General features: G+C 46.2%; 1 protein-coding gene and 1 long non-coding RNA gene across 5 annotated transcripts; both read right to left on the reverse strand.

Moving 5' to 3' along the window:
• Window positions 1-11,691: 11,691 nt before the first annotated feature.
• PAX6 (paired box 6) lies at window positions 11,692-47,622 on the reverse strand. 4 transcript variants are annotated; one of them, XM_078683739.1, is made up of 11 exons: window positions 47,572-47,622; window positions 39,768-39,898; window positions 39,108-39,149; window positions 38,800-39,015; window positions 36,927-37,092; window positions 26,516-26,674; window positions 24,924-25,006; window positions 24,244-24,394; window positions 23,876-23,988; window positions 14,121-14,271; window positions 11,692-12,819 (listed from the first exon to the last, which is right to left on the reverse strand). In XM_078683739.1, the coding sequence occupies exons 1-11, from the start codon at window positions 47,579-47,581 to the stop codon at window positions 12,734-12,736; spliced, it is 1,308 nt and encodes a 435-aa protein (XP_078539865.1). In that variant the 5' UTR covers window positions 47,582-47,622; the 3' UTR covers window positions 11,692-12,733. The 4 variants fall into 4 exon arrangements, with proteins under 4 accessions (XP_078539865.1, XP_078539866.1, XP_078539867.1 ...); XM_078683740.1 differs by lacking the exon at window positions 39,108-39,149; XM_078683741.1 differs by lacking the exon at window positions 14,121-14,271.
• An 842-nt stretch (window positions 47,623-48,464) lies between these two features.
• On the reverse strand, window positions 48,465-55,413 carry LOC144824724 (uncharacterized). The gene is made up of 3 exons (XR_013609079.1): window positions 55,224-55,413; window positions 50,961-51,077; window positions 48,465-48,570 (listed from the first exon to the last, which is right to left on the reverse strand). It is a non-coding gene; the product is annotated as an uncharacterized LOC144824724 (long non-coding RNA).
• Between the last annotated feature and the right edge of the window lie 7,766 nt (window positions 55,414-63,179).

The following is a 63,179-nucleotide window of genomic DNA, read 5'->3' on the forward strand; positions in this document are numbered from 1 at the left end:
GGTTTAAGAGTAAGACAGTTGTCCATCTTAACTCCAAGATTCTTAGCTGCCAAGGTGTCGGCAGAAGGTGGAAACATACCCGCCGGCCACCAAGACTTCCAACCGGTGTCCGGAGGACAACCAAAGAAAAGAACCTCGGATTTGTTACATTTTAGCTGGTTACGTTGAAACCAGGCAAAAACCGCACCCAGACAGCTCTTAATGCGATCCCCATCAAAGTCCATATTCTTTCCGCAGGTGAAGAGAAGCTGGGTGTCATCAGCGTACGAGACAATCTGGGCGCCAAATGACTCGACCAGTGTCGCCAAAGGTGACATATTAATGTTGAAGAGAGTGGGGCTTAAAATCGACCCTTGGGGGACTCCCACTTCCAGAGGCGGCACTGCAGCCGAGTACGGAGGGGCCCAGACTGTCTGTTGTCGGTTGGAAAGAAAAGACTCAAACCATCTGAACACCGTTCCCCCGACACCAATCTCCAAGAGTCTTGCCAGGAGTCGGTCATGGGGAACGGTGTCAAACGCCGCCGAAAGATCTAATAACACCAGCAGTGCTGGAGTGTCCAGAACCTCCTTGATAGCCTCCGACACCTCCAGCAGTGCCGATTCAGTACTCATATTTGCCCGGAAGCCAGACTGAGTATGATGCAGGACACCATGTGACTCTACAAAGTCAGAGAGAATGGCCTGCACATGCTTTTCCGCAACCTTAGCCAGGACCGGGAGCAGAGAGATAGGCCGATAATTGGCGTGGATGCTAGGGTCCAGAGACGGCTTTTTTAAAAGAGGGAGAACCAACGCCTGTTTCCATACTGGCGGCACTACCCCTGTCTCCAAGGAGAGATTTAAAATCGGATTGATCATAGGGTTGATGACATATGCCATTTTAGCTAAAAACTTAGCGGGACAGGGGTCCAGCGGGGAGCCAGATCTCATTTTAGATAAAAATTCAAAAGAAGCTTGCTGTCCCGCGGCAGACACAGAGGAGAGAGGTCCTGAATTAGACACTCCCACTATCACTGCAGGTGGAAAAGTTGCCTGAATGCTTTTGATCTTATTAGCAAAACAACTTGCCAGTTGGGTAACCCAAGGTTCTGAAAATGAGCACTTAGGGGTAATGGAGGCCGGGGATGTAAATTCCTTTACAATCACGAAGATTTCTTTGCTGGTGTTAGTGGCCTCCTCAATACTCCTGGCAAAGTAGGCTTTCTTTTCCAAGTAGATTTCCTTGTGATAGGTCTTGATGTAATGCCTGTAGGCCTCCTTCAGTGGTTCCAGATAGTTTAATCGCCATGCTCTTTCGGCCTTCTTACAAAGCCTACGTCTGATATTGAGCGCTGGCGTAAACCACGGTGCCGAAGCGCGAGTAGAGATCTTAAGAGCCCGCTCAGGTGGTGCCAATTCCCTTAAGCAACGCGTGAGCCACGTTTGGAAGAGAGCAAGATCCTCCTCTATATCGCCTGACAACGAGCAAAGGTGTATCGACAGATACTGTTTGATCATATCCGGTGACACTCGATGGAGGGCGCGGGTATCTGGGGCTGACGCCCATTGTCTCTGATGGTAGAGCTGGTTTTATACTGGATATCAAAGGTCTCCAGCATATGGTCAGACCACAGCACTGGTTGAGGGGGGGCAACTGCAATAGCAGTAGTAGAAAAGATTTGGTCCAACGTATGCCCCTTGGTGTGGGTGGGGGACGTCAAATAAGGCGACAGGCCCAAAGGTTTAGTGGTGTCTAAAAGCTTGATGGTATCAGCAGCATCCGCTACATCAAAGTGGATGTTAAAATCGCCTAAGAGTACGCAGTGTTTATACTGCACACTCATTGCCGAAATCACTGAGTAGAGCCCCTCGTGAAAGGACCCTATAGGACCCGGGGGCCTGTAGACCAACAGTCCCGCACAGGATTGGGCAGGTGAAAGTGTCAGACAGAATCCCAAAGCTTCTGCTCCATGAATGTCTTCCGTTGGTACCATGGAACATTCAAAGCGTCTGTCTATCACCAGTGCCACTCCACCGCCTTTGCCCAAGCCCCGATCTTTCCTCAACATAAAATAGTTAGGAGGCAGGGCGTTGGCGATATCCGGACCAGACGCCTCGCCGAGCCAAGTTTCTGTCAGGAAGAGGCAAGCAGGTTTGGATTCTGATAATAAATTAAACAAATCCTGAGCATGTTTGCTCACCGACCGAGTGTTCAAAAGGGCACATCTGAAAGTACGTACCGAAGGTCCCAGCCCATGCATCGGATCACAAAAGTGCCCTGGCTCCTTGTGGGCCCTCTTCGACAAAACTTTGTTCAATGACCACCCACATCCGGCACAATGAAAATTGCCCTTGAAGCACCGGCCCTGAACTGTACATCCTCTATTGATGTTATGTCTTAAGCTCAGGAGATGCGCTGATGAGTACCTGCAAATTTCTCCCTGGGGCTGCGTCAGGAAGTCGCCAGCCTGCCCGCCCCCGTCCGTCTCCGAGACGTTGACGGGCGCAGACGGGCTTTCCTTAGGCGCTCCTTTGGCGCTCCTTTGGCGCGTCCGCTGCTCGCATCCGCTGAGCGGAGCCATCCCCGTCTAAATTTATAGTCCCGCCCGTGAGGCAGCAAGCCTAGTTCGCCGACTAGCAAGCCTGCCTCACCCAAGATGGCCGCCGGACTAGTGCGCTGCCTCCCCATCCCCCAATACCCCTCAGCTCCTAATCGGCCGAGAGGGAGACACCCAGATAGAACACGGCGAAAGGGTGACAGGGAGGAGCGGCGCGTCAGTCAAGGGAGACAGGTAGGTGCTCGACTGCCCCCCAAAAAGTTTAAAACAGAATCCCCAAAACAGTGATTAAAACAGTACAGAGAGAGATCTCCCGGCTTTTCGCCTCAGGAGAGAAAAGAAAGGCAGAGAGCAATACAATTTAATAGAATGGCACAGGCCAGACAAGCCGTGCAGTGCAATTTAAAATACAGAGCAAGGGAAATACAATCTCAGTTTTTTTTTAAAACTCAGTTCTGAAGCTCGCTCCACCAGTATAGTGGTTCTTTCAAGATGAAACATCATTAGTTTTGAAAAAGAAGCAAATTAAAATGTGTAGCGGTTTACCAACTGCTGGGCTGGACCTTGTGTTAATTCTTTGGCTTTCTAGTTAACTCGGAGCAGGTGTAACCTAAGAAGTATGTGTGGTTTGGAGCTGCCCTGCCACCTCCTACGTAATCCCTTTCTGCCAGGTACCCATTTGCCACTATATTTAATGTGCCTTGCGGTCCTAGACTCAGTGTTGTACCAGTCCAAATCATTGAGAGGCCACTGCTTAGAGTCTTGGAGGAGATGGACAATTGCACCAGAATCATGACAGTGTACTACGCACTGCGGGGTGTATAGTTAGGCAAGAAGGACCTCTTTACTAATTCATTTTTCGGTGTTGTCAGTAGCGGCTGCTACTGAATGAGGGTGATGCAGTGTGGGGTGCAGAGAGGGGAAATACAAATAAATAAAAGGACTTACCTGGGTGCCGCTGGCCGCTGCCTCTCTTCCGCTCTCTTCTCCTGCAGTGGGTCAGGAAGCACACATCCTCCCAGAATCCCCAAGCTAATCACGGGGCTGCCTTGCAGCAGCGCTGTGATTGGTCTGAGCACTATGGTTCAGCGCTCAGAGAGGGAATGTGAGGCTGTGCATGTTCTCCACCCATGCTGTGCAATACAGCCTGGTGGAGAACATGCTAAGTGCTCATGACTGTTTGGCTGGCCCAAGACGGCAGGCCAAACTGTCATGCGCACTTAGAAAGTGCCTGCCATTCCTCCCTCAGCTCTCAGCAGCCAGCCCCGCCCCCCAACCAACTGAGCTAGTATGGTCAAATAAAATGATAATAACTCTCCGTTATTAAAATTTTATTTTTTCCTTTTGAACGGCTCAGTGAGCATTGGGGCGACCCTCCTCCCCCTTAGCGGAGGAGCTGCCACTGGGTGCAGTCAGTCCAGCCATCAACAGAGCGCCAAAAAAAAGGGGGCAGCACATTTTAATGGGGCACTGACGCATTTGACGAGAGTGTGAATGCAATATAGGTACTTATTGGGATTCCCATGGGCTGCATGCAATCGGGCATTCACCACGCCCACAAATAATAGGGACACAGTGAATTGGGTTCAGCCTAGCTTTAATTGGTGGGATTGCTGCAGTCTCCACGTGGTGCTCCAATAAAACGTGAATTGAAATGTCTTATAAACATAGTTTTTGGCAAATGAAAGATGATAGGAATATAGCGTACATGAAAAACAAGCTTACCTGGAATTATGAAACCACAGAGCTGCCCGGGAATCTCTGACTCCGCAAGAAACCAGGACGCAGCAATACCATTATACTGGTTACTGTGATACTTGTGTGATGGGCGTGTGGATAGAATGACATAAAAATGTTATACTGCAAAAATCTCGAGTAAATACAAGTGGATCTGCAAAACATGGATCTGTGTCCTTCTGAACGAAACTGGAGCTCATGTAAAGCGCTCTGATACCCGATTAATCGGATCTAGTTCGCGCTATATAAAAATAAAAAATAAAAAAATAATTAAAACGCTATTGCAGACAAAAAACAGGGAGCAGTGCACAAGTAAGCCATAGTTTGTGGTAGTGAAAGCCTTATGGTTAAAGTTACCTTAAGGAAAGAATAAGGGGTTTGGATTCTCTAAGGCACAAAATAGGTTTAGGGTGTGTGTTAAGGTGAGGATTAGGCAAATGTACAGGGTTAGTTAAAGAGTAAGAGGCAGAGGAAGGATGATAGAGTAAGAGTTTCGGAAAGAAATTAAGTTAGTGTTAAAGTATGGATCATAGTTAGGATTGGAGTTAGTTGAGTGTTAATTTCCATGATAAGGGTACTTCGAGAGGTTTGAGAGGGACACCAAGTGTCTCACACACTTATTTATTTAAAAAAAGTTGAAATTCAAAGTTAAACTTGGATTTCCAGGTCTTAATGTTCAAAGATTATTTTAAAAACAAAGTTAGGGTTAGGAATCCGGTATTTTTCACCTAGATATTAATAAGGACCAATTTATCCCCCAGAAAAACTCACATGGAGTATTAAGATGATGAGAACGATGTGGTTTGGGCTATGTTGACTAGACTTGTCTGTAGTTACTTTACATAATCTATCAAAAATAGAGTATTTGGTATATCATTAGTTTGTGTGCTCCTTGGATTTCATTGAAGCCTTTCATTAATGCGACATTGATGTAAATACCAATTTTCCTAGAAAGATTTGAGTCAGGGGCAAGTGTAACAAGCAGGTCCTTACCTATGCACTGTGCTTGGGCACTGATGCTGGCAGGTGTCATGGCCAAGATTGATTAGACCACAAAGCATGCAGCGGTGATGAGATGTGTCACTGATGTCAACTATGCTGATGGAAGGACCAGAGACACAACCAAGCAGCAGTCGGCTTCCACCCGTGATATTGTGGTGGTGCTTTCGGTCAGTATTCGCCTTCCATTCATATCTTTTTGTTTGCACAGTGTCCCTCATCTGTACTACACATGTGCTTACCCTGCAACACTGCGTTCAGTGGATTCTTAGGGATACATGATTGCTCCTTATCCGCATCGATGCGGCGGCTTTTCCCGCTGTACGCGGCAATTTTGAAATTACCGCGTTACATGACGAGCTCAGCTCGTCATGAGCGCACGGCAGGTTACGCTCATGACGAGCTGAGCTCGTCATCAGCCTGGAAGGGGTTAAATGACGGCCTGTTTCACAATTGTGTTTTCTATAGATTAGAATCTTTCTTGCCTGTCTCTCCGGCCAATACCTAATTATGGATGATTCTTCTAATTTTCCAGTCCTGCTTTCCTTGCCTCCTGGCAGTTCCTCCGTCTTCAGTCAAACTCCAAACACAGCAGTGTTCCTTGCTGAATTTATGGTGCTTCTTCTAACACTATCTTTGGGTTACCACCACTCCACCTGGTCTTCAAGGGCACAAAAGGCACGTCATCCTTGGTGACGCCTACTTCAAGGTTCCCACTCTCCTCAAGTGTTGACGCATGTACAAGAGAGAGAAAGTCAGGATCAAGTTCCGCTCTCCACCCTCACAATGGGACCCACAAAAACCAAACAGCAGCATATTTTCATTTGTAGGTTAAGGTCTGAAACATGTTTTCTGCTGGTCTGCCGTTTGAAAATACCACCTCATTTGGCTGGTGAGAGGAACATTCTTGGTCAGTTTTTTACCTTAAACAGTTTTGTGATATTATTAGCATCCACCTTAAATGTGTTTGAAGAATTCTTCTTTGGAACTCTTGGCATCTATATAGTTTATTTCTTTTTCCCACCTGCATGATAACCAGTGGGGCATGCATGACGCTATTCTGCGCATTTTTGGAAAACACTGTGTTACCATTCAAAACATTTTTATAGAGAAAACGGAAGAAATGTGCATGTTTTTTCTTGGAGAAATTAAAGAAAGTTATGCATACTTTTATCAGCGATTGAAGGGTTCTGTCCATTTTCTGAGTATACTTAACATTTCTATTATGTTTTTAGGATTAGTAAGTACGTATATTTTTCTGCCCAGGATGTCATCTTTCCCACAGAAGCACATATTGTATGCTTAGAAAGCCAGCAAATCCAAAATGGCTGATCCCAAGAAAATGGTCGATGTGGATAATAGTAGTCGGATGCAAGGTGCTGGCACACAAACAAAAGTTCTATCTTTGTAGGCTTTAATTCGATATAAGGTTTATTTTTCTTAAATGTTAATAGTTTTTGTCAGAAATCTGGATGGAGGTAGACGGTTAACGTTTTATTTTTGTTTGTTATTATATGGTCAGATTCGGCACCAATTTAGCTGCTAATAATGTTGCTGGACTTCTCACTTCAGGGACAGGGCGGGTAGTGAGAGGGACAGGGTGGGTACTGAGAGGTGTCTGGTATATCTGTCAACACTGCCAATTTCTCCTGGTCTGGAGAGCAGAGGAAACAGGAGAACTGGTCCGAGCAGTAGCCCACCCTGGAGACTGGCTGCCCAGAAACACCCTGGCATTGGGGTCTCGATAGCCCATATCTAGAATTCAGATAGGCAATTTTCAATTGGGTATATATATATATATATATATATATATATATATATATATATATATATATATATATATATATATATATATATATATGAATAAGGTTGTTGTTATATAGTTTTACTTTGTTTTAATCATGCAATGTTCCTTTGTGTTTAAGGGATGATACATTACTGTTTCCTACAATTATCTGATATTGAGTGGGAGCTGCTGCAGGTGCAGCTTGTTTAGGAGTTGGACAATATATTGCTATTAGCATTCAAATATATATTGATGTTAGCACTTCAACTAACATGAAACACCAATGCATGTGCAATATTTGAATAATTAGGTAAAATGATCCAGTGGTTAATACACACGGGGAGATTTACTAAGACTTTGTGCTGTGTTTGCGTCACAAAAGTGACGTGAATCGATACAAAATCTTTTTTTCCCTATTACCTTTTCAGTACTAAACTTGTTTAGCGCTGGAAATAACAGACAAGTAATTGGACATTATTTTGTGCCATGGGGCGTACCAAGGGTGGTAGATGGGCGCTCCCATGCAACCACCCTAGGTTTCTCACGTTAAACCCAATTTAGTAAACAAAGTAGATTGGGTTTAGCGTGAGAAAACGGTGCCCTTTTCAAGTAGGTGCAAGGAACGAGAAAAGTTTTAATTTCTCTTTCCTTTTCTGACTTTTGCATGTGTGCTGGACTTTACAGCAAACATACAAAGTGGGGAAATTGTTAAAGTGAGGCTGTGCATAGTATTTTGTTCTGGAAGGGTTCCTTCCAGTACAAAACCTATGCTAAACTCACAGAGACACCCTGGCACCATGGCACAAAGGTGTCTCTGTGACGCACAGCAGCTGATTTCAGGGAGTGCCTTATATTAGTAAATATGGTGCTCTCCTTTTCACGTAGCGCAGCACAGCATTTGCAGCTGCTGCAGTGCGCTACGTGAAAAAATTGTAAATATGCCCCACAGTTCTTTGAAGGTGTTTCCATTAAAACACAAAAAAAAGTTGTATTTATCTAATAGATATATCTAAAAATCACCAACATTTAAGATTCTAGAATTTTTCTTTGGTTACTGACAACTGGTTAGTTGTCAGACGGAAAATGGCATAATTCGCTGGATGGTCCTCTTATGCATGCAGTGTTAAAGGCGTTTCAGTTGAATCATCAATGTAATACCCGCGTTCTATATTACATTTCTTAGACATATAACCCTTCACCTAATATAGTTTATTATATAATTAAACTGTGGGTGAATACTTTACTGCATGAAAATCACTTTTTGTGATCCACTTTTCTTTTTAGTAGAACACGATTTCTTAGCTAGTGGAAATGATGCTTCTTCCAATAAGATCTAAAAACATCAACAACAACAAAAAATCTTTTAGATGGTATCGGTTGAAGTGTGGATTTCTATATTGCAGACTGCACGGCCCCTGCACGTCATTGTGAGGGATGTCTTGTTTGTTGCCTCATTCAGGTTAGCTGGTTTTTCAAAATGTACAACAGAACAAAACGTTGTTAAAAACTTAACAAGAGCACCTCTACTTGTTGACGTTGTTAAGCATTTATAGTTTAATTGGGCCTGTTTTTAATTCCAGCTAAAGATTTGGGGATCTTCTCCAGTTCCCCTTTCACCTCTGGCCCTGTATAAGCTATTTTCGTTTCTAATGCCATTGGCTTCCATTTATGCTTATTGCCCATTGATAGAACTACTTCATAAAAAAAATGTGCGCATGCCTATCCCTGAAGAAAGTTCCACTTGGTCAGGAACCTGCTGGATCCAGTGACAGAGTTGAGTTTTTTGAACATTCGAATACTTTTGTTTTTATGCAAATAGAGAAAAAACGTTTGGCTCCATAGAAATGCCAAAGGACATCGATAGACACTATTAGATACCAAAGCCCGTTTCTAGAAGCAGCTGCCCTCAGCAGATATCATAGTGCAACCACTGCGCCCGCTCTAAATTGGGCAACTGGAATTTCAAGAAGGGTAATTTACAACTGCATGTATTTCTTTTAAGATAACAATCTTCAGTCGAATATGTAAGTATATGATTGTTCATATGTTTGTGATTGATTCAAGAGTTAACAAAGATGATTAGTATAACTGTCTACGAAATCACTTCTTTAAAGCTAAACCGTATATATTAGAACGCACTATAAGAAAGGATTCCTTGTGATAGCCTACACAGTCCTCACAGCCTTTTTTTGAGGGATTCCATCCCAAAATTAACGCATAAGTAGAAGCTGTAAGAAAGTCAATTCTAAATAGGAAACACCTACTTTGCTACTGTTCGCCTCCATTTAAGAGTGTTAGAAGGTAGTGCCCTTAAAGATTGTACGCATGTGCCAAGGTTAAAAAGAATAATTAGGAAGTTGGTTACAAGAAGCTCAAAAGCCCTCTGCTGCTGATTTATGTGGTGTCTCGAACAATTGTCTATGATTGTTCTGCAATAATTATTTTAAAAGTTATTTGTGAGTCCCTCTTTCACATACAATTTGCCTTATGATTCTATATTTTTGGCATACTAGTATAGTTCTACAGAGAAAAAGAGTCCTGCTATTTACATCCTCCAAACATAAAAGTAGTGTGTGAATCCATATACTGAAAATCATAGGCTGCAAAAGTACTAACATTATATACAGAGTTTCCAAAATCTCCCTACAAAAATGTTAGCATGAACTTAAACTAATATCAAGATCACACCACAAAACTGGCTAGAAAGGGTTAGAACAGCAAATTAACCACAGTAGGCCCCAAGTGACCCTGGACACATTTAGGAATTTGAAACAGATCAGAATTTTGTAGCAGTGTTTATGAAAGAGCCACATTTTGGGGGATTTATATTTTTTGAGTTGATAATTTGCATATTTTTTTAGTTTTTGTTTATAGTGACTCTTTTCACATGAATCGAATATATATATATATATAAGTATATATATACACATACACACACACACACACACACACACACACACACATATAAATATAGATATGTATATACTTAAAAAAAAATATTACAATAATTAAAGTACATATAGATTCTGGGAACTGTATAGACACTCTTTTTAGCTTTTGAATCTAAATCCTTCATGTCACTTAATAACTTAATAGATCATCTGGGATGTTGGCTATATGGTCTACCCACGGCATCATACATCACAACTTAGGTCATTCCCCCCACTTAGTGTGTATGTTTTTTGACCATTTTGTTTTGTTGAACAATGAGTTTCCATTTTTTATTGGCAGTTTTCTTGTTTGCGTTCAGCAGTGTGTCAATGCTTTGAGTCCAAACAGTTTGTCCATGCGTCATTGTTTCATGACTTGCTACAACGCCCTCCATATACCATCGCAACACAAATAATAACAAGCTGTAAGTTTATCACATGCTCACGTATATCTAGGTATGCCTACAAATATGAAAATATTTCTACCCTCATAACGAGTTGGCCATAACCGCATGTGATTATTATCACATCTGATAACAAAGGACACCTAGGCGTTCATGTTTATTGGGTGCAATTATTATCGCCTATCTGTGTTTTGGGGGAATAACATGCAGATTTTTGCTGCTTACTTCTTCAGAATATGCATGTACCAATAAATACTGGGTATTTTCCCAGCAATAAATATCAACACATTTGACCTGCTGATTGTTATCGCAAAATTCTTAAATCCGATCTGTGCCGTAACAGGAGTTACTGCACATATGTGCACATACCGCACATAATGGCCCAGTCATAGTGAGGGGCTTTGTGTACATGGTTAGCGAAGGGGTACTGTTATATTTCTCAGTTAATAAATAAGGGATAACTCATAATTCATAGACAGTTACATTTCAAACTATCAGTTACCTGAAAAAGTATGAGACGGTGCACCTGTGAAGACGTCTAGCAGTGTAAGGGCATATTGGAAGTTTGGACCACTCTGTAAATGTACTCTTAGTTATTTTTTCTGTGAATGTTGTGCTAATATTGCATGCTTACCACATATGGTGCATGCAATGAGTTAGGAAAATTGTCTAATTATGTGCATATTTAAGTTCATTTTCATGTCCCCATATATGCATAACACCATTTCCTATATACATGAAGCAAGCACAGGTCTGGCTGGTCATAAGGACTGAAAGAAATATGTGTACCACTAAGGACTGAAAAAATTGGACGTAAGTTAGATGCTCAGAAAATGGTGGGAAACACATTTCTACGTGGTGCTGGGTGCCCAAATGTTTCTACTTTAAATGGCTAATTTAATTTCCGGTGCATTCTTTTTGCTCTTTCCATGGATAGACTCACTTTGCCTAATCAAATTTGCACACGTAAGTTCCACTTACATTGTCGCAAAACAAAGCTCTTCAATATTGCAAAACATGCTTATTGTGGTAAGGCGTAGATTGCAACTGCTTCTAGGCATGACTCTACTTTGTGCCTTAAAAAAATAAATATCAGTTGGCCTCAAAATGTCTTGGTATCCTTTCTACTCCAATCAAACTAACATTAGCTGCCTGAAAGCTCGGTGGAAGATATTAAAATCCATTTGTCTGTTGAAGAATCTATTTAGAGAGCACCATATCAAAACCTATTTAGAGAATAGAGCAATGTCTAACGGCCATCTAACGTAGTAACAAAAGGTTCACAACCACGCTATGAGGTTAAAAAGAAAATAGTATAATAAAGGAAATACAAAGGCTTTGGCATGGTTTTTACAATCAACAATGGTTACGTTTGATATGTCGCTGTGAACAACTTCAAAACACTTAAATTGAAAACTCTTGCAAGCACTTTTAATTGATTAGGAATGAGTTCTAGATGCACAAAGATGATCTGACTTGTGAACATGTAGTACAGCTACAGGTAGGAACAATAAACTCTTCGCTGAACTTCCCCCCTCCCCAAAAAAAGAAACGCAAGATGCATGGAAAATGTGTATAAAACATCTATAGAATATTCTTGTCAAATATAAATGAAATTAACTTTATTATAGAAATCATTCTGGGAGATTTCTAGGGAAGACAAATACTTACATTTCGACATAAAACAAATCGGATTATATCGAAGACACAATCTACCTTATTTTTTTTATTTTATCTACCAAACTTGTTTCTTCTTTCTTGAAGTCATCTCTTTACCCGGTCTGTGGACATAAGCATCAGCTGGATTGCTTTTTGCCTTTGGAATTTCCATCGGCTTCATTGTCTTTACCTATGTGGTTCCAGTTTCAGTTTATATGCAGTGGAATGATAGAAAAAAACCTGGAACCCCAGTCTGATTATGCACAAAGCGGTAGACCTGTCCGGTGTTTGTCGACGAAAACTCTGGAAATCGTGGCAAAGGCTGGTCCATCATGGCTTCCATTTTTTTTGTTAAAAAAAACAACTTAATGATCAGCTTAGGCCAAATACCGTCCATCCAGTAAGTTTGGGTTGTTCTTGTCTTATTACATACAAATGCCCATTTACAAGTAGCACACAAAATGAGTAAAGGTTGTATACCAAAATGAAGATTTGTTCCAACTGATATAACGCCTTCAAATTGTGCAAAGGTCCCTTGAAAAAGTCTTTCCGAAGCCTCCCAACTCAGGGAAGAGTTGCAGTGGAGGAGTACTTTATGCCAGCCCTGTCCCTCCTCTATAGAATACTGCTGAACATCCAACTGTTCTCCACAAAGTCATTGGCAATGTTAGCCCGGTTTTTACTGTAATCTTGGCCAGTATTGAGACAGGTCAGGTTCACTGCCGGGAACTTGTACTGGGACTGACACTCCAGGGGAAATGAGACCTGGAATGGGAAAAAAGAATAGGTTGTAAGTTCAAGGAGTTTGATAAATTGTGGTGTACAACAACATACCATTTATTTTTCCAGGAATTAAATTGGGTCATTTAACAAGTGCTTTGAAACATCATCAGTAAACCTGCAACAACCCCTCCCCTCAATTAGAATTGTAGTCTGGGCCTCCAATTTTTTCTCCACCCATTCTCTGTTTAGTCTAAAGTTGGGCCATTTCAGGTAAAATCCTAGTCCCTGATCCATTGAGGCATTATATTATTTCATGGTGGCAAGTGATCTGTGATTTCATTTGTAATTAAAGAGGCTGCACCTTTTATTCTGGTCATAACTTTAGTATATAGACACCGACTGTGCTGAAGTTGTTGAACTGGAACAGTTTTAGAGCGATTATGCAGACCAGTAACTTCACATCATTAAAAGCATACTGGATGTTTGGCAGTCTGTCTTTGAACACAGCTCTGGCCGCCTCAAGACAACATTTCAATTGCCCCTTTATTGATCATTCAGCATCTAAATTCTTTCAAGTTTTATGAGAATGCTGCAGCACCTCCTGTAGCCCTAGTTAAACCACCTGTGTGGTTGAGGGAGGTGTTGTGGCAGGCCTTTCTCGTGTGGGCATTTTGGGCGGCTAACCTCCATTGAAGTCTGTGGGTATTTTTTTGGAGTGCATCTGACTTACTGTGTTTTGGGAAGGTGGAAATGCTGCAGCCCAGATTTTCGCATTGTACCCAAAAAAGTGTTCTACCCCAGGCTTTTTCCACTGCCTCTCAAATCTCTGTATGATAAACCCACCAACTGCCCTCCCTCTGGGCTACATAATCCCCATAGACAATGATACAGGGGGCACCAATTTCATTGTGGTAGCCAAGCTTAGAAAGAAAACAAAGCAGGAGGCAGATTCATCTACCCACAATGTTTCTTCCTAAGCAGGGCGGCTACCATTGCACACAGCAGTCAACAAGCAATCATGGGTAGGCTGTGATTTGACATAGAAGCCAATAGACAATGTTTGCTGCTAGGCCCAGGTAAACTATTTGACCCTTCTTAGGCAAACATAAAATGACTTTTCACATTTTACCAGTCCTCCTCTGCAGTCATTTGGCAGACAATCTTTTGTGAAAATCCGCAAGAACACAAAATGTGCTAAAAGAACTGAGCATTGTCAATTGGGTAGTAGAAGAATGGAATGCTTCTTGCTGGATATACCGAGGATGTATGGTATGAGATAAATGAAATCAAAGATTAACACTTCCATGAGGTTTACCAGGGTGGAAAAATGAATGGACGCCTACCTGTCGAAGTGGCGCCAGCTGTGCCCATGGACTGGCTGTTCATGTGTGCCTGCATGTGAGGAGGTGTGTATGTATCATAGCTCCGCCCATTCACTGACGGACTAGAGGGCAGCATGCAAGAGTAGGAGGAGGCCTGGCTGGGAACTGGGGGCTGTAAGAAGAAAGAAAAGTAATATTACTACCAAGTGGAATGCACAGATTTGTGATATTAAACACAAACACTGTACCTCCTAGTTTCCACTTCCTTTCTAGACAGATAGAGAAACAGAGGGAGAAGAGGAGAAGAGAGGTTGGGAAGGACAGTATGAAAGAGAGAGAGGCAGAGAGATTTACCTAGAACACCAGTAATGTATGTGTGTATACAATGTCACAACTTGTGCTCAATTGCCCCATGTAATGAAGGCTACCTCAACCAGTCCAGGCTTTTTAACCAACAGCTCTTTTCCAGATGTTATGTATGAAGAGAAAAGCAGCCCTGCATGTCCCATGATACAACGTGCTCAGTTGGCCTAGAATCCAGGACTGGCTCAAGGTGTTCTTCATGTGATGGGGACAATTGTCAGCAATGGATGTAGGTATGTTTAGATATATGTACTGATGATAACTATATTTCCAGATAGGCTGAAAGGGTGCCCGGCTTGAAGTCCTAAAGGTCTGTCATGATATTATCTCAATGTCTTGCATCAAGACAAAACCTCACTGCAGCTTTTTGCATATTTAGTAGGTTTACAGGCAGAGGCTGCTGTAGCAATGCTTCGACTTCTGTTGGTATCCAGATCTATATCCACAGAGGCAGGGTACTGAGATGATGGACGATACAAAAGGGCAGATGGATGAATGGATGGACAAATGGACAGTTAGATTAGAAAACAGATGAGCAGATTGAAGGAAGGCTGAGTGGATGAATGACTGAGTGAGGAGGGCTGTTCAACAAACAGATATGATCTCATACTGCAACCTTTTACCAGGTGTGTTAATCTAGAGATAACTGTCTTGTAATCCATGAACACAATCAACAAGGTAGATCCAGGCCTGGGTAGACTGGCTTGTTTCTAGCATTGGTTATTACTAATGAATATAACTTTTGATCATCGCCAGTATCGACCCTGGGATGTTGCAGACTTTTGGGGGCAAGGGCAACTGCTTTGGCCTACTTGAGACGAGGGGTTGTGCTGTGCCAGTCCCCAGCAGCCCTCAGTCACCAAGGTGAGCCCGTTGAGAGGCCTGCTAGCCTTCCTTCCATGAAGGATCTCCAGCAGGCCTCCCTTCATGCCACCACGCTGTTGGCTGCTCTTGAGTTACTGTCCGACCAGAGGAGCGGTTGTCTCCACCCCACAAAAGTGTCAGGCACAGCGGGATCAGTTCGGGCGTGTACGAGTCTCCTTCGAGACAGTTTGGGCGTGTCTATGTCTCCTGCCTGTCTAAGGACACCCAGTGCGGGGTGTTCCCTACGCCCCTAGCCCATTCTGTCCCAGGCCCCAGCTTCAGAAGCATCCAGGCATTAAGCTACGCTCTGGAAAAATCCCTCCTCCTTCTCCCAGGTAAAGGGACAGTGGCGAGGGGGCTGAGGGGGGGGAAATGGGACAGGGGAATAACAGATGATGTTCCAAATCTAGGCAATAACAATGCTGTTGAATAACTGACCATGCACTGAGGGTTACTGACTGATGGTGCAGTCCTAATCTGACATGTGCTGATGATTGTTGAGTCACAGTGCACACTCGGACATATGCTGATAATCTTAGAGTGAAGAAGGTGCAAACCAGGACATGCACTGTAGATTATTGGTGGATGTTGAAATTCAGAAGTAACAATTTCTGATCATTGGAGGGCAATAAAATCAGTTTATTAGCATTCTCATTTATTTGAAAAAATGTGTGCTTTACTGACTATCCCAACCTAGTATTTTGGGGTCAATTATTACTGAATAATACGAGGTGGTATTTTAGCACTGAATCTAATGATGTGTAGAATATTTGAAACTAATGCGTTAAGAGTAAAGTTAAGAAATATGAAATATCTCAAACCAATATTTCATAGTCAAACTAACCAGTTTAGTCAATATGTCAAGCTGATGTTTCATGGCTGCACACATGTATTTACAGAATAATTCAAGTTGCCTGTACGGGTCAATTGATGCTACAATAGCCTTGTTTCTTTTTTTCATGCTAGGAAGTTTAAATATTGTTTTACTTATTTCGAAGTCAATCCACAAGATTTAGGTATGTTAGATTCCTTTATTCTGGACAAAATCGTTCTACTTTTAATACTGGTTGGTGCGTTCGCTTCAGAATCAATTCTGTGCTGCTATGTTGGTGATACTGTGGTTGCAATTCAGAGATGCTGTAAAAAGATGCTGCTAGTTTGATGTGGCTATTAATAAACTAATGGCTACGTTTTCTATGTGATATCGACACTCTCCTGAGTGCTTTTGTTAACAAGTCTTTGTTGCAGCTACTACTCCAGCTTTAAAATGTTATATTTATGGTTTAAATATTTTTATGAAACAAATATGTTATATTTAGTGCATTTGACTAGGTGAAAGTGTTATTAAAATGCCACTTTCCCCTTGCTCGTCAAAAGTTCTGGGGACTCTAGAGCTGACCTCCCAGTACAGCTCGTTCCAAAAGCGGGAATATAATGACTTTTAAAAAAAATGAAAAAAGATCTATAAGCTTTAAGACTGTGCCCCACTCTAGAAAGGGCTGGCGACAAACACCCCACCCCTCCTAAGGAATATCTGAAAACTGACGTGATTGCTGAGTGATTCCAGAAATGCCGTAAAATGGAAATTATTTATTTAACCCTCTTCTCAAAAATGTACCACAGTGAGAAGCTCGAGGGGAGGGGGCAGACGTTATGGGCATTGTGTGTGTGTTTTTTTTAGTCCTGCTTTTGGTGGGGGGGTCAGACGTTATGCTGGTTTTTTAGACCTGCTTGGGGGGTCATCTGCGATAGGTAGAGGTTTGAGATACTGCAGTGCAGCAGTTCCCGTGGATCGGTTGAGTGGAACAACAAATGCATTTAATCGCTATCACAGGCACCACGGGCCACTACCAAGGGCGCAGGTGAACACCCTCAGAGTTACAGATGAGCAGCAAGCAGGCACAACTGAACAGCATCACAGACGCATCTCAACACTGCCAACATGACACATAAAGAAACTGCATGAAGCGATTGACCAGCGCCATGCTGAAATACGAATGTGAAAAGTTGCAAACTATGTTAGATGAAAACTTCCCAAGGTTCGAAAGTGCTAAGCTTGCAAAGTTTAAAAACACACACAGACAGGCAGCTCCAGCAGCCCTCTGAGGCAGGCAAGAGGTGGGTTGGTGCTACTTGGTAGCTGTGCCCATTTGTGGTCCCAGCCTTGGCATGTATCTTGCCAAACTAGCCCTCCTCCACACTGCCCGACAACGTCTCTGTGGTCCAACCCACGTGGAGCAAACTGGAACTCAAGCACTTGCACACCACCTGCACTGTCCTAAAGTTCCACCCTCTGCCCGTCATCGCCCTGTCTCCACCCTTGGCCGCACCTTATAGTCCACAGCAATTTTTTAAGGTGCAGAAGGTCCCATTCTTTATAGGCAAAAATCTCATGCAACAGAACAACCAGCTCACAGCGTATGAATTAAAAAAATATAAGATATGTGTATACATGTGTTTAAATGGAAGCAACATCAAGGATTTTAAGCAAAATTTGCAAAGATATTAATTACAACCAGCTACGGTATTGCTGGAAAATCACAAATGCCCCTTAAGACACAGAAGTTAAACATTTTTCATATGACATGACCACTAGCATAATGTATGCTGCAAATTGATATCTGGTGAAAACCTAGATCAGTTCATGTAAATGTATTTAATGTTAATAAAAACATGTTTTTAATTAAAACCTAAGAAATTGTTTTTTACTTCGTTTGGCTCACTTATTCAAATCGTTATGGAAATTGTGTTACTAGAAGATATTGTCAAACAGAATGAGTGCAATTCTTGGAGATTGTTCTTTTTGTGCAATACAGATCTTAAAGCTGTTGTATAGCTCGGATTTTGACAAATCAGCCTAAACTTGTCGGAGATTTGAATGCTGGATAAAATTCAAATATATACACATAAAAAATGAATTGCAAACCATCACAACTCTTGCATTTCGACAAAGATTTTGATTTCCAGCAAATAACGTTTTTACCAAACCTAAAAAGTTAGACTATTGTTTGCTTATGAACAATGCAAGCAGAAACTTGGACCAAGTGCCCAAAAATGATCTAGTATTAGTGATCCAACTTAAAAAGAACGTCACAGATGTACTTGCGATTTCGAATAGGGAGAGATTTCTGTCAAAATGATTATTTTCCAGAACCTGGTTAATTTGCTATCATTTCAAGTCATTCCCTTTGCAAAGTAAGGGATTAACTCTCAATTGGCAAAATCACCACTAACCTTCTTGAAATTTGCAAGTTTTGCTTTCTATCACCACTAATAAGGATGCCAAATTTATAAATATCAGATAACATTAGTCAACATTATAAAACATATAAATATCATTGTGGTCCTCAATGTAAGCTGGTAAATGAGTGATTACTAATTCCTGACCAACACCATTATTAGAGATATCATCTTGGAATGTTCCTATGTACTATTGAGCAATATTTCACTTGGGTTTTGAAACGTGACCCTTATTACTAAGAAAATTATTGGTGCACAGAATTCCTAATTAGCCGCATTAAGTGTTATAACAATTCTTGTACGGCATTAATGGGTAAAATGAATGCACCATCTTTCATTTTATATGATAGTTCAGCAATTAAAATGTTTGCCAAATTTGAAAAGGATTAGTTTAATTCAAACAAAGAGGCAAGTCATGTTAATCTGAATTATAAATGCAAGGACAATCAATGTTGATTTCTATATCACTATTTGTTGGCGATAGCACTCGAGGTAAAAAGACTAAAGAAATAGAAGCAGTATTCATTGTGAGACACAAGAAATAGAAGTTAAAGCAAATACAGACAAGTGCGTTTCCAACAATGGGTAAAACTAGCAACCACAAGAGTGGTCCAGAAGGCAAAACAGAATGTGCCCAGAAACAGTGAATCCCCTGTGAGTGGTGCCTACTCACCCATAGCACTTAAAGCATTTGTTTAACCCCAGGGCAAGTTAGTCAGTCTAACATAAACCCAATACTTATGGCCCGCTTTACAAAGTGCATTGTTTTAGTACATAAATGAGTACTATAGTAGCATTACTCATGTACAACAAAGTGCAATTCATAAACCAATGGCTTCAGACCTCTGCCTCTCCTATTTAGTCTGGTGGTGGAGACCGCCGTAGATGCAGGCATATGTTTTTCTAATCAATGTGGGACAGACCAGGGGGTGTGGTGGGAAAATGGGGAATACTTATTTTGAAATCGGAGGGATTTGGGGAAATTTAAAATAGGGTTTGAGAGGTAAATGTGAACACAAAATACTCACTCACAAAAGAGTAAGGAAATGACACTTCATAACATACACTTCTAAAATTACTACAGCTCTAAAGGTGTAAAAGCAGGCTCAAATGTACTACAGCCAACCCTTAGAATAAGTCAAGCACTACACATGGCCAATCACTGGCACTGCAACATGCTCCTATAAAAAGAGTGGAGGCAGGGAATAAATCTAACACCCCATTGGAGCTAATGTTACTTAAATTAAATTAGTTCAACTTTTAAAACGATACGAACAGATATGTTAGTGATAAAAAGTATATATGTATTTATTTTTAAAATAATAAAATGAAACCTTTAAAGTTTGTGTTACAAAGTGTAAAGTTTTTTAATTCATTAATACCTTTAACTAAGTTTATTAAATATTATATGAAAATAAAATGTTACCGAGGATGAGTATTTTTTTTATATTGATCAACAATATTTATGCATATTGTTTGTTCTTTAATACAGAGTGAATGGACTGTAAACCTTTAGTTTATTATTTAATGTTAATAATATATTTTAGCTAATTTACTTTGGTACTATGTACTCAAATATTTCTATTTATATATTTTTAAATAATACACTTAATCACATTTCCCACAGAATGATCTCCACAAACCTCAAACCAGTGAAATGTTACTTTACACTCGTGAATTCTGTTGTTCATTTTGAACAACGCATAACACTGTATTTTATGTAGCTTACAACATTGCAGACATTGAACAGCCTTATTTGCAATTCACAATAGTGTACTCCAAATATTGCATGGGCCAATTTTCTAATTGACTGATGAGTTTGAGACAAAGATATGTCATGAAGATATTGAATTCAAGCTAATGAAAGATTTTGAAACTGAGATCTGTTTCAATGCTTGATATTCCTTAAGAAGCCAAGATTAAAAAACACAATGTAGTGATCTCTCTGGTTGGCAAGAACACAAGTAAAGGTTTTGATATCCGAGCTGATAAAATTACTTTGTTTGTGTGTGTGTATATATAGATTTATATTTACAGCTACGAAGTACTCTCCTTGGTGTATGTAATAAAGACAATGTAGGGTTGGCTTATAGCAGAAGAGAGTTAGGAGATAAATTGAGACATTGTCATATGTGCTTACAATGAGTAAACAAAAACTGGTAACATTCTACCACTTATGGTTCAATATGTGGAAGGATTTTACCAATTTTTCTTTAAATAGAAGTAAAATTCTGTAAGAAAGTAAAACGTATAGAAATGTGAGGCAGCCTGCCCCGTGGCCCTTGATGCTGCACCATCACAGCATACAAAACAAAAGGAACACCCTTTGAAAATGCATGACCAGGACTGTATGTAAATATAAATTGTTACCCGCAATCTCAGACTGGCCTTTCAGGTGAGGGCGGCTGGTAATCTCTTAATTTACTTCCAGGCACTTTTTATGCTCTATTTTAGTTATCATTGAAGAGGATATTTATATTTACATGCAATAATTGTGTAGCTGCAGTAACTAACAAATGTGTTACTATATATCTACATATACATATATGTATATGTATATATATATGTATATATATATATATATATATATAGATATATATAGAGAGAGAGAGAGAGAGAGAGAGAGAGAGAGAGAGAGAGAGAGAGAGAGAGAGAGAGAGAGAGAGAGAGAGAGAGAGAGAGAGAGAGAGAGAGAGAGAGAGAGAGAGAGAGAGAGAGAGAGAGAGAGAGAGAGAGAGAGAGAGAGAGAGAGAGAGAGAGAGAGAGAGAGAGAGAGAGAGAGAGAGAGAGAGAGAGAGAGAGAGTATCACATGTATTTACTTCAGCTACACTGTTAATTCATGGTCATTATTTACCAACCTGTGTTTTAATAAAAACACTTGGACATTGACCTCCCTATTGTCTCTCTGGCCCCCATCTGCCATATGCACCTAGTGATGCTACAAGCCAATGTTAGCCGCCACAAGAATGAGTGTGGTAAATGCCCTCACAACTCCAGCCTGCCATACTCCCTTCCCCACCCAGATAAGTACAACGCTATCTGCTTGAAACCGCAATCGTAACGCTTATGTAAATTATGACGTGCTTTGTGGTAGCTGTATCAGATTTTGCAATGAAAGAATCTAGACAAAATGGAGGTAGGTGGCTAAGAAGCTGTGTCATATTAGCGTTTTTGAGTCTGCCTTTTAGGCTTTTCCTAGACCTCTGGATTGATGGAAATGTTCTAACAGTGACAACATATGTATTAATTCTATCTCCCCTGGGATGATTGCTACATGACCTGGTCTTGAAACACAATAAGTGCTTCCTCCCAGTTATATTCTTGTTGTTGAGCCCAGATTTGATTGTTTCTAACGCTAACAATTGGGGAATGCTGAGTATGCTATTTATTGGCCATGTATGTGTGTCAATCTTCAAGGGCACGGTGATAACTAAATCCCTTGATGCCCATCTCCTGGTGGAAGGGTTTCAAAAGTGACAGCTCACATCCGGTGGAAGTGGGTCACACAGGAGTGTCTGTATTTACTTGCGATTGGGTGAGTGAATAAACAAGGGAGTAAACAAAAGGTGAATGAGGAAGGGAGTGACTGCAATGCTAGCATAGCATGAGGATCTCTCCAGGTGACTGCATCATGACGCCCCTTCCGAATCACTTAACAATGAGAAACATATTACCAGGCGAGGAAACAGACCATTTTGAGCCTTATTCAGCTTTGGTACTTCCTCACATAAATATAAGACAAAATGTCTGTTTTTGAAAGATGTTCTACGGTTCAATACCAAGAGATGGTACAGGTGGAATATTATTCGTATTTCTGTCCGCTGACAAGCAACAAATGGTCTGAAAACAACACGAGGGACGGACGGAACCCTTTCCAGTTAACAAAGCAATAAAAACCTTATCCGACTTCCCCAAACCCCACTCATGCACAGTGTTAACTCATCACCAAGGCACACCAGTGGGAAAAGGCGGCAGCAAACTAACTTTTTTTTTTATTGCACACCTTGCTTACGGCTGTTTATTTACTCCTGTATTACTCAAGGGCATTTGTAGTGTGGTAAGTACTTAGGACATATTTTTTGCTGCCAGCATGACCCTGTGGAGTTTGTCATCGATCAATCAGCATTTGTATCGGTGCATATTGTCAATAAGTTCAGTTTTTATTTTATACAACTCTAGCTATTAATAAATCCTGCACCCAAAAAGTCCCAAAAATACCGCTCTGGCACCACTAAACCATATACCTACAGCTGTGCTTCACAAATCTTGTTGGTGACTCCTGGCTGCTCTGTGGTATCTGGATGCCACTAAAGCTCTTCTTAGTAAACGACAGGACTGAACCATAAAGTTCTACTTTGCTAAACACCCGTTTTTGCAAAGTCCTCGGTGAGTCATGTTAATGCACTGCTAATCCACTGCTACTGCTTGAACCGGAAGCAGTTAAACAAATAGGGGAAATAAATATATCTTCTGTAGCATGGGGCAAAGCCCAACACAGCTCATTTCATCTCCTTCTTTAGTGACCCTGAGTGGATGTAATGCTCCGTTTGCTCCATTTCAAAGACTGTTGCGTCTATGTCTTGCTCCTCCGCTGGCGCTCTGGCTACAGAGCTGCCAAGAAGCACCACCATGAAAGGACCTGATAGCACTAACTAAGAATGTCCCAAAATAATGCTTATTTCACATTGGACTTGTGCTCTAGTAAGGCAATTCAAGGGAATTGCCTGGAGCTCCAGCAGCCAGGTGGCACCAAGGTTGCTTCAAAAAACATCAAGTCTATTGAACATGCCAGGCGGGGTCACAGCAAGCGGCTGCTTTGTCAAGGAGCAGTGGTATTTGCATAAATATTGTTTGTTTTACAAGGATGCTTCTGCACTCACAACTTCTTGAACTTTGCATAAAACCTTGAACATCTCTGTTATTTCATTTAGTGTACCTTACCGCTCTGCGTTGATTATTATCTGAACTGTTGGTTTGCTCATCTAATCTTTTAGCAGTGTGTGCAGTGTGCATGTGATCCGATGTTGTGCCTTTAATTAGGGGCATGTGTTGTATGAAAAAAATGCCTTGGGGATTTGCCTGTCTCTACTCATTCATCATGTATAGTCCTAAATATATCATTTGTCGTTCATTCACCCCTAACAAACCCATCATCACTCTATTCGTTACATGCCATTGCTATCTGTAACCACAGCGAGGAGTACATTTATGTTTCCCTTTCTTGACCCTGTACGTGAGATACATGAGTAAACACACAAATCAACACTTCTCAAAATGGCTGCCATTGTTTACATTGATTGTTACTTACTTGCATAGGCAGGTTGTTGCCCATTGTGAAGCTAGGCATGGGTGGTAGGCCGCCGTATGTGTTTGTCAGGGATGTGTCTGATCTGCCCAACATGGACCCGGACGTAAATGAAACTAAAAAGTCAATGGCATAAGAAAACATGTTAGACAATGGTTGGTGCCAGCAGCATGCACACACATGAACAGGTAGAGATCTCAAATTGTTTCATGTCGGAATGAGGGCTTCATCTAACCCTCATTTATGTTTACATTCTAGTAACCATGTTTTGATCAGCTCACTGTTAGTAAAGGACATGGAACAAGCTGAGACCTCTGCTGATACTGGATTTCAGAAATATTCTGTGAATCTGTGCTCTTGCACTGCATTACCAGGTGTTGTGGGCTGGGGGATGGGCTGGTACACACTAGTGCTGAAGCTGCTGCTGATGGGGATATGGCTGGGCGTGTTGCTTGCTTGCCTCCTCTGGTTCCGCAGTTTCTCTTCCCTTCTCCACTTTGCCCTCCTGTTTGAAAACCAGACCTAAAACCAGCACCAATTAACACACATCAGTCATCTCAAAATGGCGGCGGAAATAGCAAAGGACCAACATGGCTCTCTCAACTACTGCCTCTGCTAGGACCATGCTCTAACAAGCAGCAAAGGCTGTGGTCCACACTATCCCCAAGCCCCTTTTGACCAGTCACTAAAACAGATTCTGCTGGATGTGGTACTCGGGCAAATGCGTGTGAAAAGATTGGAGATGTCCATGGGAACAAAGCGAATACACATGGCAATTAAAATGACAAAGATTCAAATGAAGTCAATTAACATTACCAGCGAGGACAGCAAAGCTATACACGAAATTAATCAAATAAAATGTCGTGATTTTACATGGATTTAAATAAACTGGAGCACAAAAACGCCTTAAGACTACATGATGAAGCTGCACCTTTCTGCTTCCCCGGATCCGCATCTACCCACATGCCTGACAGTAATTAGTAGCTTTATAGTGGCTCAAACGGCTCGACATCCAAGTCACAAGACATTTAATTACACAAGCGCTCGGTACCTGTATTCGTGCTTCAGGTAGGTCTATTTTGGCAGCTAGTCTCTCTCTTGCAAACACGTCAGGGTAATGTGTTCGTTCAAACTCTGCAAGAATAAATGTTATCACCACATTAGTTCAGAGGAGATCAACGTGAGCTAATAGCACTGGCGAGGGAACCATGGAATCCCGCCTCCCCCAGGGGACACAGTCTCACGCAGTCCTAATAGGGCTAGGTGCTTTTTTTTTTATCAGAGTGCAGGTAAATGGGACTACAAGTACTACCTGCCATCCTTGGATAGATGCATTATGATTTGTTCATCTTCTGACCTTTGGTTAGGAAAGAGGTGTGCTCTCCGAGGGTCTTATCTCCAGAAACACATGGAGGATTCAACCTTAAGGGTCCTGTCCCGCATGGAAATGACAGTTGTTCAACTGTGGAAGGGTTCTGCCAGACCCAGTCACTAGCATATCGCTTTTGGCCTTCTTCTGGATTGCAGTGGGCAAGATTCCAGTTTCATGTTTTTATTGGTTATTTGGTGTCTTTAGTATTTAGGTTACAGATTTTATTAGTTGAATTTTGAATGTCCCTTGCTTGAGTGGTGTGCCATATATTGTCCAATGCCCAAAAACCGCAAGTAAAAAAAGTGGCATTCCCACCCAGATCACTCCAGCAGCAGTGGCTTGCACCTGAAACATCAGCAAAGTTCCTTCCAAGGCCCTGTGATGTGTTCTTATTCCCTGTATCCACTCCCTGCACTGCAGACCCCTTCCTAAACCTTCTGGCCACCAACTCCCAAAAGGCAACACTTCCTGATCACATTCCAATGAACACATGCGGTGCTTCATTAGCGATGGTGATTGCTGGTGGTGGGTATCAGCTCTTATTTTTGAGACCCTGTGCTTACTTGTCATCACCAAACTTTAACCCATAGCACAAGAGAGAAAGGCAAATGGGAGAGGCGGAGAATGATAGGAAACTAGTGACAAAGAGAAAACCGCACTGCAAAGGAAACTGAAAGAGTGATATCAAGAGACAAGGGGAGTAGGGGGTGGAAAGAAAGAGGCAAGAGGTGGGACCCAGACAAGGCAGTCTTGGTAACCGACAACCTTGGGATTTGGCAAAGGGCCGCAGCTCGCATCCTGCACTTGTACTTGGCAATTTATTACAAATTAAGCACTCTGGCTACATGCCAGAAGGGTGAACCCCTTGCCTATAATATGAGGACCCTAAGACATGTGAGAATAGTTAAGGAGATGTGTTTACAGAAGGCAGCTGTTATTCCTCGTGGAATCTCCGGTTGACCAGCTATAAATGGTTTCTACATGTGCACACCAACGGGGAAATCTATTGTTAACTGAAACCAGTTGCAGTGCTAGCTACTAAAAAAATAAACACAGGCCCAGAGACTACACGGAACACTTTTTTTCAGAGCCAATCTACATGCCAGCCAATTATTCCAGTAGATGTCATTCGTTGCCAGTCAGTCACCTACACATTCCGCAACTGTACATGCTTAAAGCCACCCCCAGGGGCACCTTCACTGTCCAGTGGGAGGTATGCATACTGGGCTCTTTGTGTAGGATCAAGGCAGGGACTCGGTTTCAGGTGTTACCTTTCTCCAGGGCCTCGATCTGCTCCTGAGTGAAAGACGTCCTGTTCCTTTGTAGTTTACGTTTCAACTGCAGCCTCATCTGGGCCTCGTCGGAGTCCTCTCCGTTGGAGCTGATAGAGTTGGTGTTCTCGCCTCCCCCTTCCTGCTGCTGGCAGCCATCTTGAAAGGGTGGAGATAAGTTAAAAGGTCAACAAAGGTTCTCGAAGCTCTCCAGGCAGCTAAGAAGGCACTCCTAGGCTTGAGCCATTACTACTGGTGAAACATTGGTCCAATGATTCATTTGGTGTCAGATGTTATTAAAGTTTAATTAGTGTGACATCAGCACCTTTTAGCTGAATGTGAAAGCATGTATTAAAATGCTGCAGGTATTGGCAGCATCGTTAAACAAGTTAGAATGCAAATAGGAAAAATAATGTGGTGTACTTCATAAGAAGGGCCATGAACCATCTTTCAATGAGAAATGTATTTACCTATTCTATTTAAACGCCGATTTCCTGAATTTCACATTGTCTGTATTAAGGGATTCCCGTAAAATCAAATTAGATCTTGAAAGGTTTGCGGTACATTTTATTAGGAAACTAAACCAAGCTTATAATCTTTTAAAGTAATATTGATGCCGTTTTTTATTTGAATTCTGCACAGTCAATTTCATTTTAAAGGTTGTGAATTTGGAAGGGGCGCCATTGTTCTGCAGTTTTATTCAACTATTGTATGAGTGTGCATTGCCTGACACCTATTACTGAGCACAGCTGTAATTATAGCATCACCAGGAGCAGCCTATAATTGCTGAAAATGGAATTTTATATTTAGATAAAGGGACTGTCCATTCTTTGTAATGCAAGGCACTCGAGAAAAGTAAGATTTTTTTTTTATAAAATTTTAACATGTAATTTGAAAAGAAATGGGAGCGAGTTCACTAAACTAGCTAAATATGCCGTTCTGCAGCTGAACACTTGGCATGTCGCTTAAAGAGTACATTTTTAATTAGTGGATTTCGCAGACTTTTCGTTAATTTCTATCATTAAGCGGGGTAAAGTTTGCTTTGGGTTCTGCGTTTTGCTGGGGGTCTCTGGCGCGTCTGGCACCGCTGTTTTCATTGTACAACCTGAGAAGGCCCCTAAATCTGAGTTTTTCTTTTTAAATATAGGCGAAAGCGGCTGGCTGCGGGTTTCCTCCCTCTCAGCTGTTTTCTAATGGTGCTTTAATGTGTTGTGTTGCTGCTGCCGCCCGAGTGGCTATTCTGACAACATTCTAAGTGCTTTTACTCCACGCGTGGGACACCCGCGTGGCAATTACCCATAATGCATGAACTGTGGAGCCACGATTCATACAACCTCAAACACCACAGCCCAAAAAACACACGAGCATCGTTTATAAGGCAAGCAAGCACATTTAACAGGCAGTGCATATAAAGTCGAGTGTATGAACAGCTTTCAAAGGACTCCTGGTATGCACTTTAAATATTGTGGGAATCCACTTTACAATTTCCTTTTATGGCTACGTGGACAATAGCCAAAGCCCTCAAAGGGTTAAAGAGAAACGAGGCAGGGACCTGGTGGCATCTTTTCTAAATGCTCTGAAATGTGCAGAAACCCCCTACACTTTCTCTGCCCCCCCTTTCGCCCTTTAAAAGAGGTGGATTCATCTGCCGCGACCACCATATGGGCGCTCGCAGGCCCATTGAGGTGGCCCCGGGACCTGAATGGGGAAGGGCCCGCTTTTCAGCCGCACACAATGCCCGCTGAGTTGGGGAAACCATTAAACTCTCGGGCGCAGGAGGGTTGGCAAACTTTTTTTTGGTGGGCAGAGTTTACGAGGACACAATCGGGGGAGGGGACAAAGGGGGTCTTCTGGAGGCGTGCAGCGGGCGCATTGTGCCCCGGCCCCAGTCAACAGAGCTTTCAGGGCGGTGTGTTAACCTTTCCACGGAGCTATCATTAATCACTGTCCCCCGGCCGGCCGCTCAATACTGCTCGGGATCGCCTTTGGGGGGAGGCCTGCCCGAGGCCGGTGAATGGGGGGCATCGCGGCACACTGGGCCTGTTTACTCAGGCCCAGAGGGAGCGAGGGCTCCTCGGCGCGATTAAAGCGGCTTCAGCGCCCAGATTCCAGAACAAGGGTCTGTTTTTTTTTTCTTGTTTACTAACCGGCGCTGCTGGTTAACTTTTCGAGTGTTGACAGAGACGAGACTCAAGTGTGTGTTTTTGTGCACTTGCTGTTTTTGTTTATTTTGGGCGTGCGCTTGAGGCGCGCCTGAAGCGCCTGGGCCTGGTGGAATGCTCCACCTGTTGCCTGCGAGAAACGCTCGCTGCCTCCAAGGGCGGCATACCCTATTAGAGGGCGGGACAGGGGCCTGGCGCTATACCCTCAGGCGCTATACCCCGTTAGAGGGCGAGACAGGGGCCTGGCGCTATACCCTCAGGCGCTATACCCCGTTAGAGGGCGGGACAGGGGCCTGGCGCTATACCCCGTTAGAGGGCGGGACAGGAGCCAGGCGCTACCCAGTTAGAGGGCGGGACAGGGGTCAGGCGCTATGCTGACACAAATCACTTTTTTATGGCAGGTGCGTCTATCACTCTAGGCCCAGCCGAAAACAGACTGCGAAAAAAATTGGACTCCAAATAATCACTCCCAAAATATCGACCCCTACATAAACTCCTCCATACATTAGTGTCGAGCTTTTATTCCCCAAATCCAGTCGCCTCAATGTCTAAATATCTTAGGACTGGTTCATATCCTGCTCTAATTTCAGGCTGAGCTTATTTGAGTTCAAATGCCTGATAGTGAGACTCAACTCGAAATGTATGCGAGGAGAATTGTATGTAAGGTAGACATTTTAGTTTATTTTTCGAGGTAACCAAATGGTTCTGTGCATCTTTACGTGACCGGTGCAGCTCTGTTGTATGTCGTAATAAGTTACCACCGCCAAATTCCACCCGCAAAGCACATGAACGGAAACCTGCATTTTTAATTATCTATTTGTGATATTTGATGAAGCGTGCAGTGCCCCAAGGAGCAGCTGGGTGGGCTACAAAGGACATTTTGAGGGTACCAGGAGCGCTCGAGCCCCCTGAGCTGCGCCCCGGAAGTAGAAGCTACAATGTTGGGGCAGAGTGGGCGGATTGGTGGCGGTAGATTGACATCCACTCGGTGTCCTTTTAGGCAGTGCTTTGTGAAGGTTGTTTTTACATATAAGTATTATTTTTGGCAGATCCAAACTACTGCTACAAAGTTACAATTATAAGCACAAAGAGACATTTTGTATCCAGAATCACACGAGTTTATGCTGAACTGCACATGCCAGGCTTAGAGTTCAGGTGTTCGGTTCTCCGCCCAACTTTAGGCACCAGGCCACGCCCTTCATATATACACTATACATATCTATAAGGAAAAAATGCCAATAGCTTTCTGTTGTGGCCATTGACATTTCATGCTGTTCATTCGAAACAATAAATGCATTTGCTCATTGTCATGCCCATATTTAAAAAGCGCTAATTATTTACTTTTTTAAAGTGGTATGTGCTTTTTGTATTACACTTTGGACCCTGTTGAAGTAGATGTTTCCTTTGATTTTGTTTTTTTTAAGCGCCCATTACTGAAGCAATCACCTCTAGGCACCCATGTTAAACGCCTCACAATCCTGAAAGCGTAGAATATATAGATTGCGCGCCCTCGACCACCCCCACCCCTTTCTCGGAGCCTGGTGTCTAATATTTGCGAATCTTGTGATGCAATCATTGCTGCAAACACATATCTAAAGAAATGGTTAGAGTTAAACGCGAGTTATTTTGCGCGTATTCTTCTGCGCAATGAAGCAAAGATGCGCAAGTATTGTACTGGCATGCCCGTTTCGCATATCCTCAGCAACAGGACTACTAACCACAAACCACTTTTGCGTCAGTTGTGACGGCTGCTCGGTTGCATACTTTTTTTTAACATTCGCCGTTTGCAGATCGAATAAACTAAAACATGGGCCCTGAAAGCCCCCTCCGCCTCTCAAAAGTTGGAGATAGAGTTTCAGATATGACGGCAGGCAATTAAGACATCTCCCTTCCAGGCCTCCACAGAAGCCGTGGGAGGGGTTCTGCTCAATGGCTCGTCCCACCTTCCAGTCCTAATCCTCGTAAAGCGCCCTGAATGTGCTCCCCTTTATCCGCAGGCGCCCATCTGACGCCGGCCGAGGGATTTGTGTCCGGGAGAAGGGCGCTGGGGAATCCAGCCATTCGGGGCTGTCCGAACCGGTGAGGCGGAAAACAAGCACAAAATATAGCCAAGCCACCGCGGCACCTTTCAGAGACAGGGCTGGGATGAAAACATTGTAGCATCTGCTGAAAGGGAAAGTGTCTAAATCCCATAGAAGCTAGAAGCTTTAGCCATATAAAGAGGTGGGGGTGTAAGCCTCTGTGCTTCTTAAACCGCCCTAAATCGCCAGAGAATGTCTCCCGGATAGAGATGTCTCTTTGTCCTGACAGGCCCCATGCGCCCATTATTGTGTGGCGCTCCTCAGATGGGCACCATATTTGCCCCCCTCCGGGACCTAACCTCGCCTTATGCTTCTGCGGTAATGGACTCTTAAGACCGGGGCCTGCTCGGGGATGGGAGTGAGGAACAAAGAGCCAGAGCGAACATTCCGCTGGAAACCCAAGCCCCCAGGGCTCTCATCTTGCAATGTAACCCAGGAAGTGCCGCCATCTTGCCCCCAGCGCCCCAGTGTGGCTTCTAGGGTTGGTGGTGGCTGTTGCGGTGTTAGCTCTGGGGCTCTGCAGTGCTCGCGGTGTTCTGGGTTCAGAGGCCTGTCTGGAGCCACTGCGGGCCTCGCTGGTCACAGCATGCCCCGGTGCCCCTTCACGAGACACCAGAAGCAAGGAACAAACTCAGGCAACGCTCCCTTTACAGAAACGAATACCTCGACCAGTGCACGTCTTCACACGCGGATCGAACATTATCCACGTCTCGGTGCTGTGGGCAGAAGGGTCTCTTCTCTGACCGCATGTGCTGCAAACTGAGGCCTAAACAAGGGGCTGGTCCTCTGAAGGGGAGCACCCGATATGAAGGACGTTTGCCTGCCCCCTGAGTGTGTTTAGAGGTGTCAAGGTTTGCCTGGGATGCCCCACTTGAGGAGGTGTGTCCGGGTCCTTGTGCCAGAAGCAGACGTCTGGACGGGCCCGTGGACAGACCACGGAGACACTCTGTCTGGAAGTGAGTCTGAACCCGCAGCGTGTTATTGTTTACCTCTTAGCGGCGCGCTACCGCCAGGTGCTGATGTCATAGTACGCATGGTTGCTCCAACTGGTGATGTCAGGGGTGTGGCTCAAGCAGCTGCTGGCGACACTAGCTGCTGGTGTCCCAGCGCGCGGTGTGGGCTCCGCCTGCTATCCCGAGGGAGTGGGGCTGGCCCTGTTGTCGAGGCCTCAGTATCACAAGCAGACACGCACTGGTGACGTCATATGACGTGGCTAACCTGAGCCCTAATGTCATTGCCTAGTTTGGACACACCAGCTACTGAGGTCGTAGCTGGGCTCGGTCACCGCCGCCACCGTGTGAAGGAGCTGTGGTTCGGATAAACAATCCATGATGTCATGATCCTGTGCTGCAGCGCCTCCTGCTGATGGCATCAGAGTCCTGTAGACACTTGAGCTGATGACACCACGGAGTGCTAAAAGTTATATCCCAGTGGATAAATCAAAGTATTGCATGGGGACACCCAATGGGAGATGTCATGGGCTACTGCAGACGTCATAGAACGGTGCGGATATTATGGCTGGCCAGTGTCGCGCGGATATCACGGCTACAAATGTTCCACTGTGTGCGGGATGCACCAGCGGGTGAGGGCAGCCGCTTGTGATGTCATACTCTGCTATGAATACCCCAGCAGTGATGGGATACACCTGCTCATGATCTCATACTGTGATAGGATACATAACTGATGATGTCATACTGTGACGCGGATATCTCGGCTGGTGGTAATGGGAAAGCTTGTTCCGGATACAGTGACATGACGTCACACTGAGATAGAATACCCCAGCTGATGACGTCATACTAAGGTGCGGACACGCCATCTGGTGTTATGACTGTGCTGCAGACATCAGAGGGCGATGGGGTTACTCGAGCTAGTAATGTGTTACTGTGATGCGGATGCCTCGTGTGATGACGAGGACCATGGGGTATCCGCATCATGTTGCAGATACGAGGTGGCCTGGAAAACGACCCTCAGGACTTCAGGTGCTGGGAGACAGAAGGGTCTGTTCATGTGGCTGTGTGTGCCAGGGGTGTGTCGGTAATATGTTCCGAAATCAGCAAAGCACGTTTATAGTTTACAACAGCGGAAGAAATATTTAACGAATACACAGGCCAGCTATCAAACGAATAGGGAATCGTCACTTCGAAAGCATCGTCCATAAAATGCTCTTCGGATTCGTTTTATATTATGTTTTTTAATACAGAGTCCAATAACTTCTTCAACGCATACACACCAGACACCATACTTTGCCTGGACTATTCAGCGCAGCGATCTTTCACCCGGAAAATGCAGACAAGTTTCTTGGAAAGACACCTGTCGTCAGGTACCCTCCCCCAAAATCACGAAAGTTCGTGTGTACAGTACCAGAACTCCTGAGCACCCGCTGTCCTATGGACAAGGTGGGCATCCTGCTCACGGACAGCCCTACGCCGAGAGGCTTGGGGGGGGGGGGGGATACACTTTGGTGAAACTGCAATCCCCACCTCCCCAGTTGTCCAGTCTGTGATCCTGGACAAACGCCTGCATCTCTGACCCCTCAACTGCAAAACATCGCGAATGCGAAAAACAGTCAACCCTAAACCCCTCTGTATGAAATAAACGAGATGTCTGTTTATTACACAATTTAATTCATAATTTAATTTTCAATTAAAGATATGGACCCTCCTTTTGTATTATAAATAAATAAGCCTCCTTTTCTGCTGTCTACACTATTACAGAACAGCTATCATGTAAGTTTGAAGCTAGTTTAGTCTCCGTTGAGGGGCGGACTCCTGAGGCCTGCACCCCTCCGAGCTCTGCACACAGGCACCCCAGGAGAGTGTGTGAGAGTCGGGAAGAGACGCCCCCCAGAGCTGCCCCACTAACCGAGGAGAGGGGGGCAGGGGAGCTTCATTACACGGACCAATAACAAACAGAGAAATATCTTGCAAGAAGCACGTTTTTTCCCCGTTCGCCGAAGTCCTTCTTACATTGTTCCCCTCTCTTTAAACAAAGCACATGTCTAATTGGCGAGCGGTGCCATCTCGTGTCCGGGACTGTCCGGCGGAACCTTCTACAGATGTCTCGTTCAACGAGACGCTTATTCACGGCGCCCTAATGAGCGACAAAGCGTTCTCTAATGAGCAATTACACAGCGACGGGACTGTTCCCATAACAAATTCTTGCGTGTGACAGAAACATGCTTTGTACCAGATATTCGGCATACTGTTACGGATTTTTCCTCTGGAGGGGGGAGGGGACATGACAAAGATTTTTTTTTTTTAGCTGAGTACCACTTTAAAAAAACTGACCGTTGCTAAGTGGAAGTCTGATGATCTAAAACCTGCGATATTGCGAACATACATTGAGCCCAAGCTCGAATATATTTCAACCAGTAACCATTCTCTCTATTTTCATGTTTATTCCATTCTTCTACAGCGAGCTCATAGATTTCCTGCCCAGAGTCTGTACTGGTTTGTGTTGTCGCATTTTATTGCAAACCTCATGTAACCTTTCAACAAATGCTATATCCAGGCCATAAAATGTGCTTTGATAGGCAGAGACCCGCTATCCACGCATCCTGTCCTGCCACCCTGTTATATCACTACAAGGGGACATTAGAAACGCTATATTTCACTGCATTTAAAGCATACATTCCACATTTCCTTCGTCCTACTAATATTGGGCTGCGGATAAGCGACGCCTGGGGCCGTCTGGATCTAGAAACCATGAAATCCGCCAATTCCACGAAAAGGCGAGTGTCAGAAGACGAATCTGCCAATGCGCGAGGCTTCAATACATCACAAGCGCGACGTGCCTTCCTGTGACTCGCCTCGCAGGCGGATAATTCCCCACTTGTAGTGAACAGGCTCATGATACAATGGTGTTTACCCAGCAATCTGTCAGTTTCCTAACCTGTCACACACCCCTCCGCGAAGGTGTCCCTGCGCGCATCTTAATGCGCAGCCCGCGCTCCCGCACTGCGCGCTCCTCTGTTGAAACCAGGACACGACATCGCCACCCCGGATCACCCCCGCCAGCACCTCGGATTTAAAGAAGGCAGACTCCAAATATTATTCGCTGTGTGTGTATATAGACACACACACACACACACACACACACACACACATATATGTATATGTATATGTATATGTGTGTGTGTGTGTGTGTGTGTGTGTAGACATCTTGTGCATCATATTAAACAGGTTCTACAAAAACACAGTTCTATGACATGCAAGCATATTTCAACATATTATCATAGCACCTCGTCAGGGGTAATAAGCACTATATAAATGCAATTTCATGGCCAGATGCATACTTGTAGCTGGGCTCTTACAAGCCAGGGCTGCCATTGTGAATGCCCATGCACCGAGGCCTTTAGACCATCCGTGCTGGTATGCCCAGGGGCTGTCAAAATGCTGCTCTAGGCACGTGTGCTTGTGTGTCAGGCAGTGCTGGGTGTGTGCAGTCTTGTGTTACAGCAGGTGCACTGACCGTTCGGTCTATCGGCGCTGCTATGTTTTATGTGTGCTGGGAAAGGAACCCGCCCCTAACCCGAGCTTCGGTTCAGCCGGTCGTGGCCTGTGTGTGCTCCCTGCTGACAAGGAGGGAATAACAATCACACATAGAGTCTGCAGCGTCTGAGCAGCGCCGAGAGTGTGCCCCGCAGCCATGCTGATAGCAGCTTCGGAGCTGACTATGATAACTAGGGGCATTTAGGAGGTGACCTTAAGGTCCCGCGCTGTGGAGAAAGGACACTGCCTGTTGCCACGGGTGGAAATAACATCAACAGGCGACAAACATGGCTGCAACACTGGTGTTTTCTGCAGCTGGTCTGAGAAACTCTATTATCTCAACATGACCTATTTATACACAGCAAACGTGTGTTGCAATCAGTGAAAGCGCTACTACGACTGGTGTTTGGGCGGTTGGATGAGGGACAATCAGTGTTACAGTAGCACACCTGAGGGCTCGCATTCATGATATTAACACCTTTTCATCAGTATGTCTTTTGGCCACTCTTTTTCCGACCGTCATTAGCAATAGAATGATTATCCTCGCGGTTCCCATCTTTATTCTTACAAAGTATCGTTCCCGAGTGTAAACCCTCCCTCATCTGTCACTCATTTCAGCGTTACTACCACGGCCGCGTCACTGCCCCTGCAGTTATTCTCACCTTATGTTTATAGTTTGTGATGACACTAATATTAATGTTGATATTCTCCTGCTTCTTCTTACTGCTTGTTGTTAGTATCCTCGTGATTATTGCTACTGGTATTGCTGCTATCGGAGTTATTTTTGTTGTTATTGTCCCCCCTGTGCTCGGTGTTATGTCAGCCCGGACCCTCACAGTGTCGGGCCACGTGTGTTGTTGTTATCCTGGTGATTGTCATTACTGTTAGTAATGCTGCTCTTAGTATTATTTTGATAGTAGTTGTGAATGATTTGTGGTTGTTGTTCCCCCTGTGTTCCGTGTTATGTTAGCCCGGACCCTCACAGTCTGTGGCCGAGTCTGGACCAATGTGTTGTTGTTATCCTGGTGATTATCACTACTGTTACTTTTACTGCTCTCAGTATTATTGTTGCTACGCTGGGCTCCCTGTGACACCAGACTGACCCCTCACAGTGCAGCCTGTCCCCCAGTGTCCCCGACTCTGGCGCCCGTGTGGCACTGTTATCCTGGTGGTGGTTATCACTACTGTTATTGTCAATGCTAGTATTGTGCTGCTATTGGCCTTATTATTGCTGTTGTGATTGCTTTGTGGTCATTGCTCACCCTGTGCTCAGTGTTATGCCAGCCGACCCCTCACAGTGTGTATCTGAGTCTGGCCACGTGTGGTGTTGTTATCCTGGTGATTATCAGGCCTGCCATTATCAATATTAGTAGTGAGCTGCTACCGGTATTATAATTGCTGTTTGGGATTCCTTTGTTATTTCTCGCCCTGGGCTCACTGTTCTTTCAGCCTGGCCCCTCACAGTGTATCCGAGTCTGACCCCGCGTGTTGTTATCCTTGTGATTATCACTCCTTGTTATCATCCCTCGTATTAATGCATCTCTCCGTATTATTGTTGTGATTGTCTTTGTGCTGATTGTTCATCCTGCGTCGGTGTAATGCCAGTGACCCCTGTCCCCGTGGGTCTCTGAGTCTAACGCCCTCCTACTATTGCCCGGGGAAGGGGGGGGGTGCTTACCTGGCGTGGGCTGCCCCGGCACCGATGTCCCCGGGTACCAGCCCGGCCGGGTGCCCCAGGTGCCCGTCTGTCCGTTCAGCATCCGCAGCTTGTCGTACATTCCGTCTGCGCCCATTTGTTGCTTTTCGCTAGCCAGGTTGCGAAGCACTCGGTTTATCGATGACACCTGCAAGAGAGGCCAGGTTAGAGGCCAGGCGCGGGCTCGGCGGGCACAGAGCAGCCACAAATGACGGATAGGGAGGCCTGGGGCAAGGCTGCCCCCAGGGGGTCACACATTCAAAACATGCAAGTGCAGGTCACACGACTGAGACATGCGTCGGGCACCGCCAAGCCAGGGGTAGCGCCCACCACCCAGGCTGAGCCGGATGTATACAATGCAACCGTGAACGGGTGTCCACATTCCACAACCATGCCCTTTCACTGGGTGACTATAGCCAGTTAAAACATGCCAACCTATGGGGTTCGAGAAGAGTATTCCCTCAGAAAATATAAAGAACAAACTATTGTCTTCATGATGTATATCTGTCTGCTAGTTAATGCACACACAAACGTATTCCAAAATAAAGAAATGCAAGAAATGTGCCACGTTAGGCATTCAGACACTATATATAATATATATATATATATATATATACATACACATATATACATATATATATATATATATATATATATATATATATATATAATATATATATATATATATACACACACACACACAACAGCCAAATTGATATGTGAATAAGACAGTTACTACCGCGCAGATTGCATGCTACCAGTGAAACTCAGCAGACGTTATATATATATATATATGTATATAAGTGCATTTTGAATGAGGGGACGTTAGATGAGGGAAGCATTATTTGCCATAATGCTCTTCTCTCTCGAAAATCTTTATAAATAGCATATTACACTGTGCACGTCAATATAAATGGTGAATGTTATGCTAGATTTTTGTCTGCATTTTTAAAGGCATATAATAAAAATGAGGATGCAATGAGTTAAATTGATATTAAAAATAGTAATAAAAAACCCGTAAATAATGCGTTTCTCATGTTCATTTCATGTTGTCATTATAAAGTGGAATTGGCGTTTGCATTGTAGTAGTAAAGTAATATATGTTAAAATTCTGTCAATACATATGTGTATATACACACATATGTGTATATATAAGTCTTTGTAAATAAATAAATATATATATATATATATATATATATATATATATATATATATATATATATATATATATATATATATATATATATATATATATATATGTGCAACACAGCCAACTTCTTGATGTGATTTTTACAGGGTGCTCACAGTTAGCTCTAGCATTGTGGTATTGGTTAAAAGCCATTATTAAATGCACGAGATTGAACCATATACACAGATGCACAGAGTGTACTATGCTAGGCAGTACGAATATAATGAGAGGGCACGAATCATGGCTCATTCAAGGCTTTGCGTTTTCTGAGACATGAGATATGGCACTTCCCCACAGTCAACAATGGCAGTAAGTAACATACTAGTACGCGCGTGTATATATATATATATATATATATATAATAAATATATATATATTTATATATATATATATATATATATATATATATATATATATATATATATATATATATATATATACCTCATAAAATGCTACACACAGAAAAACAAGCTCCGTCGCCTTATGAAATCAGTAAGTTGAGGCTCTCTCTACTTCAGAAGCCCCGCCATGGGCCGCGCACTATTGTTCATAATTCTACCTAAATGAGCATGAACCTAGAGGCCGGTTTGGCTGCCCAGACCACAGACCTCTGCGCCTGGATCCCCGCCCGTGTCCGCTCCCCGCGCACCCCCGCAGTGGACTCACGCTGGGGATGTTGTCGTTGGTGCAGACCCCCTCGGAGAGCAGCCGGTCGCGGATCTCCCAGGCGAAGATGGACGGGCACTCCCGCTTGTACTGCGCGATCTTGCTCACCACCTCGGGGGTCGCCACCCTGGGCTTGCTGCCTCCGATGGCGCGCGGCCGGATGGAGCCCGTCTCGTAATACCTGCCCAGAATCTTACTCACACACCCATTGGACACCTGAGCAGGGGAACGGACAGAAAATCACATTATTAATAATTTCAAGACAATGGTAATATGTTTTAAGTATGCATAAACAAGGACAGGCTTACGTTTTGACTGTCCAGCACTTGGACTTTTGCATCTGCATGGGTCTATAATACAAAAATATACCTTAAATGGTATGAGAACTTACTTAAAAGTTTTCTTAAATTTACATTTGTGGCCCTACAGCTATGTATAGATATATAAATATGTGTGAGGCTTTATTCACATTACAGGACACTACTCTGGCAATATTATCCTAGCATTATACCTGCAGCTGTACAGTGATTATGCAAAACTAGACATATATTTGTTTTGCCATAAAAAATGCTAAAATACTACATGTGGAAAACAGCTCTAAAATATGCCAAATTGTTTAAGTTGTCAATGTTTCCCAACAAATAAAATCGGCTAAGAAAACAGCTGGACTTAAGTGTGCATAAAGTGTAGGCGAAACTGCCATTTCTACTAGACTGGCCATGACAATTAATGCAAATATAATGTATATAATTTCATAGAATAAGTTTAAATAACTGAAACAGTGTTTTTTTAAATAAACTACAAGCATCACAAGCACACAGCTACAAGCAGATGAAATATGTTTTTAAATGAAGCAGATGAAATGCGTCTCTAAGCGAGCTGGACAGAGGTTCGCGAGTTCGTGCGCTAAAGTGCATCACCGCGGGAGCGCTCCGGGGAGCGGCCGGGAGGCTGCCCCGCCTGTTCACCTGCAGGATGCGGGAGATGTCGCACGGCCGGGCTCCACTGTGGGCGAGCTCCACGATCTTCTGGCGGGTGGTGTCGGGCAGCGGCCTGCCGTTCACAAACACTCCCCCGAGCTGGTTGACTCCGCTATGACCTGCAGGCGGGGGCGAGAAACAGACATGGCGCGCTCAGTGATCACCTCCACAGCCAGACCCCCACACACCGGCAGACACCCAGGTGCGACAGCTCTGCAGTAAACACTGAACATGTCTGACTGAAAACGCATACTTTAAAAAAGTCAGCTCCAGCAGAGTGTTAGCATGTCATCCTGGGCTACGGCCTTTCAAAATGTACATACAAACTGATTTTAAATTATATTGACATTTAACTAGCTTAACAAACAAATATATCAGACAAAAAAAACAGAGAGCGGAGACAACGAGTTTCCCAATACAGAGCAAACACAACAAACTATTACATTTAAATATGCCCTCACTTTCTAAAAAATAAAAGCCAATACAGTCAATCAATGCAAACTCGAAATTAGCCTTTTCCAAATTAAATACACGAAATAAAAGTCACCGTCCGGGTGCAGATCTGCTGCGCGCATCATCCATAAAACACCAGCAGTATTTTACCAAAAGACAACTACAGAAAGCAGGAATGGGGTATATTTCCTCCCTGGGCTGGAGGTGGGGTCGCGGCTGGAGAGGGGAAGCGCGCGCTGCCGGATCGATAAAGTCCAGGCATGAAAGGGGAGGCGAGGCAGGTGCCTGCGCGAGGGGGCTCCCGGGCACCCCACTGCTCCCCAGTCCCGTCCCCCCCGCTCGCCGCCGACCTGTGCCTGGCGCCGCTCCGCTGCCGAGCTCTGCTGCCTCCTCGCCGGAGCCCGCTGACAAATTGACTCCGGGAGCCCGGGCTCTCTTGCAATAAATAAGCGCCAAATATAGAAGAGGGGGAAAATATGATGAGCCTGCCTGACATTTGTCTTTAAAATAAAGCTCGCTGCACGTCAACTTTGAGGCTAATTTCTGGGAATGGGCGGAAGTCGCCCCGGATCATGCATGGGAGGCTAATTGAGGCGATCAGTCGGAGCACTTGTGGCAGGCATGTCACTTTCTGACACTGCTCCGCGCTCGCAAAGCGCATCGTCAGGACAAATGGGAGCCGGCTCGGAACGAGCCTTTCTGTCCGCATCGGGGTATCACTCAGGCGAGATGGGCCCCGCGCTGCCCTCCGAGGGGCGGCTTTTCGGGTAGCCCCGGGCGCTGCGCGGACACATCCGAGGGCTGCGCGCTGGCGCACGCGATGCGAAGTGACAGCGCCTTTTTTTTTCTCCTTCTAATTTAACGTCAAGCCGCGGAGGGCTGCATAATAATGTCTGCTCGGGACGTGCCGCGCGCTCGGTCCGCCGAGGCAGCGCCCCGGCCGCGCGCGCTGCAAGTTTGTGCTGCCGCTAATGAGCCATGAACTCGCTGAGCTAGAAAAGGGGCCGCTCCGCGCACCTAGAACTGTGCTGCATGGAATCATGTTCCCCTCTCAGCGCCTCTCCCGGCTCTCTCTCGCTTTTGTTTCCGTCTCTCGCTCCCTCCCTCTCTCTCTCTTTCTGCTTCTTCCTCTCTCAGGCTCTGCCTCTTCTCTCTCGCCCTCCTTCTCTCCTACTTTTTCGACCCCTCTCTCTCTCTCTCTCTTTCTCTTCTCCTCTCCCTGGGTCTCTTCCTCCACATTCCCCCCCCTCTCCTCCTCTCAGAATGGGCTGTCTCTCGCGTCGCCCCCTCCATACCGACCTCCCCTCATTTCTCTGTTTCTTTCTCCCCCTCACCCTCACCAGGTGGCTCACCTTCATTCCACATTTGTCCTTCTTCTCCACGCCTTGCCTTCTCTCTCCCTGTTTCTCGCCCACCTCTCACTCCTTTCTTGCTTTCGCTTTCGCTCTCTAGTCATTTGTCTCTCTGCGTCTGTAGCTCTCTCCTCACCCTTTCTTCATCCCTTCCTCTTAAACCCATGATCGCTCTTGCTGTTTCCTCCCCAGCCTGTCTTTCTCACCTGCGCACCCTCTCGTTTTCTTTAACTCTCCCACCTTCTCTCCCTCCTGTGGGGTCCCAGTCTGCTGCGCTCTCCACACTCACTTGGTTTTAAGTTATCTGTGCATGCTTCCGCATCCATCCCTCCACCCAAGGCCTGTCTCCCCCTCTCGCCCCTTTCTCCTCCTGCCTCCACACATTTACACTACCCTCACTAATTTTATGTTTGCCCGTGTAAACGCCCCCCCCTCATCCCCTCACCTGTTCTCTTTCCCTTCCTTGTATGTTCTGGCGCCTGCTCTGATCATCTACCTGGGTCTTTCTGCTTCCACTTTCCTCTCTGCCCCCCCCCCCCCCCCCCCTACCTGCCTCTCGCCCCCTCCCTCCTTCCATCGCGCCCTGTTTTTCCCTTCTCGGTGCCCATTTACCTTCATGCCTCAATGATAGTGCTCTCTTCACCCCCTCCCCCCCAATCCTCGAGCTCCCCCTTTACCCCTCGTGTCTCTCTTTACGGTTCCTACTCTCTCCCTGTCCACCAATCACCTCCCGCATACCTATAGAGCGCAGTGAGGCGAGGCCCCGCTTTACAAGCACATTTGTCAACATAAAAGCGACAGGCCGGGCCCCGCCTGGAAGTTTCACTTAGGAGGTTAAGCCTCAATCATGGCCGCGGTCCCCGGAGAGGGGCCGGCTCGATCCGCGCGGTGATTATGCGCCGTGTGCTCTGTTGCTGCTCCCTAATAGGGGAACATATGGTGTCAATTTGGACGCCCTGCACCATATACACGCAGGAGTCATTAGCGCGAGGCCTGCAGAGCCGGCAGCGGCCCCGGAGCCACCCGGGCTGCACCCTCAGGAGGTGTGCAGAGGCTTGCAGGGGCCCTGTGCAGGAATTCAGGTGCACACATGGTTCGCCCAGGCGTGTGCAGAAATCTACGTGTGCGCATAGTGCGCGCTCCATGTACGTATATGTATACAAGTACATGGGCCACTCGGGCAAGTGATACAGAGAGGCCGCCCTGGCCGCACGCCTTCTACATGGGATTACCTGGGCCGTGTGCATGAATGCACAAGCACGCATCGTACGTGGGCCACCCCCAGCGCACATGCATACACATGCATACATTGCACAAGGGGTCACCTGGTACTTGTGCGGTAATGCGCGTATTCTTATTGTACATAGGGCCATATGTACCTTGAGCACGCCGTGCCATTCTAGAATTCACGTGCATGTACACAAGGGTCACGCACGAGGGATGAGCACGTAACTGACGTGTACATTTTGGACAGAGATTGCCCAATGCTTATTTAGGAACTCACATGTATACAGCAACTATTGGGGTGGGGCTGCAGCAGGTGCATGCTGCGCACAGGGACCCAAGGCATGTGTGTATGAATTTACATATGGACATAAACATACTATCAGGAGATTAGACGCCACCCTGTGCGCTCCGCAGACAGGGTGGGACACGGAGGAGCGTCAGGCAGCAGTGTGCATACGGATCCTTAGCACGCACACACACTCGCTCGGGAAATAGGCCACGTTCACGCGGCGCCTACACCCTGTTCTCTTCCACACACGAGATTTCACAGCGTAACTACATATGCCAGCGTACATACGAGGAAAGCGAGAAAGGACCACGTTCGCACGAGGCCCGGCCTTTATTCGTTTATTTCTGCTTTAACACAAACTTACTTGCAAGCGTCACTTTCATGGGCGCCACTACTCATAAGAAACTCGAGAAAGAGCCAAGTTCACCTAGGACCGGTCTGCAAGTTTTCACTAGTGTGCATACATACAACAACCACGAGGAGCCACCGAAGTGTGTTTGTGTGTACTATTGCTCTCGTGCTCTCTACGGGCTCTAAGTGTTTGTGTGCGGTTGACAACAGTAGCTGTGTCTCCTGTTCAGACAGATACTACGAGAACATACATTCACTTTTGTATGCACGAAAACACGCGGGCATGAAGACCGGTACATGCAATACTTGTGGCGATGCTCGGCAGCATCTGGTAGGAGTAAAACAACTCGTTTAGACCGCGACCAGCTCGGATATATTTATACATTTTTCTACTGATATATATATGGCCCAATACACCGTGGGACTGCAATAACTTGACACACATCTAATACGGGTTGTTCTTTTAATGCAGAGGGAACGTCTGTTGGCGTCATACATTAAGGAGTATTGAATATATATATATATATATATATATATATATATATACACAGAAATATCCATCTGTCAGCCTGATTAAAGATCTATCTATCATCTATATAAATTGTGTATCTGCTGTCATTCTGTGCATGTTACAGTGTATATAATTATGGACATATTTAGTCATACTGACATACATGTATATATGCACACCAATATTTACTGAGCACTCCTGCACATGTATAAGCACACAGCCATGTGTATAATTATAAATATCTATCTCTATCTCTCTCTCTCTCTCTCTATATATATATATATATATATATATATATATATATATATATAATTACACACATGCCTGTGTGCATATGCATGTGCAAGAGCGCTCCGTACATATTGTATTATATGTATATATCCATTGTTGACTGTGTGGAGTGAGCATCATTCACTAGAGGCGAATATCTGAGCGGGAGACTGAAGCTGACATCTCTCTCAACACTGATAGTAAATACCAGATTATAATTTACGCACCCGTACATAATGTTTATGCCGTTGTATTTTTTTTTACATGTGCACATTTTTTTCGTGCCAACCGACGACATTTAGCCACCTCCAGGATGCATATCATACTATGTCTCTATAGTTCGTTTTACATAGTGTATGCCCTGGTGATTTTTTATGTTTGAACAAAAGTTATTTGTTCAACACCGAGATGCATATTAAACTCTCAGCTTCTGTATGATAGGTTTATGCCTGTAGATGTTTTAACTAAAGGTATTTACGTGGGTGCATATTATACTCTGTACTGCCGTGCTTCTGTATACATGGTTTTAGGTCATGGTGTGTTTTAGTGGTTTAATAAAAGGCATTCAACAAACACCGCAAAGCATAATGTAATCTGTGCTTCTGTGTAAATAGTTTATTCCGTGGTATTTTTGAATGTGCATATGCCATAAGAAAAGGTATTTGCAAGGAGTTGAACTATTGTGAGAGTCGTTTACCATAGATAGTATTACATGCAAGCTATGAAACAGTAAAAGGCGCTTCCTTGTCAGTGTTGCTTTACTGCAGTAATACATTCGATCTTGACCTTTGCACTATAGTAATAAATGTATATTAGTGTCTGCTCTAAATGACGTGTTACCGGCAACATTTATTTTCATTGTCCCGCTGGGTGTGTGTATATATTTAGATGTGCTCACAAACACATTTGGAATCGTTTGAACACTTAAAAGTGCGTAAATACCCCACGAAGAATCCGAAAGAGCACGTGCTGACATATGCCTGCTTTCTATCACGTCAACTAACATTTTGCTTCTGTTTTTATTAATTTGTATCACACATGAGATAGGACCAGACTCTAGTCTTCCTGGTTTTGTGGGTCCTTGGTGCTGTCGTTTTACGGCTGTGCGTATGATGTCATGCACTCTGGGCCCGTTGGCACGCTGAGTATAAACAGAGAAAACGGACTCCAGCTTCCTCCCACATCTGCACTACGAGGTCTACAAACTCTTGCTACTGGTGTTGTAGGTTTAGTGCTTAATTTGTGCCGGTGGGCCCACAAAAAATAATTTCTGTGTACCAGCACTTGTTTCCCCCCCCCCATCAGGTTTGAGCCAAATCATAAGAGAGACAAACACAAAAGAAGGAAAGAAAGAGAAAAAGACGAGAAGCAGTAACAAATAAAGCAAGAATGAAAGAGAAGCTGAAAGAGTGAGACACAGGGACAGAAGCGTCTGGTGGTGAATGTGGAAACAAGACTTCACAACATTGCTATTCTCACCCCGACATTGGATAGTGACTGCAGAGGACGTGAGAGCAAGACTTTACCCCTGCCACTTATTCTTTTACAAGCTATGCCCCGTCAGTCCTCTGCCTGTGCCCCTGCGAGCTCCGGGCCCATGTGCAGGAAGTGTGCACGCAGAGAGGGGCACCGTGCGGCTTCGCACACCTGCAGGGCCCGCCCGAAGCTCGCAGCCCCCGGCAGCGTCACCTGTAAGGGGATCCCTCGCCAGTTATTGTGTTTGCTTTGCCTCTGCAACGCGATATTCTTATTTTTCCCGCGCAGAGCTTAGTCTGCCAAGCAGAGGGTGCCGGCAGCGGGGAGACAGAGTTAAAACCCCACACGAAGAGAGGCCCGGAGGAACCCCCGGCGCAGGGTGGCAGGAAAGGCTCTATCTGACCTTTACAGGGCCCCTGGAGCCACCAATACACAGGGTGTCCGCGGTATGGGCACACTGAACCGGCCAGAAAATGAAGTGACCTCACACACATTTAGGAGAGCGAGGTGCGCGCGCCCAGGGCCTTATGTGGGACAGCGCAGTGCAGTGCATTGTCCACGTGTCAGGTTTATTTTCGAAAATACATTTTCCAAAAATACCCGTTTCTTGGAGGCTAAGGCTTTACATGACCGATGAGAGGCGCAGTGTGTTGCCATTGTGTTACTATTTTACCACACACACAATACCTGCATTTGTAGAAGGCAGGCACACTTTCAGTGGATGATTCTCGAGTTCAAAATGCACATAAGTTTAAAACATGACAACTGGCAAATGCAGATTCACAGTTGTGCCACAAAATCTCGCGCTGGGCTTTCCCACTGGTTGGCAGGTGTGCCCCCCCCCCCCCCCTCCGACCCCTCCTTACATTGGCACTTCCCATCTTCATACTTGTCGCGGGTCCGAGCCAGGGCTGCCCCTGCCAGACCGTACCATCGAAATATGAGGCAGTAAACATGGATTTTGTAGCAGAGAAAACATGTAGGCACAACAACTTTGAGGCCTGTAAACTTTTACACCAGTGTTCCAGACCGATAAACACTTAAATCAGTAAAGTTTAACACTGGCAAACTTAGAGGCCTGTAAACATTGTAGTCAGTAAACACTTGTGACATTACATTTGCAGAAAGTTAACCTTCGGGCATGTAAACTTTGAGGAGTGCAAACATCCAGGCCTGTAAACACAGGCCTGCTTTCCAGCATGGTAGAATTCCAGTTAGGGGCGACCCCTCCTTCGCTGCAGTTCCCACTCTGTTGTTAAACTGCTTATATAAATTTGTTTACAACTCTGCACTGTCAAAAGCAATTCACGCAGAGCCCCTCCACCCACAAAGGCCGCCGCCTCAGCCCTGAGAGACATGTGCCCTCTGCAGAGCAAGCCGCACGCCATACCGGGCCCGTGAACTTTTCACCTCACAACACTCTTTGAAGGAAAAAAAAACATAACCGCCTAAACAAAGACAACCTGTGCTGGGAACATAGCTGGGCCACTGAGTCAGGCATAATTACAACGACTTCAGGTTAGGGAGCGCCCTCTTGCAAATCTTCTGCGCATCTCCACGTGTTAACCTCAAAATGCCCGGAAGACAACACGCCAAGTGCCTCAATTAAACAACATGTCGGACGAAACGTCACTCCACGGCTACGTGTGTTTTTACTCTGTTTGCACAGACACATATCTGCCCATATTAGACTGTTCTACAAGCCAACTGGAAAAATCCTTAAACACACACGCCCTTCCCGAAATACTGCATGCATTCTGTCAAGAATATCAAACAAATACTGTCAGCCAAGGATGACTGTTTTTTTTTTTTACATTTTAACATTTTGGTAATTGATCAAGAAATATAAAATAGACAACTTACTGTTCTGCATGTTGAACTGCTCCAGCGCGATCCCCTGTGTCTCCCTTATGTAGTCCTATTAGTGAAAAAATTAAAAAAAAATTGTTATGTTGACGACAAGTGTCAGCTTCAAAAGTGCATCTCAAGTGTGAGTAGTTGATTTTTCAAAATATTATTATTGTTAGTCATGTAGCTACTAGTTGTTTATCTAGGATTAATAAAATTGTATTTTTTAAGGCGGTTGAGCTTGCACCACTCAGCACGTGCAGTTCAGGCCCAGGCCCAGGCGGGGGCTCGCGCCCACCTTCCCTAGTCCCATGGCCTGATTGCACGAGAAGCAGCAACAACAGAATAGCGCCGCGACGTTTCCCTTTTTTGCACTTGCCTGAAATATGGGGTGGCTGTCTTGTCATGCAATTAAAGGGCTGACACATCTGCTTGCCTCTATTTAAAGTCTTCCCTCTAGGACAAAACAAAAAAAATATGATATTAAAAGAAAAATACCTTCCCCCTGGGACTAATAAAAAAAAATGCAGCGTAAAGTCTTTGAACTTCGCATAGCACGCTACGATGGGGCGGAATGAGGCTGGGTTAAAAAAAAGTTACTTAGATTGATTTAAATATCAAAATAACTATATGTATAAAAAGACTGTGGTGGAAAACTCTCGAGGTACTAAATGATTTTAAGCGGGTTGGGCTTGTTTCTGGGAGTAGGTTATATGTATGTGTGTGTGGGGGGGGGGGGGGGGCTCGCGCGCGCCTGTGTGCATGCTTCAGTGGAGGGGACGGTGCAGTAAGTGCAGTGGTGCCCACTCTCTGGGCAGACTTTGCTGTCTCGCGCGTGGCCCCGAGCGGGCAGGCAGGCAGGCCGCCCGGCCGGCACATCTCAGGGCGCCCCTCCTTCCCTCCTCACCCTCATGGCTGCCGGTCCGCGGTGCTCGGAGTCGGCCCCCTCTCCGCTGCCGGGTCTTTAGCTCCTCGCTGTGCAATGACACACGCTGGCTACCTCGCCTCAGTGCTCTAAAAAGTAGAAACAGGAGGGGGTGAGAACTGCCCCACAAAGGCGACAGAAAGCGAACAATAGCCTCCTTTCTGCCTCCACTGCCCAAACCCCAGAGAGCACCAACCCCGTCTCCCCCGAGCAGCAACACGTCCCCCCCAAAAAAGCGCCCGGGACCGGGGGGCCCCTCATCAGGCCACAGAGAGGGCCCTGCCCGGGCCCACAGTGCCTTGGGCCTCCCCCCACCCCCACCCCCCCCCTATTTCTCGCAGATAGAAAAGTAATTTCTCGTTATAAATATCTGGGGGTAATTGTGTTACTGGTGCGCGTTGTTAGGGGTTGTAAAAAAGATACAACAGCCCAGCGGGGCGCTCAATTGGGAAGAGACAATTGTAAGAAAGGGGCCTATTCAGGCGGGTTGCAGAGAAGAAGAGGAGGCGGTGAAGTCATGGTATCGTCCCGGCCTTCATTTTCTCTCCTCTTTTGGTGAGAGGAGTAAGAGAATACCCATTCCCGTTTCCTTTGCGCCTTATAATGAATATTAATTTTTCTCTTGCTTTCCGCTGGTGACGGGCCTCGCGGTTAGCTCATTCAGCAGCAAGCAGCCTTTGTGCAACTCGAGTAAGCAGTTTGTAGCCGTCTGAAGACGAAATAAACATCAGGCGGCGCTTTCTTCCCCGCGCGCCGAGCCCGAGTGATAAACATTTACAGCTCTGACAGCCACCTGAATATCAACAGAGCAGAGCTTGGCAAATCGGCCTCTCTAAACTCCAGCCCAGGCCTCTCTGCGGTTTAATATACTAGCCACGTCCTGGGAGGATGCAGGCCCCCCGAGAACCCGTCCAGTCGAGCCAAGACCACTTCTAGCTTTGTCTCACACCAGAAACGAAAAGTTAGAATACAGCCACATAACTTTGCCAAACCCTCCTCCACCTACACGTATTTTATTTGGAATAGCAGGCTGTCCTTTACTTTAACGGGATCACGCTAGTTTTTCAAGCCTGGAGTTTTGCTTTCTGTTGTGAAACTTTTCTAGTAAAACTTTTAGCGGGGAACTGAAAGTGCAACGAAACACGCAAGGGACCACCGTTGAAGCCACGAAAATTCTCAGAATGTCTTCGTACAATGGTTCCAGACACAGCCTGCGGGGTTATGCTTGTTTTATATTTTGTTTACGGCCGGTGAACACTTCTCCGAGTTTTCGTCTAGCCGCAAACAGCACAAAGTTCGTGTAAGCTCAAACGTTAATGGCAAGGCTAAATCATTAATTGATTTGGTGAATCGAAGCCAATCTTGTTATATTTCTGGCATAATCTTTTTAATTGACTGAAGTTTTGCTTTCTTCATTTTTACAGTCACGGTCGAAGACAATGACAATTGTTTTAAAATGTGACTATTAATACCCCTGAGTAAACGGGTTGTTTAGTGTCTCATGAAAGCGTTTCATTTCTCGAGAATATACAATTCTAAACAAACATTTTTGCACGTATTCTTATATTTTAAATACATGTCAATTTGCCTCATTTTCTAAACCAGAATTGTGAGTTTTCAACGGACGGAAAGAGAGTAAACAAGCCATTAAGGAAAGTAAACTTTCCCCTTCCTGTGTGTGTGTTTGTAAAAGTTGGTTGGTATAATATAAGCTACTGCTCATTGGGGAAAGCTGCTCACCCACCTGTTATCTGTAAGCCTTGAGGCATACAGACCCAGACATAAAATAGCATTCACTTCAGTGAACAAATGCACTTTCATGGTGAATACACTATCGGAAATGTATTAGAAGAATAAGTGATAAAAGTGCTCGGACCTTGTTTCTAACTGCCTTGAGGACTTTTCTTGGAAGACAACTTATAGAGAGGAACTATTGATCCCAAAATGTCCTCAGAGGAGAACGTGGGCAGTTTTTCCCACGTGCACAGTGAGGCAGTTTGACACACAAGTGTTTGTTTACACGCGAATGTCTAGAGGTGGGGTGCCAGGTTCGGCCAGTTCTTCAGTTTCACAACAGCCCCCACCTCCACCCGATGGGCCACCATCCCTCAGACCACCCTCGTGGCCTAACAGGATTCCTTACGCCTCTGTAGTCTCGTGGGCACAGGTAAGTACCCACGTGTCACCCTCTACAAGAGACCACTTCCACTCTACAACCCAACACCTCAAGGCCATCATACAAAAGGTACCCAATGTGAAAAGGGGGAGTGTGACATCTTCAACGAGGCCTTCGACCAATCTGCAACGCCGCCTGCAGCCTCTCCCCGTGCACCCCAGGAGCCTGCTCTGCCACCCCCGCTCCGTGGTCACCTGTCTTCACTGACCGGGGCAGGTGGAGCTGCGCACCCCAGATCCGAGCCCCCCTTCCCACCCTAAGACCCTCAGCCCACAGTGCGGAGTGGGCAGGAAAGGCACTCACCTGTGCGAGGCATGCTGTCCCGGGCTGCACTGGCAGCGGCGCGGCGGGCACGGACGCGTGGTGCCTGCTGCCGGTGGGTGCAGGCGGCTGTGCCGGTGCGGAGCGGAGGCTGGGTTCCTGGGAAGGAGACAGAGATTGACAGTGAGGAGTGCTGTCAGGGGGCTGTGTGTGTGTGTGCAGCGCGCGCGTGTGCGCTGAGAGTGAGTGAGTGAATGTGTGTGCGCGCTGAGGGGCCGGGACTCTGCCGCGCACACGCACCTGTGCTGATTGGCGGGGGCTGGAGTGCATGAGTGGCGGGGCGCCTGTGCTCGCGCCTCCGCCGGCCCATTAGCCGCACCTGACCTCCGCCTCCGTCCGCAGCCGCGCGCGCTCCCCCTGCGCCTGGCCCGGAGGAGCGGGGAAGGGGGGCGGCCCGGGGCTCGCGCTGCAGACCCGCTAATCACTCGGCGCATGCAAATGCTCTGCGCCGGCTCGCGCGCCGAATATTGCTTTATGCAGAGCGCCGCCGGCGCCTCGCGGGCGCCCATTGGCCGCCCTGCTCCTCCGCCCGCATCCATGGGTGCCTCCGCCCGAGAGTGGCTCCGGTGCTCGCCGGAGCTGCTGGACCCCGTGTCTGCTGCCACGGACCCCGGAGGTCGGGCCACCCGAGAGTGGACTTTTGTTTATATAAACGCACCGGCTTCCCACAAGGTGGCAAACGCTATCCGCTCTATGTCAGAAAAATGCAATGGTAACACTGCCCCAGAAATGGGCTCGCCCGGGTAATAAAGATCCCCCACTGCAAATATGTGGGCTTTGCTTACCCAGCCATGCTGGCTGCTGTAGGAAGAGTTTGTGTGGGGGTGGCGGGATTTGCATTCAAACAGCAAGCCCCCCACAGTTCCCCCCCTACCCCTCACCGGCCCTGACAATAGAGATAAACAAAACAACATTCACATGTAAAAGGCGTAAATATGTGTAAGACAGGCGCTTTGTAAACTGTGAATCGCCCTGAGCCATCCAAGCTTGGCGTGTAACCCCCTCCGCTGCCCATGGAGGGGGGAGAGGCGGGGTGTGGGGGGCGAGAAGGGGGGGGGGCAGCCGGGCTGTAAAGTGCAGAGTAAATACACACTCCACTCTGTGTATTGAGTGTGCAGAGGCCCTGCAGTGTCCTTGAAAACTCTCACACAAACTTTCCCCACGTGCCGTTTGTTGACCAAGAGCTTGCGTTACCTCTTCACAGCTTTCCTGATCCAGAAACGACGACTTTCCCTTTTCAGACGCGAGGAATCTCGTTTTTTTGTGATAAACGGAGCCTGCCTCTGACTCCAGTAGGCGGGTCCGCACTGCTCTGCTGGCCCCCACATTGTACCGCCACAGATACCTGGAGCCCTCGGCCCTCGGCCCTCCAGGGGTGTCAGAGTTTTATTTGAAGTAGGCGCCTGGCCTGCCTGCTTTGTTCCCTGATAGTTGCTGCTCTGCAGAGCCAGGGCTGCCGAGGGAGGACCCGTGGAAAGTTAGTCAATGAGGCTCTTGTGATGACCACACACCACAGCGTCATTTGTTGAATGTCCGACTATTAGGGCACACCTCAGTGCACCCCAAAGCCTCCCCCCGGCGCATGCACTCAGGGTTACACAGGGAGCACCAGTCCGAGCCCAGGGTGTCCCATTCGCCGCTTCCCAAAGGCTGCCCGGCGGGGCGCTCGGAGGCGAACCGAACAAGTGTGCAGACAGACAGACGGACAGCCAGAAGCGGACTTTGAAGGCGGAGAAGGTAAAATGAAGCCGTTGGACGATACACTTGACTTCTCGTGACATGTGAAAAGTGCTAAAAGTCAGAGCTCATCAATAAAGTATCCTGGGGGTGAATGGGGGCCCTGACAGGCGTTGCATTCTGCAGCTCAGTACAATGAGGAGACAAACGACCCTGCCAGCCAGCCTGGCCGCCACTGAAAGGGCCTCTCAATGGGAGCCGGATAATGAGCCGCGGGACCGTCAAGCGCTGTCATGCCGGCCCCGGAGAGGGCTGGAGCCGCCGGCCCCCTCCGGGATCACCGGGAGATGCCGCCTAAACCACCGGGAGCATCCAGAGACCCCCAGAACTCCCTCGAATAACACTCGCGAGAGGGCACTCGAAGCCCCCAACCCAGCCTGAAATGATGACCCCCCAGAGACGGACCAATAACACCCGGGAGATGCGCCTCAGGGCCCCCCTACATGACACCCGCTGACCCCAATGATATAAACATGCCCCCAGAGCTCCCTCTAATAACACCCGCGAGCTGCTCCTCATGGCGCCCCCAAACCACAAGACGCATGGGGGACCCCCACCCATAACAACTCCAGGTACTCCACAGACAGCTCCCTCAATAGCAGCCGAGATACCCCCAGAACCTCCCCCAAAACACACTGCAGCTCCCCCACACCCTCCTGGGGCTGCCTGTGTCTTCCACTTTGGGGTGGTGCATTTGGTGGCTGTCAGTAACTTTGAAAGGCTGGTGGGGCTGGGGCCCAAGCCGGCTACATATGACCGACGCCTCCCCAGCCCTCTCGCCTCCATAGAAGCCCCCTGCCTAGCGTCTCCCCGGGTCACTCCGCTTCCGGAAACCACTGACACCCTGGGGAATGTGACGGGCTGAGCGATAGTGGGCAGCACACTCTGGGGCCCTGTCTTAGCAAAGGAATGAAGGGCCCTGGATAGAGCAATGTAGCCACTAAAGTACTTTCACCCCCAAAGAGCCCCCACAAAATAAGCACTCAGCCATACAATCTCAATTAGTCAGACCCCCGCCTGACCGACCAGAGACTCACCCTCACACCACCTAGTCACACACCCCAGGCAATCGGCCACTCACATACCCATTAACTATACTCGTCTTTTTTCACACACTCAATCAGAAACCACCCATCCGAATGCACTTACTTCAGACACACACACACGTTTACTCATACACTCAGAAACCACCTATCCGAATGCTCTTATTTCACACACACACACACACACACACACACACACACACACACACACACACACACACATTTACTCATACACTCAGTCAGAAACCACCGACCTATGTGTACTCACTTTACCCACTCACACACACTTTAACTATACTCGCCTCTCTCACACACTCAATCAGAAACCACTCACATGTTTACTCATACACTTAATTAGAAACCACCCACCTACATGTACTCACTTTACCCACTCACACACTTTACATACACTCGCCTCTCTCACACACTTAATCAGAAACCATCCACATGTTTACTCATGCACTCAATCAGAAACCACCCACCTACATGTACTCACTTTACCCACTCACACACTTTACATACACTTGCCTCTCTCGCACACTTAATCAGAAACCACCCATCCGAATTCACACAATTCACCCACACACATGTTCACTCATACACTCAACCAGAAACCACCCACCTATATGTACTCGCTTGACCCACTCACACACCCTTTACCCATACACCCTCACACCCTCATTCAAAAACCACCCACCCGTATGTACTCACTTCACACACACACACCATTAACCCACACTCCTTCACACTCAATCAAAAAACACCCACCCGTATGTACTCACTTCACACACACACACACACCACACCCACACCCACCCACACACACACACACACACACACACACACACACACCACTTACCCACACTCCTACACACTCAATCAGAAACCACCCACCTGTATTTACTCACTTTAACCCCCCCTCCCCCACACACACACTGTTTACCCATGCTTCTTCAAATACACAATCAGAGCTAACGTGTGGCTCACATGCCACCCGAGAGACACCAAAAACATGCCCCCCTGCTCCCCGAGCCGTGTTCCGGCCCAGCGCCCCCACGTGTGTCCAGGGAGGCCGGCGCGGCCTGCTCGCTCCCTCGCCCTTCCCGCCGGAGTCATTTGAATGCAGGCCTCGTCCATTAGCATTCGTGAAATGCAGGCGCATCAATCACATCACCAAAAGAAATAAAACCCCTTTGCAGGTTGTTTAAAAGACACGCCAAAAGCGCCGCTCGCAAGAAACAGCTGCAGACCTCCACTGAAATAAACCCCAACTAGTGTAAGCCTCGCTGAAATCGGTTACAGTCGGTGAGATGATAAATTCAGGCGATTAGAGCGCCTTAGACACATGGCTTTTCGAAGTTACAGCGCGAGAGCATAGTGAGAGCCAACACTAACCGCACTAAAAAACAGCACAGCAGCTGCAAGCAACCACGCACACACAGAAAGCAGAGTTCAAAGTACCAACCTCTGTCCTCCAGGGAACACACTCCTTCGTCCCCAAAACAGCTCCACAACTTTTCACCAAAAAGCCCAACGCCGCCTGGTTCCTTGTTTTTTTTTTAATAATAAAAAGACGAAAAAAATCTCCGTGTGTTTGAAGAAAGTATCTTGAGTACAGAAGCAAATTTGGAGGAGACGAAATACATTCAACGACGGTCCCTTTCAGCAGGAAAAAAAAGCCAAGTCCTTTGCAACATGGAAATCAAAAGAAGCTTTTTTGCACCCGTCCGCTTATAGAAGAGCAAAAGAAAAGGTGGGAAAAAAAACTTTGATATGCTCTCCAGGCAAAGGAGAAAAAAAATCTCATATATTATTTGTACAAGCGTCAATTAGCCACCGCTGGGATTAGCAGTGTCTAATGCCTCGGCTCCGAAGGAGCACTAATCACGGAGCTATTTCGCCTCAGGGCACAGTGGGCTTTGTGTCCCCTCCCCAAAAAGTTTTAACTAAAAAAATGATAAAGAGGAGGGGAGGGTGAATGCCTCTGACGTCATCCCAATGGAAGGGGCGGTCTGAGGGGTGGGGGTGTGTGGGAGGGAGGGAGGTTGTAAGCAGAAAGCAGTCACAAAAGAAGGCTGGGTGCCCGGCCTGCTACTGATTTATCAGGACTTCTGTGGGGAAACGGGAGCTTCAGTTTCAGAAGCCCAAAAAAAAAAAAAAAAAAAAGAAAAGAAAAAAGAAGAGTTGAAATAAAAGCGAGTGAAAGGCCGTTTTGCAGCCCCCAAGAATGTGCCAGTGAGGTCCGTTGAAGTGGCAGCGGCCTCTGAGTCTGGCTGCAGTGTTGTAGCCGCTGTGTGAAATGTACCTGCCCGTGCTGGAGGCGCAGGAGTCACTGTAAACTTCCGGCAGCCTCTGCGCCGGCCGCCATTTTGAAGCACGCCTTCTGCAGGGGCGTCTATGGCCACCACTATGTGCCCTCACCAGAGACACTGGGCACCGCAGCATCTGTTACAGGCATGTTTCCGGAGTTGACCTCCTTGCATTTAACCCCCCTTCCTCCACGCCAACAGCTGCTTGGATGCAACGCAATGTAGACCGAATAATAATAAACAGTATGTTAAAGCATGAGGTCCTGTTGGAGGGGTGTGGGTGAGAATAATATTTTGAATTATGACATTCAGTCGGTGAGTATATTTCTATTTGCTCTTGTAAAATGTATCTGAAGCTGGAATATTTCAAATTTGTCTAAACTTATTTGGGAATAATTAAATGTTGCAGTGTTGAAACGGGAATAGAATTTGTGATGAAATGTGTTTCCTTGGCAAACATGCAATGGAAAGCATGTGACTGAGTTGTGCAGTCAGGGCTGAGTATCACCACCGTAGGGACACACGAGGCCTATGCCACAGTGGCAGGCTGGGCCCTGAGCCCCGGCCTATGCTTCAGGGCATAGAAATGCAATTCTAGTTAAAATCATTCCGGCCTCGTGCCTCCTTGTAAATAGCAATATCTTCCGCGCAAGATTTAATTTGCATACATTCTGTCATTAGTACAAATACTACCAGCAGTCTTTGCTACTCTGTCATTTTGCGAGTAGCCCGAATCAGTAATATGATTGTTTTTCTTAATCCATCACAAATATAGTTCTCCCTAAGCTCCCAACACCTTCTGTTATTTCTCTGTAAACAAAGCGAATTGCTAATTCTCAGGGCACAACATTCTTTAATATCACTCGCCGAATGTAAACGTTGAGTTCCTCACACAAGGCGACGTTTTCTATGTGTATTGCTCTGTGGATTCGCTTTGCACTCACGCACGGTGCGGGAGAATCCTCCCCTGGTGCGCTCGTGTGTGCGCGTGCAATGGAGAGATCCCCCCCTCTGCAGGAGGTGGGCTGCCGGTACCCCGGCCCGTCTCTTTGCATTAACATCCGCTCTGCCAGCCACCTTTTTTAATATCCAGAAAAACGCTTTAAGTCGCCTTGTCCAGTCGGGTCTGAGCGAGCAGAGACACACGACTCCTGACGTGTGCACGCACGGTGCGTGTGCCTGCGGGACACTGGATGCCGCCTTGTGTACTGGGAACGGTGTCTGAGGCCTCGAATGCGGCGGACACCGAGTTAAGTGGGGCTTTTTCGAGTTTACTAACAATCTGTGGAAACTTGGGCGCCCTTTAACCCTTGAGTGGCGGCCCCGGCCGGGCACACACTGGCACCGTGCACGCACAGCCTGGGCCCCGGCGTGTTGTGTGCGCGGTTCTTTATTTCGCCGCGGTTTTCCGAAGGAGGGCGGCGTGGGCTGCTGCTGGGAAGAGGGCCGAGTGCCCGCACAGGCGTGGATGCTGGACTGGCTCCGTGGGAAGAATGATGAGGCTTTCCCGACAGGCGCCTTACAAGCTATTGATTGGGCAAGCTGTTGCAAACCCCCTGGAACCGCTAATCTGTCGGCTAATAAAGGCGCTAAGGAGCTCAAGGCGAGTTTTATTAGCGCCTGGAGAACACCGGCAGCAGAGGGGGATCAAAAGCCCGGACCCCTGATATCTGTGAGAACAGCCTGCAGAAATATATTTTCAATTACGGCGCCTGGCGGTGTCAGATCACAGGCACTGGCCGTGCCACGGCACACAGCAGTGCTAGCACAGTGCCCGAAGCAGCCGAGCCAGTGTGTGGGCGCTAGGGGTCCATGAAGTGGCACTCAAATGCCACAGAGACCCACACCTAACAGCAACATACGTAGACATTACCACAGAGCCGTTCACCCCGTCCCATGGAGAGAAACCGGCTCTAGAATGCCCAGGCGGTATACCTACATTTACCCCGCATACAGAGGTCTTAAACCGCTGGCGGAGGGCTTAAACCGCATCTAGAATGCCCAGACTGTACACCTACATTTACCCCGCATATAGACGTCTTAAACCGCTGACAGAGGGCTTAAACCGCATCTAGAATGCCCAGACTGTACACCTACATTTACCCCGCATATAGAGGTCTTAAACCGCTGACAGAGGGCTTAAACCGCATCTAAAATGCCCAGACTGTATACTTGCATTTACCCCGCATACAGAGGTCTTAAACCCCTGATGGAGGGCTTAAACCGCATCTAGAATGCACAGGCTGTATACTTGCATTTACCCCGCATACAGAGGTCTTAAACCGCTGACAGAGGGCTTAAACCGCATCTAAAATGCCCAGGCTGTATACTTGCATTTACCCCGCATACAGAGGTCTTAAACCGCTCACAGGGTTCTTGAACCTTATCTAGAATGCCCAGACTGTACACCTACATTTACCACAAACCCAGAGGTATCAAACCGCTCCCAGGGGGCCTAAACCGCATCTAGAATGCCCAGACTGTATACATGCATTCACATCAAATACAGAGGTATGAAAACGTTCCCAGAGAGTCTAGACCGCACCTAGACTGCCCTAAGTGCGCACCTGCATTTCCTCCAAATACAGAAGTATGAAACCGCTCCCAGAGTGCGGAAATCGCATCTAAAATGCCCTACATTTATACCAAATAGAGAGGTAGTAAATCGCTCCCAGGTGCCTAAACCGCATCTGGAATGTTATAACTGTATACCTACATTGAGCTCAAATTCAGAGATCTTCACCCACACCCAGGGTGCTTAAACTGCACACCTTAGCTGTCACCAGTACCAGAGTGCTTCAACACTATCTAGAATTCTGAAAGCCTGAACCAGCTTGGAAGCAGAACCCAGTCCTTGAACCGCACCAGACTGCTTGAGGTGCCTACCTTACATATAAGTAGCCCCAGCATTTTCAAACCTCACCTAAAATGCTTAAACCATATTTCACACCTTTTAACCCATCCACAGCGTTCTTAAACCGCTACTACAATGCTTAAACTTTATGTCACACTTTTTAACACACCCACAGAGTTCTTAAACCGCAACTAAAATGCTTAAACCGTGTCATACTTTTTAACCCTTCGACAATGTTCTTAAACCGCTACTAAAATACTTAAACCTTATGTCACGCTTTTTAACCCATCCACAGCGTTCTTAAAGCGCACCTAAAATGCTTAAGCCTTATGTCACACCTTTTAACCCATCCACAGCGTTCTTAAACTGCTACTAAAATGCTTAAACCTTATGTCACACTTTTTAACCTATCCATAGCGTTCTTAAACCGCTACTACAATGCTTAAACCTTATGTCACACTTTTTAACACACCCACAGAGTTCTTAAACCGCACCTAAAATGCTTAAACATTATGCCACACTTTTTAACCCATCCACACAGTTCTTAAGCACCTAACATAAACCTTATGTCACACTTGTCAACCCCTCCACAGAGTTCTTAAACCGCACCTAAAATGCTTAAACCTTATGTCACACTTTTTAACCCATCCACAGAGTTCTTAAGCACCTAACATGCTTAAACCTTATGTCACACTTGTCAACCCCTCCACAGAGTTCTTAAACCGCACCTAAAATGCTTAAACCTTATGTCACACTTGTCAACCCCTCCACATAGTTCTTAAACCGCACCTAAAATGCTTAAACCTTATATCACACTTTTTAACCCATCCACAGAGTTCTTAACCAGCATCTAGAATGGTTAATTGCACCCACCTTAGTTTTCTAACGAAATCCTCCCCCTCTAGAACGCTTAACGGTATACATTAGTTTGAGCTTAACCCTAAAAAAAATGTGAACATCTTGATTCCTTAAACCTTATACCATACGTTTAAACCCAATGGTCCTACAATGCCTACATAGTAGTCCATAGATTTTAACCTAACTGTGGGACTTTTACACGGGTTTGGTAGGCTTATACATTCTCTCCCAGGTTTAAACAATCATGCAGTTCTGAACCCCTAGCTAGAATTCTTAAATCTTACACAATAGATGTCACCCAGCCCCCACGCTCTTAAAGCGCCTGTAAATGTTCATATTTATCTACGAACTGCTAACCGGGTCCGGGCGAATCTAGAATGCATGAACTAGGTACCACAGATCTAACGAACCACGGAGTTCTTAAACCGCTTTAAAAGGCTTATACCTAGTTACCAGAGTTTTTAACCCGCTTCTAGACTGGAATAAACCTAATTCCCGCACAGTCGAACCGCCTCACTGGGGATTTTACACACAGTTGTACAACGGGGAAAGCACACGCCGGCGATGTTAAACCTTAGTTGAGAGTTCTTAAAACGAATCCATATTTCTTAACCAAATCGCATCAAATCCAGGCCCGTTCCTTAGATCTTAAGCCCCTTGCAGACTGCCCAACCCGACCTCAGTGGTTCTACCTCTCGTCACCGCGCGATCTGGCCGTAAGGCGCCAGGTCCTCGAAGCGCTGGCAAGGTGCTTAACGCCTTCTACGGGGACGCTGTCCACCGTCCCAGGCACTCGAAAACCCCTCAGACAAACCCCTTGTTTGCTGCCCAAACCCCACACCCGAGACCGGTTCCCATGGAGAAAGGAAGGGATGCTCCACACGTTGGAATTGGAGAAGGGGTGCTCTCGCACACCTGGAGCCACCCGGCCGTACCTGCCCAGCTCCCCGCCCGTGGGCACTGCCAGTCTCCCGGTCGGGAGCCCTGCAGGTGACGAGGCCGGTAACAGAGGCATTAGCGGGGGTGCTCCTTATCGCTCTCGGTGTAATCTGCCGGCAATCTCCGGCTCAGAGGACTGTCTGGTCCGAGGTAATTATGTCACAGCTTTCCCTCGGCCTGACAGCTGGATACACACAATCTCCCATAAACGCCTCTAATGAGGGGGGTGGGTCCGGGATGTCGGTGAGCCCTCACCAGTGCGGTTCTCCGGTGCATCTGCGGGTACCTCTGGGTACCGGTGTGTCCGCTTTAAAGTGCCCCGGCCCGGGCGCAGGGGGTTGCCTCTCACCCAGGTGCGCCTGGGAAATACACCGCCCTGCACAGCTCGGTCCTGCGCGCACACAGAACGCACGAGGCGCTAGGACTGGAAATAACAAAAACAAGAGATTCACAACCCAGGTTTGTACATTTTAGCATACACAAGGATGCGCGGCAGGAGGGTGCTTCATTTCTGCACTTACCGACAGGCTTCCCACATAGACGGACTCGGTTGCTGAAAACAAGTGCTTCTGTTGCTAAACTTCTAGCTAGGTAGTAGCGCCTTGACGCCGTAAAATTGTTACGCAGCTCTCTGGACCAGTAGGCGGGTGAAATCAGCGCACAAGCAGTTCCCAGAGGTAAACGATCCCTTCCTCTAAGAAAACTGGGATTTGGCAAAGCAGACAAGCGGTCATTTGGGGCCAGGGAGTCTTTTGTTACTTAAACCGGTTTGTGCAACACATTCCTGCCAAGGCAGCACTTGGTTCGTGTTTAAGTAAATTGGTGGGGTTCGAATTGCAAATATGCCTGGGGAGAACATTCACCTGTGAAAAGCAACGCTAGAGCAATCTTCCGAAGAGCGCAGACTATAACAGACACAACAAACAAGAAAGTAAACTCTCGGCTCGCCAGGTGACACTCGCATCTCTCCCTTGCAAGAATACGAAAAGCATCGCGCTCTGAAAGGTTACCTGCGACAAGCGGCGCGGACGCGGCCAGGGAGCACGCTCTGCTGACTCCAACACTTTTCATTTGCCGATCGCCTTTAACTGGCAGGTTTGATCTCCACTTTCCACCCCCGAATCCGCCACCCAGTGGAAATGTCAGTGACAGTAAAAAGGAGGGTGCCTGGCGGTGCCCTAACTTTCCCTTAATACCCGGGCCAGCGCCGCCCTGATTGGCCCGCACGCCCCGGTGACGTCATAATGGCCAGGAGTTGGAGCTCTGCTGCGGAGAGGTTGCAGAGGCGAGCGGGCAGAGCCGGGCACCAGCCGCCCGCAGTGCCTCCCTCCCACCCGGGCAGCGGGAGCCAGGGGCCGCGGAGGGCTCCGCCAACCTGCCCGCGAGAGCATCTCCAGCTGGCCCCGGAACACATCCAGGAGGAGGCAGTCTACGTGATCCGGGCGGGCACCCACCCACAGCGGAACAGTTCAGAAACCACGGCGGTGTCTTCGCTCTGACTCCCCAGAATGGCTCTAAAGTGTGCAGTTTATATAACAAAGGCTACCGAAGAAGAACTTGTTGCAAAGCCCTCGGAAATTTGGCAGGTGATGGGAACAAGGCAGAATGAGACTTACTCAATTGACCCGGGTCAGACAATTAGTCAAGTAGGGGGAGTCGGGAATAAGGCACGGACTCTTTTTACCACAACCTGCATTCTGAATTCTACAGCATACGGCAGCTCTAGGCTGAGGTACCCGTCGGATGTGTTTTTAGCCCACAGTATTCCGTTCACCCCCTCTCTGCAGCGTCAACGCGTCGTTGTCGCGAATGCTAATATAGTGCTGAGAGTTTTAATATAGTGCTGTGAGTACCATGGTCGCATACAGGCCCAGCTTCAGGTAATGAGTATAGGTGGTAGTTACTCAGTGAGTCTCGTAGCGCTTTAAGATTGATGAAAGGATGAGACGGGTTTCTAACCTTCAGGTCCACCGTATCTTTGGGTACACAGAAAGCTTTCAACGAGTTCCATTACTATCACCGGACACACATCTTTGGAAAAGTTGTGGCATGGTACACTAAGTTTCACAGATACGGTAGATACAGTTTGACAGGAGACCAAACATACGGTAGACAGAGTTTGACAGGAGACGCATTACCTTCAGGAGATTCTTTACTTCATTGAACACACAGGGGGGGCCTCATTTTCAAAAAATGACAGCACAGCACCCAAACCATTTTGCTGCCCCAGCTGCCTCATTTTAAAAGCACAGGGATTAACAACAGTAAGACGCATCTGCGTGCTTTCCCCTGCGCAGGCACTCAAGTGACTGCCATGCGCCAGCGCAGGCACCCTTGCCTCATGTTGCAGGAGTGCCAACATTCGGGGGATACTTGTTTTTGTGCATGAGGGCTACTTTCCTTCACAAAACAATATGACGAGCAGGGTTCAAGGGGACAGCAGAAAAAGCGACTGAGGGAA

This window comes from Lissotriton helveticus, chromosome 3_1, assembly GCF_964261635.1.
Source record: "Lissotriton helveticus chromosome 3_1, aLisHel1.1, whole genome shotgun sequence".
Taxonomy (NCBI): domain Eukaryota; kingdom Metazoa; phylum Chordata; class Amphibia; order Caudata; family Salamandridae; genus Lissotriton; species Lissotriton helveticus.

Excerpts from the sequence above, each read along its gene's own strand:
- PAX6 (XM_078683739.1), bottom strand. Across the intron at positions 37,093-38,799 it reads CCAACGACAACATCCCCAGC|GTGTCATCGATAAACCGAGT; the intron begins GTGAGTCCACTG and ends CCTCTCTTGCAG. Across the intron at positions 25,007-26,515 it reads GATCGAGGCCCTGGAGAAAG|AGTTTGAACGAACACATTAC; the intron begins GTAACACCTGAA and ends TTATTCTTGCAG.